General features: G+C 37.8%; 1 long non-coding RNA gene across 1 annotated transcript; it reads left to right on the forward strand.

The window, feature by feature from the left end:
- The first annotated feature begins 25,337 nt into the window (after positions 1 to 25,337).
- Positions 25,338 to 43,900, forward strand: LOC116668641. Its single transcript, XR_004325872.1, has 3 exons — positions 25,338 to 25,504; positions 33,583 to 33,587; positions 43,890 to 43,900. It is a non-coding gene; the product is annotated as an uncharacterized LOC116668641 (long non-coding RNA).
- Positions 43,901 to 72,089: the final 28,189 nt, after the last annotated feature.

A 72,089-nucleotide genomic window follows, 5' to 3' on the forward strand; every position in this document is an offset into this window, starting at 1 on the left:
GTATTCCAACTCAAGACTCTCCCTACTGGCATTTTTTTTCTTTTTCCTTTACAGTCAATGCAGCAAAAACAATTCCTTTCAAAGTTTCTTCCATACACATAAGATAGTTTTACATTAATTCTGATGGCCAGAAATGTGAAAAACTGTTAATGTGCAAAAGAATTATGACCCATTTTAACTCTTTTCCTGGTTTCTCCCTGGCAGTTTTGAATTGCAGACCTGAATCTGGTGTGGGTTTTTTTTTGTTTTAAATATAGTTGGTTTACAATGTTGTGTTAATTCCTGGTGTACAGAGTAGTGATTCAGTTATACATATACATATATATATATATATATATATATATATATATATACACACACACACACACATATTATTCCTTTTCATATTTTTTCATTATAGGCCATTGTAAGATATTGAATATAGTTCCCTGTGCTGTACAGTAGCACCTTGCTCTTTATTTATTTATATATATAGTAGTTAGTATCTGCAAATCCTGAACCCCCAATTTATCCCTCCACCTCTGCTTTCCAACAGATGATGGGATAAAGAAGATGTGGTATATACATATACAATGGAATACTACTCATCCATAAAAAAGAACAAAATAATGTCATTTGCAGCAACATGGATAGTGTCTTTTTGTTTGTATTTCGTCTGTAGCTCATTCACTGTATGCAACAGATTGCAAAACAACAGGGCAATGGTTTCACCATCCGTAATGTAAGAGTCAACATGGAGAAAATGAGAGTCTGGGAAAGTTGGAAAAGAGGAGAGAGAAATAATAAAATGAGGAGGCAGATTAGGAAGATGGAATACCAGGGTTTTTAAGAGGGAATTTGATCCGTAAGATACATAGAAGTTTGCTTGTGGAAATGTAAAAGGGATATGATATTTGTCTCCCAAATTCATATAAATGTTGCTTCTGGGGAAAATAACAAAGCTGTGTGTGGCAGTGGCCCTGGGTTGGCTTACTTTCAGATGGGAGACAGAGTTTTATTTATTTATTTTACGTTTTAAAACGTTTTGATATGCAGCTTTGTAGAGGATCTGGCTGGCCTATTAGTCATAAGAGTGGCCTTTGCAACCATGGTGATGATATTAACTTTCGTTCCTCTTGGGGTCTGAGTACGTTCATTAATGACCAGGCTGCCTGGAGAGATTCATTGCATAGCAGATCCTGCAACGATATTTGAGAGAACTAGGTAGCTTCTCAAGAATGAAAGAGAGAAAATGCCAGTCAGCATACTGACAAAGCGAAGAAATGTTGCAGAGGTGAGCAGGTGATAAATGATGGAAATGTGCATGCTTCTGCCTAATGAGACCATGGAAAGAGAAATACGTTAGTGTTGGCAAAAGAGAGTTGTATAATACTAGGGTTTTTTTTTTTTTAATTTATTGATTGTCCTGTTGATTTAAAAAGCATTTTCTATTACTTTGATTTATCACTTCAAACGGATACATGCCCGCCACGTGTCTGAAGTGGCTGGATATCTCGTAATGGCCACTGAAGAGCTCCGGGTAGATGAAAACACTGACAGCCAAGTCCTTTTCCAGGAAGATCATTAGATTGATTCTGTCTGGCTTACCGTCCTGGTTACCGTTGGCTGCCTTGCTTTTTTCTAACTCAAATCTTTCTGTCCGTGTTTCCATTCATTTTAAGGGACTCTCTTCAGAAGGACTTGTGATTTCCCTCAGTACAATAGAGTTTGTCTGACATTCACTGTCCTCTAAAAAATGATATTAAACCCTAGTCCCCATACATGTCCTTAACTCAGCCAATCAGCCTTTGTGAGAATCCCCTGGAGGTGAGACACGTTTCTGGGTTTGGAGCTGCCGGCAGTGGGATCATAGCTGAGTCACTGACTCATCGTCACCACCTCATTAGTTAAAAGTACAATATTTTAATTCCTTCATTTGTAAATTTGGAGGATTGGGGCACATGACAGGTGATAATAGAGGTTCTTAGCTGCAATGCTTCTTGAAATATTTAAAGATATACTTTAACACATTTTAATAATTATTGAAGATCCCCCTTAATAACACTAAATCTTTTCAATGAAAGCTTTTGAAATCCTAGGAAAGTCAAAACAAGGTGTTATTTTCATCCACCTTATTATAAAAGGTTCTCAGTGTTTTCAAACATGTAGTGACTTTCGAGTTTAATTCAAGATCAATATTTTAAGACCTATAAACTAAGTCTGTATGTTGAATCTTGTTCCTTTATGAATGAAGGAAGAGAATGAACTCTCTAGTTCTACAAGCTTTTACTTTCCCCTCCCCACCCTTCATTTTCACCCTCTGTCTTGAAGTACTCTGACTTTGACCTGGGAAGAGAAACATAAACTTCATCATTTCTTTTGCTTCTGTTCCCACTTCTCACCAGATAATATGTCTCAGCCTAAATTACAAAGCTCATCCATTTCTTAATCTTCTGGCTCCTGCAAATCTTCTAACTCCTGAATTAACCTACCGTGCAACATTGATGTTCTTTCAAACTGTGTCCAATAAACCCTAGTCTCTTCCTTTTACTAACTCCCTTAAGTTGATACTGTTTATAAAAAAAAAATTAGTTTTCAGTCTGATCGGTGGGGCATTGTTGACAGTAAGTCTATTTCATACATTGTACAGACCTTTCTTCTGGCAAAATGAAGTGTTGATAGAAGTTATTTTTGACCAAATCCTTTATGGTAAAGATCACAATCTGACAGAGAAGTATCTCCTTTGAAAGGATTAGAGCCTCTAGATAGATACAAATAAGACAAGAAAAAGTAGACACGTGTTAAATCACGGACCAGCAAAGGGGATGCTTTATGGAAATGAACTCACAAGATAATAATTTGAATTTGACAAGGTGATAATTAAAGTCCCCAGATAGATTTCCTTCACATCTGTATGCCTCTCAGTAAAGTTGGTTAGCATATTAACTACTGCCGGAGAATACTAACAAATATTCATGGGATGTAAAACTGCAAATTATTATTCATTTCAATTTGTATAATAAGTGTAACAAAATGCAATGCATATAATATTACACAAGAGGCACTAAAGTCTATTATAGACATTTTTAGAGCACAGGCTTTGGTGACAATTTTTGTCTTGAAATATTCAAGACATTTAAGTATGAATTATCACTTTTTATACTTTGAAAGAAATTTTGTATTCCTTCAAAGTTCTTTAGGGCTATTAACTTCTTATTTTGGAGGACTAGACTCATTTTAAAATATTAAGTATTTGGATCTGGGCACATAAGCATATATACACATATATACATATGCATATAAATAAATCATTAGTCTAACCTATATATTTGATTTTGTTATATTTTTCCTCTAGAGGAAAATTGGGATTCAGCAACCAGAAGAAGGGGGCATAGATGTCTGAAAAAAGTCGATAACCACCATCAGTTCAAATTTCAAATAGCAATCCAACTTATTCTTTTCATAACTGAGTTCAATGTACATACATTTTAATTTAAACATTTATATGAAAAACAATTTTAATATGATGATATTAAGACATCACATGATATTGAAGGAAAGAGCTGTTAAGTGTGTCCACACACTGTGGGTAGTGGATGTCACACTTGAGTTTTCTTTGGACCCAGTGATCTATTTAAAGAATATTTCCTGTCATATGGAATTTAAATACAAGAAATAAATCACTATGCAATGAGATGTGTTACCGTTTCTTACCTATGAAAAAGCATACAAAGGACCAGGAAGAAAGGCTTTCTGAAATACATCATCAGTTATATTGATAACATTTTATACATAAAACATTATTTTCATGGGCTTGAATAAAATAATCAGTTTCAAACGTGCCTAGGACCATCACGATGGACAATGCAGGGACCCTTACATCCACAGTCAAGGGGCAGCCAAGTGTGGAACCAATGGTCTCCGTCGGGAACGTCAGTCAGAGTAGGAGAGAAAAGAAACATGATTGCAAAATGGAGAGTCACTGGGGAGAACAGCTTTGATGTGAAGTTATGTTAGAATGGGGAAAAAAATGATTTCCAAAAGATCTTTGCAAGTCCCCTCAAGGAAATAGAAGTTCCACTTGAACAAACTTAATAAAAGAGGAAGAGAGAAGATCAAGAACAAAAGTGTGGGGAAGGAAAGGTCAAACACGGGCTTTCTGGCAAACCAGGGAGAAAAGGAATTTAAAGTAGAAGGTCACAGTTTAGAAAAGACTGCGCTTGCAGAGTAAGTGAAATCTTTAGGCGCCCTAAACAACGCAAATTTTATGTGCATTTTTGTAGAGCCGTCAGATCACAACACATAACTGGTGCCGCTTCTGGAAGGAGAATGTGGCACGTTCTCTGCAGGTGACTGGGAAAGTCTCATCGGCTTCCTAGACTTGGGGTTCTGTTTAGGATTCTGGCATATGGAAATGCACTTTGCTCATCCCCTTGGTGAATTAATGGGAAAACAGCCTCTTTGCTTCCGTGTTTTGCAATTCATACTTCATGTCTTTTCATTTTTCTCTGCAATTTAATTTCTTTCACTACGCTGGGCATGACTAATTGTTGATTTTCACTGAATTACAGCCATTATCCACTGGCCAGCTCCTCATAGCAACCGGCCTAGTAAGCTTTCCCCAGCAGACAGGAAGGAAAAGTCAAAATTCACCCATTCTAGAAAACCCCGCATCTCTCCTTATCGTGGGCATGGCTGTCAGATACCTGTCTCTCTTAGAGCCGTGAGTGTTCCACTGGTAGAGCCAACGGCGAGCATCTCGTCTACCATATGAATGAGTATTAGTTTTGAACAAGATACGTTTTGGAAAACAGAACAAAATCTGGATTTTTTTTTCCCTTTTTAATAACTCATCATTTTCCTTACCTCCTTTCTCCTTTTTTCCTACTTATTTTCCCCCAGCTGTACTTTTCCCAAACTGTGACTGGTGCTACCTTTGTAAAACAAGATCTGAGGTTCCATCTTTTTGCTTTGATCCTTTCAGTGCCCCCCTGCTTCGTACCACTGAGGGATCCTTCAGAGACCAGCCCGGCCTTCTGCTGACCACTCACTGCCCTCACACGCCAGCCCTGTTCCTACACGGTAGTTTTCAGTAGTTCTGAACCACACATGGAGAAGATTTAAAGAACACGTTTTGCAAAAGTTCCTGTGTTTTGGAGCCCAAAACTCTATTTATTTTCCAAGTAGTAGACCAGGTTCTAGGGAAACCACTGTGAATTTACCAGTACTGAATGGTCTCAGAATTAATATTGTTTTTCTGCTTTAACGAAAGCAGAAATTGTTGTGAATGAGATAATAAAATATAACCACATAGGTAATGTAAATATTTCTTTCTAAAAATAATTTAAACTTTGCTAAAAATAATTTTTAACAATTTCATTTTTATGAAATATTTAACTTGTATGTTACATGTTTCTCATTTGTAGCCCATTGATCTTTTAAAATCTTAAATTTTGCTACTATTCTCCTGTGACTTTGTGTTCATAAACACACCCAGTGTTCACAAACACAAATCTTTTCACCCCAATCTATTTAACAAAATAAAAATTAATTATTTTACTCCAAATTTTGTGCATTTCAGATTTTTCTAATTTTTTTCTATTTGGCTGGCTTGAGTGTCTTTAAGTATATGATGCAAACCATTGTGTTTTATTGTACATTTGACTGTGACTCAGTGTGACATTGCTAAAGGCTACACACTGATTATTTGGGTAGCATTGCGAATATAAGGAAGGCCAGACACATGGGTAACATCAGTTGGCTAATCTGAGAATCCATAAGCTTCCAAGATCATAACTGGGTACTTTTGAACATGTTCCCAGGAAATACACTCATCTTAGGCACTCTGTATTTATTGAATGAACCTATCCTTCTCAATGCTGCCCTTCCTGGATCTGTCACCAGTGTCTCTGTGTAGACGTTTTTGTGCAGACACCCTGTCCATAAAAGTGACTTGACTGTGGGTGAGCTCATTTCCTAAGGAATCCAGAAAGGCAGATGATCTCCTAGTCCTTAGAGGAGAGTCGGTAGTTGTCACTCATACAGCAGTTGGTTCTCACCCACTTTTCTGCCTTCCATCGGCATATTTGCCTCCTGAAGTTTCATGAATTAACCAAGCCCTTTTGTAGATCTATTAGTTGAAACATTTTGCAATGGAAAATCCTAGCTGAGACTGAATGCCCCAGTACCTCCTCGACATATCAATGGCCGGAATTTTAAAAAGATGGCCAGTAAGGTGCCCCTTCCCATAGAAGTGACTTTAATTCAGCACAGCGAGGTCACTGTTCCTTTGTTTTGGAGAGAAAAAAGGGTGAGTTATTTGCTTACACAAGAAAGCAAACATTTTTTTCAGAAACATATCATTTTGAAAAAAATCAGAAATGAACCAGGCACCATGATCTGTTAAACATTGAAGAAGATTTTCTTCATTGTTAGTACAATTCCGCCATGGTAGACTGTTTCTTTTAGGAAACCATTTACCCCTCTCCAGTCACCACAAATAGCTTTCTGGTTATAAATCTGTCCAAGACACTTCCACTGGTAATTTGCGTCTTATAACTTGCCAGAAAAATGGGAGTAAGGGGGAAAATGATCATTATTGAAATCCCTGTGGAGGGGCTTAGCCTGCGAAATCCTAGGGCAGTCCCAGGTGATACTCCACTGTTCTCAGCTCTTCAGGCCCTGCAGTAACAGGGTGTCACCCCCACCCCTTTGCCCTGTGACTTTATAGAGCCTCCAGGAGGGTATGTAAGTGCACTTCCCTTAGCCACTGCCTCTGGTCTTGTTGACTAACTTGCTCTGGCCAGTGGAAATTTAGCAAACACGATGTGACAGAGGCTTTAAGTGAACGTCTGTGTTATGTCTTGGCCTCTGAGCTTCTGCCCTTTGTCAACAGAGGAGTATGCTCCAGGTCGCCTGGAGTCCCAGAATGAGGAGATGCCTGTGGCTGAGCTAAACTTAACTCACATGCCCCTCTGATCCCAGCAGCCTCCTGCTGAGCCACTGCTGACCAGCTGGGCCATGAGCAAGGACTGACTGCTTTTGCCAGCTTCCGAGCTTCATGTTTGTATCAAGCAGCCTTATGCAGTAGAAAGTTGACAAATGTGATGCTTTCTGCGTGGACATGTATTCTGTGTCCTGCAGGCATCAATGAAAGTCATGTCCAGCGAAAGCCTGATTTGTTATGTTGTTGGGAACCAAGGGACAGATCCAACCTTGAAGTGATGCTACGCGGTGGGGGAAGGGCGGGCAGCAACATCCGCCCAGGAAAGTCAGAACAAAGAAAAAGAGGGACGAGTGCGGAAGAGCGCTGCAGGCGTCTAGCATCAGATGCTTTGCTGAAGGACAGCACGCAACTCTGATATACAAAGTCATGGGACACGTAGGCATTTTCTAGACATTCCCAGAAATACTTGGGGGAGAGAAACCCCGTAAAAGACTAGATTTTCTGCCATAATACACAAAGGAACGTGGGCTATTGCTATTTAGGCATTAAAGGGAAGCATGTCCCACCCCTGAAGGCTGACTAAGTGTGAGACACCTGGTTCTCATTTGCCTAAATCTTTGCACAGGACAATCCAACCTTCTAAGCGCGATGCGAAGTAGCATGGCCAATCTATTAAGCACAGCTTCTCTTAACTCGTAATACATAGCATACAGCAAGTGTGCCCCAGCCGACATTTACTCTGCTCCTTCTGTGGACAAGGCTGGACTCAAAGAGTTTTCAGGTTTTAAGTCCTTCACAGACTTACGAGATAAATGATTTTTACTATCTTTAGTTCATAACTGAGTAAATTGTGGTTTAGAAAAGCTGAGTAGCTAGACCAAAATCCAGCAGCAAAAAACGACTCTATGTAGTCATTTTTTTTGGAAAACACACTTTGCTATTTTTCTTTTATCTTTGCTCCCTACCTCTGTGACTCCTAAAACATTGTAGGTGTCAGTATTTGTAAAATCTTTGTATATGTATACATATATATGACCATATTACATGTATAAAAATTATATATATATATGTATGAATTCCAAAAAAATTGTATATGTTTAGAAATTGCAGACAATAAGGCATCCTGTCCTTGGAGTGAGATCTACAATTGATAGATTTTGTCTGAGGACCAAGCACACTACCTACAAAGATATGGCCCCATGAGGATGGAAGACTTCCTTAATAGCTATCTACCAGACACATCATTCTTTTTTTTGTATTCTTTTTTCCCCCTAGGAGAACTATTTACTAAAAATCCACCCAAGCTGATGCAGCTTTGCCAAGGTGAGATATGCAAATCATCTGTGTAGTGCCACAGACACGGGAGGATTAATCATAGCATTAACAAAAGTCTGTTGTTAACCTTGAGGTGCATTTAGAAAAAATGAAAAAGCACAGCCCAGTGGGTGCATAGAAATGGCATTTTATCAGTTACTGACCAGATAGTTGCAACTGCAATAACCACAATCCTATCACCTGAAAAAAAAAAAGCCTTTAAAAAAAATAATAGGTCAGATTTGCATCTGAACAGTTCTGCACAACTGAATTGTTTCCACTTTTTTGGTTTAGCTCATCAGATGTTGAGTTACTGTTCTTTTGAGGGACAGTGAATCATAACTCAGAAATAATTTCCCTTTTTATTAGTAGTCAGAAATAATATAAGAAACAAATAATTCCAGGTTAATTTACAAAAATTAATTAGTAACATTTTAATAGTCTTCTTCCTAAAACAATAGCTTGAATTAGTAAGAGTAGAGAAGGGTCAATCAGCAGTGTCAATTGAAAACATAACATTCAATGTACCACATTATAGATCTGTAACAATGGTGGTGGGAGATGTTCATTCCTGTTTGAAATAAATTAATCTTGTGAGTTTTTCTCTACGTAAGTTCACTGACAATTCAAAACACTTCCCAGGACTGTTGACTTTCTATTGTTTGTTTCACTGGTCAAAATAGCTCACAATCTAGTATGCATGTGACCTAGAGATGAAAAATAATCAAGCAAAAGGCATTAGTTATTGTATTAATACTATTGCTGTGTAACAAATCACCATGAACTTAATGACTGAAAAGAACACACATCAGTTAGCTCACAACATTCGTATGTCAGGAGTCTTGAGTGTGGCTTGCCTGGATTCCATGCTTAGGGTCTCATAGGCTGTAATCAAGATCCTGGCTGGGCTGTGTTCTCATCTGGAAGTTTGGCTGGGGGAGAATCTGCTTCCAAACTCTTTGGCTTTGGCAGATTTCCCTTCTTTGCAGCTGTATGATTGGCTTTCTTACCAGCTGTGGTTGGCAGTCCCCATTAGGTCGAGAGTCTGCCTGCAGTCCCAGGAGGCCACCCACAGTCCTCTGCCACCAGGACTTTTCCAACATGTCCATATACTCCATCAGTCCTAAAGGAGGTCTGGCCTCAGTTGGCTGGACAGAGTCTTAATGCAGTGTAATCTCATCACTGGAGTGGCCTGGTCACCTTTCTCCCATACTGTGTTAGTTAGAAGTGAGCCATGGCTCCTGTCCACATGCAGGGGGTGGGGGCTAGAGAAAGAGATGAACACAATTAGGTGGGATTATACAAAGAGGTGGACGCTAAGAGGTGGGGATGTGGGGTCACTTTAGGGTTTGTCTGCCACATGTGTATATTTGCATGTAGCTTCTCAGAAATACAGTGGAATCACATAAGCATACTCCGTGTCTACTCTAAAGTCTAAAAGGTAAATCTGTGGCTCATTTTGACACACCGGTTTTAGCACTGAACAGGCAGCCCAGAATGGAAGATTCTGCTGGACATTCTGCTGGGACTTAGGCTAGTATGTCTGGGTCAGTTGATAACATATTAAAATACTGTCATACTCAAGAAAAGATGGATAAGGCCTCTGTTTTCATGGAGTCTGCTTTCCAGTAATAATGACCTTTGCACTTACGGGATGCTTTCACGTTCCAGGCAAAATACTAATCACTGCAAACTTCCGGGATGGAACTCTGATTTCCCAAGCCTCACTCATGACCAGGAAACTCTAGCTAAACTTGTTCTGGGTAAATCTGAGTGAGATCTGCTAGACGGGGACGAAGGTTTATAAGAAGCATGGGCTTTGCCTGAGAACTGTGGATCCTTAATTATACTTGTGAGGTTTTTATCAGATAAGTTTAGCATACTTGAAAGTTTAAAAAAAAAGCAGATCTGTTCATATGATTTTACTCAGTAAATAAATCTACCTGACTTGTGTTTAGGGAGAAAAATTTAAAAAAAATGAAGTACAGATAGTAAAGATCATTTCTCCAAAACAGTTGAAATATTATTAAGTAGAAGACGACCAGCAGACCTAATTTAAACCCAGTGTGAGACTGAGTACTCTGGAAGGATTAAAAATCTACTATGAAATTTCATTTTTCAGATGAGAAAACTGAGGAATTGGGGTTAAGTATCTTTCCCAGGTCACACAGCTTGAAAATGCTGGAGCAGAGCTTCAAATCCAAGCAGCTGACTTTAAACCTCAGGCTATTAAACTTGATATTAAATTTTATCTATTGGAGAAGGGAGGGAAGGGGGCAGGGCACAACCATTAACAGAATGACACAGCAGTTAGCACCACGGTGGCAGAAGATTCAGCCCCCAGTGGACCTTGAGCTTCATTATACAGTTACTGTACTGTATCAACATGGTAAATGGCACTCCCACAGGCATGACAGTTTCAAGGCTGATCATAAAATGTCAAAAAGTGGGCGGTGGCCCTATTCCTGGGAGTCCCTGCCGCTCCCCCAAAGTAGGTGGAATAACCCTCCCACTTGTTAGCATGTGAAGCTACCAAGCCCATTAAAAACCAACAGCCCCACACCTCGTGGCCTTTCTCCTTCCTTCTGAGATGGCCAGCACTCTGACTGTGGAGTGTGCATCTGCTTTTGTTTTAATCACCCCCATGTCTCATGGCCTCTCTTGAGATGGCCTACACTCGGTCTATGAAGTACTCATCTCTGAATAAATCTGCTTTCACTCTGCTGTGGCTCGCTCTTGAATTCTTTCCTGCGCAAAGCCAAGGACCCTCACTCGGTGGGCCGCATCCCAAGGATTCAGCCGAGACCTGGGACATGGCCATCCTCACATGCCCCATTTTTCCTGTACCACGTTTACTTGCAAATGTTACTCTATCTGGAAAAAAAGTCCATTTAAAAAAAATCCTTTCCATCACAAAAGTCCTAGACACACCAAGCAGATGGCTAATCGTGTGGCCCTGTGGGTACTGCCCACAAGACCTGGGCCCCATCACGTCCTAAGGTGATGTGTGGGTTTATGCTGTTTATCTCTCTCAGTGAACAGTTATCTCATTGGAGCGTAGCTGTGTCTTAAGCATTGTGTTATCCGTCTCAAATGTTGTAATGCATCCTGCATAGGGGAGACTTAATCCTGATGCCTTTTAAATTCTACCCAAAATAGTCAAGCTATGTTAATGGAAAAGTGGCCTCTCAGTTTGAGAGGGGACCATCAGAGTATTTGGAACAGGGTTGTAGCCTCAGGGTTCCACACAGAGGACACTTACTTCATCGTCTTCTAAGGCCTGTTGGCTTGGCTTGATTCTAATCCTTTAGAGAATAAAATGAAATGTTTTCCACTTTTCCAGTGGAGTTAGCAGAGTTTTATTGTGCTTCCTTCATCACTGTCACACTACTAATCCATTCGAAAATGAATTTGTTCTGGAAAAGAATGGGTCAGAGGCCTCTGTGGAGGAATACAATGGTAGGATATTTTGAAATGATTGTAAAGCAAAACAGATAATCGCATTTTCAAACTCTTTGAAATATATATGTAAAATGTTATGTGCTTGAGGTTAAATAAAAAGATAAATAGAGTCATTACCCAGTAATGTACCAATTACAGATAGCATTGTGTGTCCTTGCTCCCTCGTACACAGTCAGAAAGGGAAGAAAAAGGATTATCCTCCTTTTAATAATTTGATTTGGTTCATTCATCTTTGGAGTTATCTTTTCATACAATTAGATGCTATGCTTTTCCTTTCTGGAAAGTGGAACAGTGCGAGTCAAGAGAATGTTTTCATGTTAATAGATGCTGACGAGAATATTAGAGTGAACAAGAGAAGAAAGGAGGCAAGGTTCAGGGTTGAGGGAGAGACAAATGAGGAAGACCTCATTTGAAATTATTAGTTGCAAGAAAAATATCTATTGACTTTTTTGTGTTTTTAGAAGTACCTCCATTCGCTTCCCCAAATACAGCTGTGTAGAGTGATGGGTAAGTTCCCTCGCTTTTAAGCTTATGCACATCCATTAGTTCTGCCTTTTTCCCCTGTTAAAAATCTGAAGCTGTCAGACTGAAGTAGCATGATCAGCTAATGTTCTTGCCAGAAGCAAAGCATGTCCCCAGGGGTGGCGAGAGCATTCTGAATCGCAAAGAAATGGCTTCTTAAATGTTGCCTGTTGACACTGGTCACTCCATTTACTCCATCGGAAATGCTGAAATAGATATCAGGCAATTAAGGATGTTTAACAGGCCTTTGATGATCAATTTTCTCTAAATATTTCATTTCAGATGCAACAAAAGCAGACAGTTGAAATTCAGTATATTTTACATAGACTTTTATTTAAAAATAGCACATAGCTGTATTTTCAAAATTGGTTAAGTCATTTTCTAGTTTTCACTTCAAATTTACTGATGATTATGCCCTTCATTCATTCCCTGTTGTATTCAATTATTATTTTGCAGACTGATTTTTTTTATTTCTTCTGTAATAGTTTCATAGTTTCTGCCTTATCACACTTATTATTTTGTACGAACAAAAGGGAAGAGGTTTCAGGGGAAGTAAATAATTTCTAAGATGTAAATTCCCCAAACATTTCATATTAGAAGTAATTGCCAGCATGTTTCTTACAGGGTACAGAACTCAGAAGCTCTTGTGATAAAAATAATAGAATAAATTGCATTATTCCCTGGCTCCATCAGAATATTATTATAGAAATTAGATCAGGTTAAAAAAAAAACAAAACAAGTTTGTCTTAATAAAGAACAAGAACAACAAAAGCCCCAGGAGAGAAGAGGAGATATGCAACAAGGACTAAAAATAGACACACACACGAGAGGAACCAATCCATTTATTGATTTGTTAAATGTGGACAATGATTGATGAATAATTGAATAAATGTAAGAGCAGCATTTTCAAAGCCAGCTGGCAAAATGATGTCATTCCCTGTACACCACTGTCATGGTTTTCCTGCTTCTGTGTCCCTCCCTCATTGTCCTTTCACCCTAATTCCTCACGCAGTTGTCAGAGTTCGAGCAGAGGGAAGAGCAGTGTGTGAACTCTCAGAAGCAGGAAGAGCATGACTAGCTTGAGGGAGAGAAAAAACTCAAAGTAGAGAAAAAAGCATTTCAGAAAGAAGGCGGGGGAGGGACTACGGAGGCGCATTTAGACCACGGCAACAATCCCTGACTGCATCCTTAATAAAGAGGCACTAAAAGTTTTTAAAAAGAGCAATGACGTGATCAGAATTGCCTTTTTAAAAGCCCATTCTGACTTCTGCATGGAGGGTCGCATATAAAGAGGCTCAGAATGATGTCAGGCGACACAGAAGGAGTTTGTCTGAGTGGCCCTCATTGGGATGAAGTGACAGGGAGTTTATTAGTCTCCTGGGGCCACCATAGGAAGGTACCCCAAGCTGGGTGGCTTCAAACAACATAATGTTCAGGAGACTAGAAGTCAGAGCAAGGCATCAGTGGGGCATGTCCTCTCTGAACGCTCTAGAGGGTCTCCTCCATACCCTTCTTTCTGCTTCTAGGGTTGCTGGTAATCCTTGGCATTCCTTGGTTTGCAGATACCTCACTCCAACATCTGTCTCCATCATCGCGTGCTATTCTTACTTGTGTGTCTTCACATTATCTTCCTCATGTTTGTCTGCCTCTGTGTCTCTCCCCTCTTCTCAAAAAGACAGCAGTCTTAACTGGATTAGGGCCTGCCCAGATTACCTCATCTTAACAGGTTACATCTGCAAAGATTCTATTCCAAACAAGGTCACATTCACAGGTATCAGGGGTTAAGACTTTAACACATCTTTGGGGCGGGGATACATAATTTAACCCATAATGGAGGGCTTTGAAAGGAAATGAGATGATGGGTAGTTGAAAGGAACCATGAAAAGGTTTTAAAATATATTTATGGTGGTAGACTCAACAGGACTTGGTGATTGAGTGGGATTTGAGGGACGGGGTAGCGTTACGGTTGACTTCCAAGTTTCTGACATGAATAATAGATGATGATGCCATTTGTTGAAGCAGGAAATTTAATAGATAAAATAAGTGGTGGGGTGAGCAGGGGTTCATTTTTGACATACCACGTTTGACTGGTCTGTGAAATTTCACTTGAAAATGTATGTAGACTTGGTGACTGAAAAATGCCTTTGGAATTCAGAATGAGAGATCTGGGCTGGAGATATAAATGTAAGAGTCATTTGTATATAAATGATAATCAGAGCTCTGAAAGTAGATAACATTACTGTTGATATTAAAAGAAATTCTAATATCAACATTAAACATTTAAAAAGCCCAATGGACTTACATTTCTGGCCAAGATGGACAAATAAAAACCAGATTTACCCCGACATGTGAAATAAACAAAAACAGAACATTTGAAACAATGGTTTGCAAGACAGGGGACTTCAGGCAATCAAGGAAAGAAATCTTTGAAAGTCCAGAAAAAGGCAAGCAAATTGAGCCCTACAATTGCTTAATTAAGATCAAGAACAAAACAAAGATGACCGCACTCACACCTTCTATTTAACAGTAGTACTGGAGCGTCCAGCCACAGCAGCAAGGTAAGAAAAATAGGGAAAAGGCATACAGTTTGGAAAGGAAGAAGCAAATTGATTTTAGCTGCAGACAATATAGTGAACTATGTAAACAACTTAATGGAATCTGAAAAAGCTGCTAGAACAAATGTGTAATTTTAGCAAGGTTGCAGGATACAAGCTGAGTATACAAAAATCAATTGTACTTTTAAACAACAGTAATTAACAGCCTGGGATTTTAAAAATGCTATTTATAATAGCATGAAATAAGAAGTGCTCAACAATAAATCTGACAAAATATGTGAAAGGCCTACCCAGTTAAAATTATAAAACACCACAGAGAAAATAAAAGATTATCTAAAAAGTTGAAAAAAAATACATTTTCATGGTTCAGAAGACTCATTATTTTTAAGATGCCAATTTTCCCCCAAAGTGATCTACAAATTCCATGTAACCCAGTAAGCTGTATATAGAAATTGACAAGCTAAATTTGAAATTCTGTGAAAATACAAAGAACATAGATTGGTCATAATAATTTCTTTAAAAGAAAAACAAAGCTGGGAGTAAGAAGAATTTTAAGACAGATTTTCTCATTAAAATAGGCAAATAGATCAATAGAACAATATAAAGAGTCCCCAAATACATTTATATATGTGGACAATTGATTTTGAACAAAGAGGTAAAGGGAATTAAGAATTAGAAAGACAAACCATAGCCCAGAAGAAAATATTTGCAAAGGATACATCTAATGTCGGGTTATCTGTGTTAGAATGGAGAAAGAAATATCAAAACCCAATAATAAGAAAACAACCAACCCAATGAAAAAATGATCAAAACTTTAACAGACACTTCACCAAAGACATGTGCATGGCCAATATGCATTGAAAAATGCTCAACATTATTGTTCACTAGAAAAATGCAAACCAAAGCACAACGGTAGCACTAAACGTCGATTACATGGCTAAAATTAAAACTACTGGCCATACCAAATATTGGTGGGAATAAGGAGGAACTGGGACTCTCATACCCCACTGGATAGAGTGCAGAGTAGTTCAGTCACTTTAGGAAACTGTTGGACAGTTTCTTTAAAATCTGAGCATAAACCTACTCTATAGTTACACAGTCTTAAAAGATTACATCAAAGTAAAAATGGATGTGTGGAAAAGGAGATTAAGAAAAAAGCAGAGTGACAGAGCACAAGGAGTAGGAGCTATAATAGAAGCCAAGAGTAGGGACCAGGCAACTCTTTCTAATGCTATTTAGAATTAAAGGACATTTGGAACTTAAAACCATTCACTGGATTCCAAGTTTACAATATGGATAAAGGAAGAAGAGTTTAGTTAACTGAGTCGGCATGAGACAGATAAGAATAAGGTGACTGAGAACTGATAAAGTAGAGATAGCAAGGAGACATTTTAGAGCTTTGTCTTTTAAAAGAAGGAGAGAGAGAGAGCAAGACAGAGAGAGAAAGAGATTGTTAGCCGGAAGGTAAAGGATTCTTGTTATTAAGATGTTGAAGTCTTAGCATACTGAATAGTGATGATGGAGGCCAATGAAGAGAGAATAATTGAATCAATAGTTTGTTTCGACCACCTCAGAAATGGATGGGGTACACAGGTTTGGTAGAAGGATGCGTTTTCCTCACGGGACAGATGAAAGCAGATAGGTCTGAACACTGGGTCCTAATGGTGGGCTCTTAGGGAAGTCTTTTTATAGTTTTTAATTTCTCTTTGATTTAGGAGGAATGGACAACTGCTGAGATGTAAGGGGTTGAATGAGAGGTCAGAGTATTAATAAGCAGAAAATATTTGAAATAATCCCTTGAGAGAGTGGGACAGGCAGTTTATATGGTGGTTTAGACCTGGGTGTCTGGAGTTACAGGCATTTGCATCCTGATCCTGGCTCCCCCACATACCCGTGATACCGCGAGCTGGGGATAAACCAAGCTAAACCTCCACGTCTTCATCTCTACTTCTGGATGATAGCGGAGCAAGTTTCATGGACTTCTTGGGAGGAGTAAAGTACTTTAATTTATTTCTATTTTCACGGGGCCTGACTCTTAGTGAGTCTTGAATACATTGTACCCATGATCACTACTATTTCTGAAGGAGGCAAGAGAAAGACAGTGGTCATATTGAAATGCACCATCACTCCCTGCAAAGAGAAGTCCGAGAAGAATTCAGTGCTAGGAAGGAGCAGTTCCCCCTGAAGAGTCTTGTTGGAAACGGAGATCTGCTTCATCTGATTAACACGTGGAGATCTCCTTCCAAAAGGAGGCTGGTTTGGATGTTAACAAGCCAAAACCAAATGACAAATGCCTACCATTGACATACCTTCTTTCTTTCTGAATGACACTTGGAAACTGAGATTAAATATAAAATTCTCTGTAATACCCAGGCCAGAAATAACAAGCAACATAATATCTGTTAGTTCACATAACTTATCTCACTACCACAATCTGCTGTGATTCAAACACTGAGTTAAAAAAAAAAATGAAAGCCCCCCCAAAGGCTAAAATCATTAATTTTCATTTGGATAAAAAAGATAAAGTTTTAATGATAGGCAATTTTCATTTTACTATTTTAATTTGTAAAATGTTGCTTGCTGAGAATTCTCATTTACTAACATGATAGATAATATGTGTTATGGAATAATTTTAATAATTGCAAGACCATTTATTATCTCGCCCTATTTTATTTTTTCATGGATACTTTTGGAAGAATTAGTTCATAAAGACTTCTGCTAAATAAGACATTGGAAAAGAAGAGAGATTAGGGGGCCAGTTTCTATGGATTATTTAAAGTTCAAAAGTAGTCTGTACTGAGTTGAACAATGTCCCCTCAAGATTCCTGTCCTTTCCAGAACCTTAGAATGTGACCTTGTTTAGAAATGGGGTTTTGCATATATAATTAGTTAAGATAAGGTCATACTGGAGTAGACAGTGCCCTAAATCCAATATGAATGTTGTCCTTATAGAAGAAGAAGAGACACAGAGGGAAGAAAGCCATGTGAGAACAGAGTCAGACAGTGCAGTGGTGCAGCTACAGGCCGAAAGCTGCCAGGGAACACCAGAGCTAGCAGACATATGGGACAGATTCTCCCTCAGGGCTTCCGGTGGGAACCAGCTTGCTGACATCTTAATTTTGAACTTCTAGCCTCCAAAACTGCGAGACAATAAATTGCTGCTAGTTACGCCCCCCGATTTGTGATGATGTGTTATGGTGGCCCAAGCAAGCTAATACAAAGTTCTACAGGAGCTTTCAATAAATGGGTCAGGAATTAGAGACAGCAGACAAAACCCCATTACATTTCTCTTAATATTTGTTGCTCTTTTGGTCTTTCCTCTTTCCGTTGTGATTGGCTGAAAATTCAAAAAAAAAAAAAAAGCTAAACAAATAAGTAAGCGCAAAAGCAAAATGGTATTTGTTTGGGGAGAGCATAGACGGGACAGGTGGAGAGGCTGTGTTGTACTCAGGAAAGAAGCTCGTGGCGGTGATCAGGAGAGAGAGAAAGAGAGGGCCCCCCTCCCCATGAGACAGCTCATTCGCACCTGAATTCTGAGAACACTACACAAAGCCTACGTGCATGTTAGTATTCAATAAATGGTTATTGAACAAATGGAGGAGTGACTATATCAGTGAATGGATGATAAAGTCAATCTGCGTGACAACAAGCAGCGCATAAAGGAGGAGACAACTTTGGACAAAATTTGACTGAACATCGGGGGTCGGTTGTTTTTCATTCAACACATGTTTCGTTGAGTCTCTGGCATCTCCTACACACCGGACGTGGTTCTTGACGCTTGGGGTAAAGACCGAACAAAGCAAAGTCTCGCTCTCTTGGAGACGCCGTCTCGTGGTTTAGCAGGAGGGCATGTGGGGAAAGAAAAGCAGACTTCGTGCCGTGCATTGTTTCTGAGACACAGTTGGGCTGGAGAGGCCCAGGAGCAAAGCAGCAAGATCAGCAGGTTTAAAATGTCTTCCACACTCTCTTCCATGGAAAGAGCAGAGAAGGTCTAGTTTCTGGGCAACTAGAAAGTCACTTTTCCTTTGTATCCCCCAGAAAAAATGTAATCAATCCCTTCTTGAGCAAAAAGGAGAAGAGTGACCTTTCTCTCTGGGGTTTTATACACGGTTGTAAAGTCACGATTGGTGTGAAGGTGCCCCTGCTTTGTTCAGTTGGAATAGTAACACAGGACCCAGCATCTCTCAGTGCCAGCGGATCATTCAACGTGTGCATCCGCGATGCAACTACACAATGGGGAGACCCTGTGGAGATTCTGTAATGAAAGTAACATACTGGGACCTCCCACTGAATCTGAAGAAAAGATCTATTTGAAAAATGCATTGGTATAAGATACACTTGTGTGAAAAACGACAGTCTTTCAAATAGAAATGTGGCTGGATGGTTAAGATGTTGATCTGACGAAGGTCAACTTAGGGTTGAATTTCTAATGAGCTGCTTTGGGGTGTGTTACCACTGCATAACTGGTTGGTCAGATGCGCCCAGCAAACTAGGGATGTTTCGTGGTATGAACACATTACAGACTGTTAAGCAATACTGAACAGTAGAGATCTTGTAAAAATTATTTTGAATGATAGATTCTATTTTGGGGCAAAGGCTGAAATATAAGTGGTTAAATCTATTTTTAATAAAGTTTGACAGTCAAAGGAATTAATGTCCAAGGCACAGAATTAATTCTGGAAACGATCCTCAAAGCTCTCGTGTTATTTTAAAAAACCATGTGCCTATTTTAGGAATTAAAATTTCTCTAGTGTTGCCAGGTAGCTATCTCAAAAACATGTTTTTGTGTCACATTTAGTTTGTTATTAAATACATATTAATTAGTCTTTTTTTTAGAACAATCTATTTTCTCTGAAAATACTTCATAAGTAAATTTTAAAAATGCCTTTAGTTTATGATTTTTACATTTACATTAGTTTATTTTATGTGAAGTTTTAAAATTTTTTATTTTTATATTCATTTGAGTAAAATTATTTTTATAAGTATAATATTTTAAGTATGTAACCCAGAAGTAAGTCACTAATCTAGCTGGACTTAGGAAAATGGTAGAAATTATAGCTGATTGCCTGCACCCAAACTGGGGTATCTCGGTTTCGACAGACCACTGTGTCTTTGGAGGACTAAGCCACAGTAAGATTAACCCTCCAGGTCCCAGGTCTGGGAGGAGTGAGGGGTCAGAGCTACTGATGGAATGGCCACTTCATACCAAATGGGCCTGCCTGGGTGGAGTGAAGGCCTGGGATTGGAAGGAGAATTGGGGGAGACAGGCAACAGAAAGGGAGGATGATTGTCAGCTCTTCGGCTCAACCTGTGAGCATGAATACATTTCATCCACATGTTACCGGTGGCTTCTCAGAAGAATTTCTAGAGGACATCCTTAGCAGTGGAAGGATGTTGAAACACTCGGAGGTGCTAACATGAGCCCTTGGTGCTTCCGGAACGTCGGAGCGATGCAGGGAGACAGGCCGTCAGGGTGCTGATCACCAGGCACCTGGAGACACTGAGACAGGATGATAGCTCAGATGCCTTTGGCGCCAGCAGGTAATGCAGCGGAACGAAGTGAGTTGGGAGGTAGGGAACTGGGAGTGACTGGAACTCTAGCGTAGCTGGCCAAAGAGTTCGTGCTTTGTCTGTAGCCCTTCTCCAGATTCAGAGGAAAAGAAAGACCTGGTTTTTTACCCCCACTTCCTTTTTCACACCCACATCGTAAATCACCCAGAGAGGGAACTGAGCCTGCTGACCTCCTCTCTCCCGCCTTTTTTTGGTACCTCATCTGTAACTTAAAAATTAAAAAAGCCCTATGTTTCAGGGACAAGTGAGTGTTTCGGTGTGAGGAGAGGGCATCATGTCACGTTCTGTACCAGTGCCCCCGGATGCAAATGCTTGTGGGTATTGAAAACACAGCACTTACTGTGGGAATTATGATCCAAACTGATTATTGTATCTCGTAGCTCTAAATGTGGTCTATTTGAAAATTCAGAACATAGACAGTTAGAAATGTCTTTATCCTTTCAGTATTTAAAGCTGAGAAAGAAAATAAAAAGTGAGAAATTCCAGTGCCTGGATATTCCCAGGCTAATTTCTAGACAAGTGAGTTTTGATAAATTCAAGTTTCAGATAAGAACACTTTTTTTCTTCTCTCAGTTTTTTTTAAATGGTGAGTAAAAATGTCCCTGGGAGAGCTGGAAAAATTAGTAATAGATCGTATCAATGTGGAGAATTATTGAGATAAGATTTTAGTAAATTGGTGTAAGGATGAGAACATCCAATGATTATCATTTAGGGTGGATTTAATAAAAATGTGTATGTATAGACACGTGTGTGTTTCTAAAAGATTAGTGCAGAGTTCTTAGTTTTTCTTTATGGGAAATACCCAAAATAAATGTGAATAATTGAAGCCATTATATACACATTTTCCACCAAAATTCTGTAAGTAGTAAGTATATAGACACTTTTCCACTAAAATTCTGTAACTTTCTTTTTAATGAAAAATGTTTGGATTTCAAAGGTTCAGGAAGTCATATTTTTCAGCCTAAATTACCCAGATAATTTTGCAATCAATTTTTGCTTTACTTTGCCTACAGAAATACCACTCTTTGAGGAATATAATTTAGCTGTTGATAAATCTGAAACACTTTAACCTCCCCACATGCGAGCATGCCACAGAATGAAAATTTACCTTTTGGGTCTCAAATGTACCAAACACAGTTTCTGGGGTCAATTTCCTCTCCTTTTCCAAATTTGTTTGGGGGGCACAAGTCCTTTGACAAGGGAACCATTTTAGCACCAACAGGACAAAAGCCCTTCTGTTCATAAGGGAAATCTCCTCCCCTGAATTAAATTTAACCTCTTTACTACCTCCATTTAGCCACCTGATAAATGCACTTGAGCTATCTTTTGGAGAGGGAGAGGTACATGGGAACAATAACACTTCCTTTTTGAGCACTGTAATAAAGCTTTGTGCGATTTCAAGATGAAAGATAATGTGTAATGCTGATAGCGCCCTCCAAAGCTCTGTATTCATGGATCCAATTACTTTTTTTGCCCTGGTAAAAGCCACAGTGGATATATTAAATGGGAGTGTGGCTTAAGAATTAAGGCCCCGGAGTCTGGGTATCTGGTTTCTGAGGTTGACTTAACTTCTGCTTTCTTATCTAACTATGGGTATGCAGCTTAACTTCTTTGCCTCAGTGTCTCTTTCCATAAAGTGCCTAGCAAATATCTAAGAAATGCTTTTAAAATGACAGGGCAAATTGCCATTTAGAATCGTGCTGGCATTGTCCAGGAAAAAAATGAGGTGAGTGTTAGCAAAGGGAAGGACTTTCTTCTGCTTAATTTTGGGTTTATCGTAAGTTTTCCTTTTTAAAAGTCATGCGATTTCTGGAAGAGGAATGACATTTTCAAAGCCTTAAAGACACTTGTACAAGAACGCTCTGTCAACGCTTCTTTATTTCTCACGAACGTTTTGATGCTGGCGTTTCTCCAACTTCCCCCCCTCCCCACCTTCCCATTCCAAGTGGAAGAGAGTAACTGAGATGCAAACTTTTCCAATTCTGGAATGTTTTTTGGGGGTTGATTCCTTTCATATATATATATATATATATATATATTTTTTTTTTTTTTTTACAAATATATGCCCATCAGATTTTATTACATTCTATTTGTATATGGGGTTACTGACTTCAGACACTTCCCAAGCTCTCAGATTGACTCACTTAGCTATGAATAATTGGTTATAAATTTGTAGAAGTATCTGATTTTATTTGACAAAATTTGAGTGGATAGAACATTGTCTTTTACTGATGAATCTATTGCCCATTGTCCTGAGACAATCTTAATAGCTGAAAGGTGACATGAGAGACAACATCTATGAGTTTGGGGTTTTTCTTAATTGAAGTATAGTCAGTTACAATGTGTCGATTTCTGGTGTACAGCACAACGTCCCTCCTGGTCATGCATATGTGGACATCTATTCATTTTCATATTCTTTTTCATTAAAGGTTACTACAGAATATGAATTGTTAAAAGGTAAACTGAGACGTATTCAAAATTTTAAGTGTTTATTTGAGCAAATTAATTCCAGTTGAATTAATCACCAAACAGGAAGTGGTTAGCAGCACTCCACCAATGGGGGCGGGGGGAGAGACTTTTGGAGAGAAAACATGGAGGCAAAAAGCAAGGAAATTATGCATATGGGCTTGCCTTATTTAGGAAAGCCTAGTTGTCTGATTGGTTATCCTTCGGTTTGTAACCTTGAGGCATTTATAGATTTAGGTTCCGGTTTTCTACTTTCTTTTTCTACTATTGTAGTTACTAAAGCATCAAATCTACCTCTATCTAATGGCTTGCTTGTTTAATTAATTTAACAGCAGCAAATGACCATGCTTTTAAAATATGCATGCCAGATATATGTTCTACTAGAAATAAGCAGTGTTCTGAGTATACATTTTATTAAGATGTTTAGCCAACTAAAACAAGCTCTTTCTCTAGGATGCCTGTGATTGTGTCATTTAGGCATTTTTGGAAGGGCTATTGTGATTCACCACCTGGACTATGTTCTCAGTGAATCAAAGATACAAACATCAAGTGTTTGGCTATAACAAATTCATTCAGTATCTAGAAATGGTTTTCATTACTTACAGTGACTCAAATAAGTTATCATAAAAATACTCAATACAGGTAAATTAAATACAAATATTTTAAAATTAGGCTATCTGTTCTAGAATCGAGAGTCCTAACTTCAGCTCTTCTTGCCAAGTAAATTTCTAGCCTATGAGTGATTTTCACAGGATTCAATCTACAGTGTGTTCTTGCCTAATTCTTTCTTCCAGAGGTAATTTTAGGAAGAAAATTGAAGACATAAGCTTCATTTTGGAGATATGAGAATTTATTTAATTCACTTTCCTGTAGTGCAAAGATTAGGTGGCTCTGATTAGAACTCTAGACTGAGAACAGGTAGAAATAACCCTTTGGAGGACTCATCTAAATTTAAGTGCTTCAGACCAATAAACTGTAGCCCCTACTACTGTGTAGCCAGATTATAGCTCATCAGTATGACTGAGAAATCGCTGTGGAACTGAGCTGTAATAGTCCTGTTGCTGTGCCTATAAATATCATGTCACTGAGGGACTCTTGTATTTTCTCCTTTATATTTTACTGTGGCAAACTGAAGGGCCTCAGGAATATTGTAAAGGACAAATTAAAATAGCCTCAAGATAAAATATGAAATGCCATTGCTAAATTATCGGTATTTGAAAAAAAGGAAAACAAAAATGGATCATTGCATCAGAAGCATTTTTTAAAAAATCTTTCGCATTTGATTCTAGCTTCATCTCTTTTTCATACAAGCCCAAAACGGTAAAATAAAATCATTTAAACTTTGCTTAAATTCTACTATGGCTAACTTAGAGAAATTTTTTTTTAATTGGAAAAAAACCAGCCCCTATTACCTAAATAAATACTTATTAAAAAATCTGCCATAAAGGAGATGAGAAAGATAGAATCGGATGTTGCAGCTGGGCAGAGTTTGAGTATTAGGTCATCAAATTGTTGAAAAGAATCTGAAAAAGATGTTTTATATATTTTATATTAAAACAAACAAAAAAGAGGATTGGAGTAGGCAGTCTGAAATTCGTACTTTTCCTTTTTCATATTATCATCGTGATGCTCATTTTCTACTTATTTCCCCCTTTCTCTATAGCTTTGTTGCTCTCAAAGTGTAACTCAACATTACAACGTTACATCTTTAAAGGGTGCTTTTAAAGATGGATATTTTATAGACGATCCAGATTTATCACTGGTAGAGGGCCTGGCAATCTGCACATTTAGCAAAGTTTCCAAGTAATTCTTGGAAGAAATAAAATTTACGAACAGCTACTAGAAAGAATGTGATGAGAAAATATGAAGAAATCAATGAATACCTCCTATTTTTAAAATTATGACTTTTTATTAGAGCAGTTTTAAGCTTTCAGCAAAATTGGAGGGAAGGTACAAAGATTTCCCATGTATTTCCTGCCCCCTCACATTCATAGCCTCCCCTGTTTTCAACATCACTCACCAGAATGGTCCATTTTTTACCAAGGATGAACCTACATTGACACATCAAAATCACCTAGGTTCATAGTTTATGTTAGACTTCATCTTGGACGATGTCACGTGTCCATCATGCCAGCATACAGAGCACTTTCACGCCCCTGAAGGTGCTCCACGCCCTGCCTGTTCCTCGCTCCCTGTTCCCAACCTCTGACAACCACTAATCGTTTCATTGTTCCACAGTTTTGCCTTTTCTCGAATGTCGTATAATTGGAATCATACAGTATGTGGTCTTTTCAGATAGGCTTCTTTTACTTAATGATATGCATTTAAGGTGCTTCCATGCCTCTTCATGATTTGTTAACTTATTTTATTTTTTAATGCTGAATAATATTCCACTGTCTGGATTACCAGTTTATTTGTTCATTCACCTATTGAAGGACATCTTGGTTGCTTCCGAGTTTTGGCAATTATAAATAAAGCTGCTGTAAACATCTACATGCAGGTTTTTGTGGGGACATGTTTTTAACTCCTTTGGGTAAATACCAAGAACTGCAGTTACTAGATCATATGGTAAGAGTATGTTTAATTTTGTAAGAAATTGACAAATTGTATTCCAAAGTGGCTGTACCATTTTGCATTCGCACTAGCAATGAATGAGTGTTCCTGTTGCCGCACATCCTCACCAGCATTTGTTGTCAGCGTTCCAGATTTTCACCACTCTGATAGGTGTGTGGTGCAAGCTCATTGTTGTAATTTGCATCTCCCTGATGACATATGATGTGCAGCATCTTTTCATATGCTTATTTGCCATCTGTATATCATCACTGGTGAAGTATCTGAGTCTTTGGCCCCTTTTTAAAGTTAGGTTGTTTTTTCATTGTTGAGTTTTGAAACTTCTTTGTATATTTTAGATAATAGTCTTTTATCAGATAAATATGCCTTTTGGAAATATTCTTTCCCAATTTGTGCCTTATCTTCTCATTTTCTTGACATTTTCTTTTGCAAAGCTGGCATTTTTAATATTAATTAAGTCTAGCTTATCAATTATTTCTTTCATGGATTGTGTCTTCAGTGTTGTATCTAAAAAAAAATCACTATACTTAAGGCCATATGGGTTTTCTTCTATGTTATCTGCTAGGAGTTTTAAAATTTTGTGTTTTACATTTAGGTATGTGATCTATTTTGAGTTACATTTTGTAAAGGGTGTAAGGTCTGTGTCTAGATTCATTTTCTTGAATATGGATGTCCAGTTGTTCCAAGACAGAAAGACAGTCTTCACCATTGTATTGTCCTTGTTTCTTTGTCAATGATCAGCTGACTGTATACGTCTAGTTCTGGGCTCTCTAGTCTTTTCCGTTGTTTCATGTGTCTATTCTTTCATCGTATCACTCTGTCTTAATTATTGTAGCTTTCTTGTTTAAGTCTTGTTGTAAAGTGGTGTCAGTCCTCCACCTTGGCTCGTCTTCAATATTGTGTTGGCTCTTCTGGGTCTTTTGCCTCTACATGTAAACTGTAGAATCAGTTTTTCAATATCTACAAAATAACGTATTGGGTTTTTGATTGCTATTGCATTGAATTCATAGATCAAGTGGGGAGAACTGCCCTCTTGACACTGCTGAATCTTCCTACCCATGATTATGGGCTATATCCCCATTTATTTAGTTTTTCTTTGATTTTATTCATCACAGTTTTGGAAACACATATTTTAAAAAGAGTTTTAAAAGCAAACACCATATTATAGGGAAATAAGGAATTTTTGAGCTAAAAGGTAATTAAAATAGTTTATTCTGATATTTAAAAAAATCCCGAGAGGTTGTTTTCATAAGGTCCAGGATAAGCACTTAGTTTTCTTATGCTTCAAAGTTTAAAGTGAAGTAGATTTATTCTCTGCACAGGGAACAGTAGGTGATTCAAATACACGGTCATCTCTGTAAGTATTTCTGTGGCATCTGAAAATAAACGTCTGGCTGTCCTTTCCTTCCTTCCTCTTCCTCCTTCCCTGTCTTCTCTCCTACAGCAATACTCAAATGGACAAATATGTACATGAACGCTATCACCTTTGAACATACATGCCGTTCTAGTGAGTGCAGAGATGACAGGAATTCTCTAGTTTACCTAATTTTGCAGCGATTGTTGGTTAGAATGAAACTACAAATAAACACTCTAATAAATGCAGCACGTTGCTTAAAATACGCAGAGTATGCTTTGAGACCTACCCCAAACGAAGGGTGACTCCTTTGTCTGGGTAAGACTACCCTTCAAGTCATTAATTTCAGTCAAACAAAAATATCGAGATGCCAAGAAACAAAAGTTAAATGTGGTGCCTCAGCTCTTCATTCCACATGAAATTTTGTGCTCAGACAACACTTAACACAGGTATAGCCGCCTTAAAGCTCAGTAGCTTATGATCAAACGGTCCACATTTTTCCCTGTGATTACCAGGGGGTTATTCTTTCTGTGACAAGGCTTTCCCTCCCTTCTGCATAAGGCAGTGTTTGGAGGGGATCCTTGGTTATCTGGGTATAAACAATTCATTTAATTTTGATACATTAAGGAAATGGAGTATGATAGTGTTTGTAGGAACAAATATTAAAGGATTGAAATGAACCAAAAAGATTAGCAAATGACTGTCTAGCACGATCCTCCAAGATGTCTCTGCCTTTCATAGTTTTTGAGCTAACTTATAGCTTTGTAAATTATAAGAAAATAATATTAATGCAAATTAGTTTCTTTAAAAATCGCAAAGCTATTGTATCCAGTGAAATGCAATTGATTATTGACCTGTGAATAGACCTGTTTTACCTATACATGACTTTAAATTTCCCTTTGAAATAGTTATAATATCTTACTGTTTCTCCCATTAGTTAATGATGTAAGTAAAACGTTTATGTGTTCATTTCACATCCATATGAACTTATAATTAAACTTTTTAAAATACATTATCATTCAGCGTTAATTTACCTTCTAGACAACAAGCACCCCCTTCTTTACTTTCTAGCAAGCAGCAAAAAGGTTTTTGAAATTCTGCTCCATTGACTTGGAATCTAGCCTTTATAAGTCATAAATATCTAATAAATGATATAGTTTATATTAGTGAATGTGCCATTTGGTATTTTGTTGGTTGATTTTAAAATGGTGAAAATAAAAAGATGTGAACTAAAAAGCATTCTTAATTTATTTGTCATGATGATTTAAAAAAAAAAAGGAAACTGAGCTAAGTTACCAGTATGGCAAACACATAGAAATTTTTATTTCCTAAAAATCTGGAGAGTAAAGCATTATAGTCTCCTTGATACATAACAAAGATCCTGGCTTTATACTTAGAAATCATTTCTGGTAATCCTTCAGAGCTCATTTTTCCTCTCCATAGTTTGTTCTGATTATAGACAAGTCCAGCCTCTCTCCCCACAAAAAATTTCTAAATGAGCAAGAGGATTAATAGAGTAAAGAAAGATGTCAAGCCTGCAGACAAAAAAATGGATCAAATTATGGTTAGACAGATTAACCAAGTAAAAATCCAGCAGTGGGAATTTATTATAAAAGCAAGTAATAAGAGATCATCCAAGAAACGGAAAACTTAAAAATAGTTCTCAATGTGGGACAAAAGGGACATGGAAAGATTTTCTTTGTATTCAACAGAAACTGGGAAAACACAACTGTCAGAAGATTAAATGTTACTTGTGAATGTTTAGAAATAGGATGAAAATAAATGAGGTAATTATAGAAAATTTTCTTCACTCGGTTCCCCTGTATATCACAAAAAGTTTGATATTTCTTTTTTTTTTTTCTTTACAAATTTAAGGCTTTCTTTTATAAGAGCTCCAACAGAAAGAAGGAATGATACTGCAAAAGTCAATTTGAATATATTTTATTTTTGAGTACTGAAACCATATTGGGAGGTAATTTATAACCTTGAGTTTGTAAAATCTGTTACTTTTCACTCATTGTCAACTTTAGAACATAAGGCCCTAATAAAAATATGACATAAAAGAATTAGTTTTAATTCAGAGAAAGTTTATAGGATGAAGCAGAGGAAATACAGCCGGGACAAAAAGCATGTTGCACCGATGAGGTTAAGAACATCAAAGAACATTCTCCCCTTCAGTATTTTGGCTTCAGTATTCGGTCTAACACCAGCATTATTGAAGTATATGGTATAGTTCTTAAATATCTAAACAGGATGATCAATCTCACCAACCTGTAGAAAAACTGAGATACCTTACCGACTTCTTTCTGAAGCCTGTTGACTTTTGGTGACTTTCCTAACTTTAAACTTGCTTTTGAAAAGTGAGGCTTGATCTGATGAAAATATACATTTGGAAAAAAATTCCATTATCCCAACATTCCTTATTTATGAATTTGTGTAGCTATCAAGGGAGGTGTATTCCAAGATATCTCTTCCCTTCATGTCTGGCTTCACACTGTTTGTCCACAATTCTTTTCATAATATTTTATTTTGATGCCACAAAACTAGGGACGAATCTCTGGAGGGAACAGTGTTCCAAGGCGCGGCCATCATTAAGAGACAATAAGCTTGTTTTCATTCCAACAGTCTTAGCTTTGTTAAAGGCTAAGTGGAAGAAATGAACATACTGCACGCCTTACAAAGGAAATTGTGTCTAATTAGTTTGCTTCTCAAATTATTTCGTGAGGCATTGATTGGACTATAAATATGTTTTATTATCAGATGCTCTCAGCTAACGTTTATAATTTTTTATTGTTGTTAAAGATGGTCTATTAATTGAAATAAGATTATTCTACTAAATACAAGTAAATAAAATTACTAGGGTAGCCAGGATATTCCACTAACCACTCATTTTGGTCAGAAATTAAAAGTAGGATGAGCCAAGTCTAAAATGAAGCATTCAAATATTGTCTGTATCTTCCAGAAAAAAATTTAGTTTAGAAAATCTGTGTATTAGTTATGCTATCAAGGGCTGTGCTAGACAGAATAATAGCCCTCCAAAGATGGCCAGGTCCTTGACTCTGTAACCTGTGGATATATTACCTCATGCAGCATAAGGAGTTTTGCAGGTGTGATGAACGTTAAGGACCTTGCCATGGAAGAGTAGCCTGGTTTATCCATGTGGGGCCAATCTAATTACATGTGTCCTTAAAAGCAGAGAACGTTTCCCAGCCTTGGTAAGAGAGAGGTGTTGCAGAGAGTGGTTACTGAGATGCAACCTGGCTGACTTTCAAGATGGCAGAGGGAGCTCTGGAGCCAAGGGATGCTGGCAGCCTTGAGAAGCTGGGAAAGCAGGTGAGCAAACTGCCCCCACCAGAGCCTCCAGGAGCAGTGCAGCCCTGACTACACCTTCATTATAACTGGAGAGACCTGTGTCGAACTTCTGACGCATAGAATTGTGAGACAATGAATGCGTGTGTAGGTTTTTAACCACTAAATTTATGGTCGTTTGCTCTGGCAGTGATACAAAGTTAACACAAGGTGTTATCTTGGCATGTAATATTTTAACTATGAGAGTTTAGAAAAGCTCTATGAAGCAGCTATAATTATGTCTTTTTGAAAAAAAATCATAACTCTCTAGGATTTAAAAAAATTAAGCATAGACATATAATTAAATGAGGAACCATAGACCTAGGATTGAGTTTGTGCGTGTAGGTATTTATCAGGTGCTGTTTTGCAGATTTTCATGTGAAAGCAAGATCACTACCTTAAATTCTTTAAATTCTCTGCTTTCAAAGACTCGTGTGATTAGATTAGCCCCATGTGGATAATCCGGGTTACCCTCCCTACCTCAAGATCCTGAACAATAATCACACCTGCAAAATCCCTTTTGCTACCTAATGTAGTATTTTACGAACAGAGCATGAGATTGAGAGAAAGGATTTAATTCGGGGTATTTCATGCAGAGATAGTTCTGTCTATAAACACTGAAAAATCTTCTATAAGTTTCACAAGGTGCACGTCCCAAACTGTGGGCGTGAAGGGTCACTGACATCGCAGCAGCCAAAGGTGATCCTTCATGAATTGGGAGGCTGACTCGAGGTCAGTATTGTGGTGGTTAATCCCTTTTGTAAATGGCATAGTACTAAATGAGCGTTAGCCATTTTCATTTAAAGCACTTGGTTACTTTACTGAGTCCCCGCACGTAGACATTCAAGACTGCAGTGATATGTCTTGTCCAGGTTTCTAAATTTTTAAAGCGACAGCTTGCCATACCTGATGACAGTTTTTAGGATATAAATCGGGGAAATGTGGAGAAATCAGGAATGATTTAGCCTACAGATTTTGTAAGCAGGAGAGATCGTCTGCATAGTGGATGTGTCTATATTGTTCACAACTTAGAGCTTAGTGAGCAGTTGCAGACATAGCCGGGCACGTCTTTGTGGGGTTCCACTGCTGCTGTGGGCTGATGACAAACCTCTCACTCAGTGTCTTGCTAGACTCTGTAGGCATCAGTCAGCAGCTGGCTCCAGGCCAGAAGTAAAAGCGCCGACGTATTCTCTTAGCAGGTGCACCCATGAGACCCCCTAGAGGGACTAGGACGCTCTGGGATCCCTAGGGTGTGGGATACATGCCTCTAGCTGGCATGGTGGGAAGCTCATTGGCCTCTGCAGACTTCCCTTGGCTGAGCTCATTCACAAGGCTCTGTGTGAACGCACAGCACCAACCACTGATAGAGGGCCCAGGAAAGCACTGTGGCCAGAGAGACTCTAAATGTGGTAGACACGGGACAAAAACAGGTATCTGTGTGGACTGAGGACTTACCCATCAAAATGAGGATCTTGTTCTAAGTATCACAAAACATGGAACTGGTTAATGTAATGTTTTTTATAGCATGTAACTCGCATACCCATAGTAGGAGCCACGCCCAGTCTCTTGGCTTGGCAGCGTCAGAGGATATGACCGTACTGAGAGAGAGAGAGACTCTAGAACCATCATGGCAGCCCCTAGCAATACAGGGCTGTTTAAATTAATTAAAATAGCCAGTTCCTGAGCAACACTAGCCACGTTTCAAGTACTCAACAGCCACACGTGACCAGCTACCGTATTAGACAGCCCAGATTTAGACCATTTCCATCACTGCAGAAAGCTCTGCTTCACAGTACTTTTCAAGAACCAAGTTGGGCCCTTTGGGTACCTAGAGGGCTGAAATGCTAAATCTCAATGTGCTGCTCTGCTTCCTGCTTTTAGTTCAAAACCTTGCCTGCCTCTGTAATTGATCTGGAGAATCCTAAGAGCAACTGGTTCCCACAAGTGTCACTGGACCTTGACACCCGAGGGCAGAAAACTTGAGTGTATTCTTGGGTGACCCCTCTTCCATCCGCTTTGTTCAGATTTACCCTGGGACCAATTCATCCAGTTGGCGCATGTTTCCCAAGACCTACTCTGGCACCAAGATTCTGTGAACAAAACATGGGCTCTCCTCTCATGCAGATTATATTCTGTGTGGTTGATACAGACAGTTAGAAAACATCAAACACATTAAGATAATTTCATACTGTGTGAAGTTCTATGAAGGATATTTTTAAAAGGTCGTGAAATGGCGAAGGTTGATGCTCAGGTGACTAGAAGAGGCTTTTGAGAAGGAGCTGGTTGCACCAAGCATCCCTGATTCATTTGTTTCAAAATATTCAGCACCTATTATTAACCAGCTATTGTATTTGATTACCAGTGGGGTGCTTTTAACACCACTAAATCACATTGATGTGTCAGAAATTCAGGACCCATGCCCATTGCCAGTATATTGAATTTAAATCTCATGCATGTGATCCAGAGATCAGTATCTTTAAAAATCACTAAAAGCAATTTTAAGGCATAGCCAGAATGATAGTAAAGATACCTGAATGCTCTCTTGAACTTGATTTACTAGAACATGAGAAATGATGAAAAGGAAGCAAATATTTTGGCTTCAAAATGAATGAGGAAAGGACAGAAAGTGAATTTCAAGAGACAATTAGGAAACTCATTAATTTATATTAAAAGTTACAGAGGACCAAAATTGAGCAGTATCTATGAAAATGGAAAGAATAAAAATAAACAAAAAGACTTAAGAGCTAAGAATAAAAACGTGTCAACAGTAACCCTGAGATTTTCAACTTCATGTCTGGCTTAAAGATGATGATGTTTTGAGATGTAACCAAACCAAAAATATTGGGTGAAGTAGGCTGGGTTTGTTTTCAGACATTGTAAATTTGTAATTCTTGTTCAGTTGTGAATGTATACTTTTTCTTTTTCTAAAGTCCTGAGACAAGCAAAAACAATAAAGAAAACCATGATTTCCTGCCAGAGACTAAGCTAGAAAAAAAAAAATTCCGATGCCCAACATAGTTTTAAGCCTCCCACGTTATCCAAAATACATATGCTGTAAATTGGAATTTCCAAATTAGATCCACCTTCTTATTACAGATAAAGAGAAAAAGGAAACCAAGCTTTGTCTTTTTCAGAATCATTTTTAGACCCTGCATCATGAGAAATATTCTGAAACAAAGTCTTTGAACATCAAAGTCCAATTACAAAGTAAACTGGACTAAATGTATTCATGTATTATCTTGACCTACGTCTGGGAACTGGGCCAAACTTTTCAAGTTATGCTACCATTATTTACCAAAAAAAGGACATGTTAACCAACATTATTAAATAAAAGCATATATATACACGCATAACAGGAACCAAAATAAATGCTTATGTTAATTAATGTTGAAGATGTGTATATATACACAAGGCGAAGATACAATACCCTCTTGAGCAGCGCTGGGAATAGTAGCTGTGCCAGGGGAAAATGTATACAGTCTCCTGGCCTGCAGGGTATGTGTTTATTGTGTTATACAAATACACAAAGGAGCCACTTCCACAATTGCCTGGAACAAAATTGCAATCTAACATTTTGCATTTAAAATTCCTTCTGCTGCTCCATTTCTTGATGAGTAGCAGGTCATGAAACTTAGGTGTTTGCACAAATAAACGTAGTATGAAAGATACCTGAATCTTCTGTGAAATGCAAACATTTTTTTACATATTTAGGGAAAACATTGCATCTGTTCAGAAAACTATTTTTTGTAATCTCACTTTTTTTCTTTTAATGAATATGAAATAAATGAAACTCTTCTCCTTCTCTCCTGCCTCTTCAGCCCCCAATGCTGTAGCCACCATCATTTTCTATTCTTCCAGACTTTATTCTATGCTTATAGGAATGTATTTTTTCCTTGTTTTTTCCCCAAGTGAAAATGGTTTTGCCATGTGCTTTTTTGTTTTACTTATAATGAGTATTTTTCCAAGTCAGTACATGTGAATCAACTACTTTCTTTTTAATTGCTCTGTGAATTTCCTTTAAGGAATATTTTGTAATTGATTTAACCATTTTTCTATTAATTGAGAGTTCTCCCCACCCCCCAATTTTTGGCTAGTAACCTATACTGTACTGTAATGAGCATCCCTGGACATATATTTTTTTGTGTGTAAATAAGCTAATATTTGTGGAGGGCAGCTCCCTAGAAGTAGAATTTCTGGGGAAACTACTGGATCAAAGATCATGCATATTTTGACCTTGATAGATAATGTCAATTTTCCTTATAAAAAACTATAACCATATTCACTCTTCTCAATACAGTTATGACAGTGCCCATTTTCCTGTACCAAAGGTAGAGTTATCTATTGAAAAGTTGCCCAGCAAGTCAGTGAATAAGATATCTTGTTTTGTTTAACCAAAAGTTGGTGTTTTATATTCATGATGGACCCCATTTTAAGTCCTATTTCATTTGCTACATTCCATTTGGTCCAGAGCAGATATTGTCCTTTTTTTTTTTTTTTAACCAATGAAATCTTTTCCTCTAAATTAAATAACCTATTAACTTTCTTGTAATTTATGCAGTGCAGGATGGAAATTTTTATATTTTGCTTGGATTCACTATTATGGCAAGTTTGATTTTATGCGTAACAGCTTTCCTCATCAGACTGGACATTTAAGCCACCTGTCTTGACAAATATCCCACTTTTCTCTCTGAAATGTTTGCTCTTTCTTGCCCTGTTGCAGGATTTCATGTGTCTCAGAGTTATTCACCTCTGTGTGGGGTCCCGATTTTCCCAGTGACTTTGCAGCATAGTAACTTGGCTGAAATGCTGATGAGCCCAGATAAGAAGGAGATGATGACAGGAAGGGATAATTGGGAAATACTGCCCTGGGGAAGAAATAGTTTGCGTCTGGGAGAGAAGGGCTTGACCACTCTTTCTCAAATGACATTGATTTTTGAAAAGTGGCATTAAGAGCATGCAATTCCAGAGACCCCTCGGTTCTTGCAGAAATATCTACCACGGCAGGCTGAAACTCGTTTTCTTTAAAGGTTAAAAAAATAGAAAAATGCGCAACTCTTGAAGAGATTTCCAAATTGTCATTGTGAGCAGAATCCAGTATTTCAAGTTAAAAATTGAGAGGGTTTTAAAGAAGCAGCAATTATTTCAGGCAGAAAGCAAACAGAAATGCCAGCAGCCAAAAAAGCCTGTGAAAAGATACGATTAAAACTGAGATTTTTAAAAAATATATTTGTCTGTAGTTCTTGACTTTTAAAGTCCACATTTTCCCTTGAGAAAAGAATGAGAAACATTAAAAATGTTAAAGAAAGGCATAAGCATGTTTAAAAAGAAACAAATTAAGAAAATATTAGTATCATGTTACCAACCCCAAAGCCAAACAGAAAACACTTCTCAACGTGATTGGAAGTTAGTGTGAGGGAGAAGAAAACCATTATTATTATAATTATTATTATTTATTCATCTTTTTGGCAGTCTTACTTGCTGACTGACTGATGCCTGGTAGTAGATTCACTCTTATTTATTATGTAAGAAAGGTTGTATCCTTTCATTTTAGGGAACGGTTTTAACAAAATTGTCTACTTGTGTCTTGTAAATGCTTCAAGAGGAATTCAGGGCATTCTACGTTGGAAACATCTCAAGACCTCTTAACTCCTACCTTTCAGTCTGATTTCTTAGTGGTTCTGTCAGCCTGGCCTCTGCTCAGAAGCTGTCCTTCCTAAGAGGTGAGAAATATTTTTAAAAAACAAAGTCAATACTACTAATTTGAATATTATCTTCCTCTTGAGAGCAATTAATGACAGATATTGTGTTAGATGCTTCTCTGTTCTTATGCGGATAGCTCTCAGTGAAGATGAGTATTTCATATCAATGTATCTAGATTTAGTCATTCTTTTTAATGATTACATAGTATTTCCATGTATAAATTACTCCCAGCGGTTATTTTTTTACATTTCCCCCCCCAAGACAAAGACTGTCTTAATGAGCATCTATCAGATTTCTTTTTCTTGGTCCATTTATCTACCACATTCTCTACCCACATACTACTGAGGATATCTTTAAATTAGTTTGCTGATTTATACTCCATATTAAAAACATAGGACAGCATTTCCAAGTACTAAGCAAATGCTATGAAAATCATTGCCATCGATTCCTATTCTCATTACTTCTTTACTACAACTATTACTACATAAATTCAACAGCACTCAACAAAATAAAGTTTATTTTTTAACCTAATTTTTGTCAAAAATAGGACCTTAACTTTTTTTTTTAAAGTTGACATTCTTAGGATGTTTTGTGGTAGATAGATAGTACTTAAACATTTGTTGAATGAAAAAAAATAATAAATATTAGCTATTTTGGAGAGTTTTTTTGACCAAAAAAAAAAAACACATTGACAAAAGAAACATTTGAAAATTTTGTGCCAAATGAACAGACCTATTAATAGAGATTTTTGGTATCTATGAAGATTTTACAAATTTTAATAATTATTATTTTAAAGGTTCATATTGAAATGGGCAACCTGATTCCTCTCAATAATACTATTCAAATTTTTGTCAGTATACTAATAGATGTTCTTTATTATAAAGTGATTTATTCTGAACTGTAAAAATACTAGATGGATTAGATAGTACTTGCCACATTAATATACAAAACATATCACGCATTAAATGAATATTCATGGTTTAAGATTAAATTTGCTGTTTACTTTCAATATTTTTTTCTTAGTAGTGAAGGCTCCCTAAATTTCATTGGTTCTTCTCCATATACTAATTTGTATATCATTAATACTTCATCATTTGATTTAATCTTAAGGTTTCAAATGTCCTTTAGTTAAGTCCTTTACATAAACTTTAAATTCTTTCTTAATTCTCTGTGTGAACAGCCCAGTTAACAGTGGAACAGTGCCTGGCATTACAAGTCAATATGGTTATTTAATGCCATTCTCTTCATGAGCGTGTAAAGGAAAATTTTATAAATAGCCTTTTTAATGCAATGGTTCTCTTAAACTCACACCAGTTATAATTCTGCACAGAAATAAGACAGCCAAATGTGTGGAAATAAATTTCATTCGTATATAAAATATCTAAGATAGGAAAAATTATACACATAAAATTTAAAGCTAGCTAAGGATTCATTGAAAATTTTTCATATGCCATCTCTCCAAATCTGGTTTTAAGGAAACTGTAACATAATTCCAGGAATAAAGACCTTCTGGAATTGGGATTTATGGAAAAGAGATTATAGCCCCATAAGGTTCTAGGAATGTAAAGGGCCTGAAAGATTCTGTAGGAGAAGGTACTTTTCTTTCCTTGCTAAACATTAAATGAGTTTCTGAAAACACTGTTTTCGGTGAGCATACATTTCTTGCATTGGTGCTGGATTTTGTATTGATTAATAGTGACCTTTTTTTTTTTCTTCTTTGGGAAGAAAACCTACAGGGACAAAGTCACTGTTCTGCTTACATTAAAATCCCGTATTGACTTTGAGAGGTAAACATTGATTTTTGATGGGTGGGTGCAACATATTGAAGAAATTGTTTGAACCCTTGGTGAGATAATGCTTCTAATAATACAGCTGGTTATCAAAACAGGATGTGTCTAACGTCAGTCTAAATAATCGTACACCTTTAGGTTTTTACGTTGATAATTTCAGTAGAACATTTTGAGGCAGAAAATTTCTTTCAACCTTGAAAAGTAAGTCTTTGATAAAACATGACCCTCGATGATTGTTCGTTCTTCGGAAAAAAATATCTGAGTACAGGAAGGGTAACTGAACAGCAAGGAGTCCCAGGTACAGGGTTTTTGATCACTCTAGACTTGCAGCGTCTCAAACTTGAGCAGGATCTGGAAAGTCTATCGAGGTTTTAGGAAATAACCAAGTGATGACTGAGGGCACATAGGACTGAATGACCGTAGGTGCTATCTGTGTCTTTTGTAGGTGGGCGGGGCTGGGGGTGGGGAGAGTCGTTGCTGAACGTGATGGGGACTGGGTGGTGCAGGCTTCTGATGCTCTCAACATTTTCCACCTTGTCGGTCAGGCCAAAACTGTAATAACAAAGCTCACTGCAGCTGCCTCCTCAGTGTTTCGGTCTCACTCACATGAGAACACGCATCATCTCTGCCTTTCTTGAATGCGCATGCGTGCACGTTTTCAAATATAAAGTCCAAAGACGTTGCAAGATTTGGATGGAATCCTTCATACCTGAAACTAGTCCAAAAGAACGATACTTTGAAACTTTACCAAGGATTGAACAAATGGCATGATCTTGTCCATTTAAATGTGTGTGTCTTCTGGTCTGTCCCATCTTACAGAATTGTATTTTTGATAGAAAAATAGCAGGTTAAACTTAACCTATGCAAAATCATGCAGACTCTTGACTAACCTGTTTTACTGAATTATCCTAAAATCTAAAGTTAGAATAATTTTGAAATTTTATTGATAATCCTTGAGTAATAAAAAAATTTCTTTAACATATTTTCTGCAGATTTTCAAGTATATTCAGTATCTAATGTGACAATTACTGTGTAACAATATTTAACAATATTGTTAAGTTAAATTTTTTTTTTGTAATTTTGTTTAAGTGACTAATTCAGCACTCCAATAAGGATCTAGAAAGATAAAAACACTATTCTTTCATAATGTTATTACACTGTGCTGTTCCAATAACATTTAATAGATGGTTAACATTTTCTAACATTAAGCTGGTACTGTGGGATCTTTGAAAATATCACATATATTTGGGTTTCACTTTAGCACTTTAGAAGGCTCATAAACATAACTTAAAATTAGATTAGAAAATTTTTTTTCAAAAAAACCTGTTATATGTATTTTTTGGGTAGGGGAACAGGGAGGGAAACTCCTTTGGTATCCTCTGTTAATCTTTATGGCTCATTGGATATTTATCTGTATTTCTGAATTCCAGAAGTAATATGTTTAATGGAACAAATGAACCAATACTGTGACAAGTTAAAATTTGTAAAGATAAAGTCAGTTCCTATATTAAAAAAAATATAGTTAATTAAGATGCTACAAAATCCTGCCTCCTCATGAGAGCAAACATTTGTTCTTTGATAGAACATGTATTGATTGACTATCCTTCCATTCCATACAATAACTTTCCCAGGCTCTGAGTTTAGAGTGAGGATCAAAACAGATAGGTTTCAAGGTGTCTGCTCACATAGAGTTTACAGCCCTATCTGGGAAAACAATAGCAAATAATCAAATATCAAAATAATCTCATTAAGAGATGTACATCTGATTCAAATTTAGATGATGATTCTGAAGGAAAGAGAGCTAAGTCCATGAAAGTGGCTTAAAGTAGGCGATCAGGGAGATCTCCCTGAAGAAGTGTTGGTTGAGCTGAAGGAAATCTAGGACACGTGGCCGCCTGGGCAGGGGGCGGGGAGCCTTCCTGGAGAGGCCGCAGTGAGGGGAGAAGGCCAGGAGTGGGACTTAACTCAAGTGATTCAGGAAATTGGGACACACGAGGATGCCTATGTCCCAGGTCTTGGTTGAGTCCCTGGGACACGCCCCACCAGGTGAGGGTCCTTGGCATCGTGGGTGAGCCAGAGTTGAGTTAAAGGTAGATTTATTCAGAGAGGTGCACTCTCCATAGACAGATGCAGGACATCTCAGAAGGCAACAGAGAGGCCACGAGGCATGGGGGAGAGGGGTTAAAGTAGAAGTAGATACACACTCTGTAGACAGAGGGCAGGCCATAACAGAAGGCCACAGAGGGTGAACACGAGGTGTGCAGCTGTTAGCTTTTATGGGCTTGGTGACTTCGTAACAAGTGGGAGGACTATTCCAGCTGCTTTGGGGAAGGGATGAGCAATTGGGCCACCACCCACTTTCTGACGGTTGATGATCAGCCTCAGAACTGTCGTAGCACCTGCGCGGGAGTGCCATTAGCATGCTAATGCGTCACAGTGAGCGTGCAGCCAAGCTCAAGTTCCCCTGGGAGGTGCGTCTTCGCCATCTCGGTACTGACTGCTGTGCCGTTCTTTTAATGGCTGTGCCCTGCCCTCTTCCCTCTTGTCTCACAAGGACTGGCAAGAAGACGAAAGCAAATCGTGAAGGAAGGCAGTTTGAGATGATGCTCAAGAAGCCAAGGGCTTGGTTAGGCAGTAAATCTGGAATTTATCCAAAAAGAACTGGGAAGCCATTGGACAGATCGGGCAGAGAGTGGTGGTGGCAGGACCAGATCTGCATTTTGAAGATCTCCCTCAGGTTGCAGAAAGGAGGGGTGATTGGATGGGTTCAGAGTGGATGAGAGGGGGCACATTAGGCCCTTTTAAAAGCCCAGGAGAGCGAGGACTGCGTCAGCCACTGGGGGGGGGGAGGGCTTGGCAGGCACTCCTTTGTTGTGTTTGTACAGGCAGACAAGCATTTCAAAGCATTTATCTGGTGCAGGGATGGGCACTAACCAAGCAGCATGGGAGACGACCGGGTCAGAACACGCCCCAGTACCTGCAGGCTGAGAGTGAGCTCTGCATGGCAATGTGATTCTAGAACACTCGCAAATCTATATAAACAAAGTAAAAAAGTTAAAGGATTATTTTATGCCGTTGGCTGTCAGGGGGTTAGACTATATTACCCTGCAGTTTGAGGAGATCAGCATTTAACCACAGCATTTGTTTTCTTTTTCTCCACATAAAAAAGTGACAAATGATCCTTGTCCTTAATAATAAGCAGAAAGGGCCTAGGATTACCAAAACGTCAATACTTACACCAGAGAGAGTATTGCAAGCGAACCCAGAAAATACTGTCTGTTTTGCTAAGTGAAAAGCATCTCACTGAAAATCTGGAAACCTCATTGTCTTCTCTTTCTGGCTCTTTTATGAGTTACCATAACTCAGCTGGAGCTGCAATGTAACTGACCAGGGCTGATGATGAAATCAATAACCACTAAAACAAAAATAAATGGTGTTTGGGGTGCAAGAAACATTCAGCCATTTTTATCTTAGGGAAAGTACATCTGACTTAAATGTACTCCAATGGCTAATATTTCACACACACACACACACACATATATATGTTTAGTAAACTCCGGTTTTGCTAAAATTTCTGTACTAGCTAATCAATATCCACAACGGTGGACTCTCTCTTTGGGCTCAGATAGAGTCAGTGCGTGATTTAAATAGGAAATGCTGTGTCATTTGATTCCACTGGAAAATAATTTCCTGGTGGGAATGTGTTTTAAACTCTCCCCACTATTCAGCCCAAAAGCCTTCAAACAAGTGAGCGTTTGGGGGGAATGCAATTGGAGAACTTAGTTTCACGCCTCAAAATTTAGGAGCTAAGCAGTAAAGGGGCGCGTCTTCACCCTCCACAAAAAAGAATTAGCTGCAACATTTCAGTGGAGGAAAGAAAACGAGATTCTGGCACTTTTAAATTCTAAGGTCATCAGTAGATTTTTTTTTTTTTTTAACAGTCCTTGATTCTCAAGTTTGTACGTCTTTACTGATTCACCTGTTGTAATGATGGAACCATTCTGGGACACTGAGGCTGTCATGATATGTGCAAATTGTTCCTTTTGGAGGAGCACAGTGACCCCTCCTGTTTCTATTTTTCTGTGTCTTAGACAGCTGACTATGGAAATTGCAACGAGCTTTGTGTCTGAGGTGGGAAAGCCGTTGGAATAGTCTGAGATTTGACAAGAAATGATGGCATCACCAGTACCGAACAACACAGTGTAGCAAGATTTCAGAGGAGAGGGTGGGGTGCACAAGATGGTATAACTTGTGATCTTGATAAAGGTGAGTAAGTCTCTGACAATAAATTAAAAAAGAAAAAAAAGCGCATAAGCTCTAGATAAGGTATGTGGATGTCTATAGTTTACGTTAGTACCTACAGACATATTCAAATTGATCTATCAGTATTTAATTATATTTACTATCCTTGATCTATATATCATTTGCTTAAAATATGTAGGATTGACAAGGGAGGCTACGTTTCATATTGTCTATTCTCGTTACAACGTGAAGGGAGGAAGAGATTGTGATTAGAAGCATTTATGAGTCAATCAAGTAAGTGCTATCAAGAAGCTAGATCCAATCAGGTATTATGTGATTGCAGAAGATTATTCTGCTGTCTTAAGGCTGTGGGTATTTAGGTTATGATTTTAAAGTTTAAAGAGGCCAAAGCTAATTGCCTCCTGAATTCACAGTCGTATTTGGAAGGGACTCACAGGCAAAGGTAAAAATACATGATCATCTACAGCTGATTTGATTGGAGCTGATGGAACCACAGCAGGAAAGGGGTGTCACTGTCACACCTGGACCTAGGTTTTGCTGACTCGGCAGGCCCACAAGTTTTGAGGGACACGTGTTGCAAATACGGAAAGTAGATGAATATGTAAAATTGTGTGAATATTTATAACTCTCTGGTCTTTTCATAGCGTATTTATTAACACCAAAACAATTTTAGATGGGCTATCAACAAAAATATTTAAAAATAAATCGCAGTGTACTCATTTAACACACATTGGTTATGATCTGCTACAATGAGACAAATTGAACATCCATCAGAGACTGTTTAATAAGTTTACTGCACTGATTTTTAACTAAGTCACTTTCAAATGCTTTATCAACAGTTTTTAAATACAAAGACACAGTGGCCATTTCTAATATAAATGAATGAATTTGCCTTTGTGGAAGACCACAGGCGGATAAACAGGATGCTGAGGGGACAGCCGTGAACCAAGGAGTTCTTGCCCTGTTTAAATGGTCAAGAGACTCAGTTTCACTTGACCTCTATCAAGGAGGAATACAGTTCCTATTTGCAGACTTTTTTTGAATTTTTACATAAATTCCCAACATTGTTAAATCAGTAATTGATTTTGATGTTTATACAACAGTAAACTGCCAAACAAAGTAAGTATGCAACTGGAAATGGCCTGCCTGCCCCTCCACCCCCGGATGTGACCTTGTCTGTTCCATTGTTGAGAAATTTACTCCAGGGCAGACACTCAAGTAAGTTTTGCTAGCCCTAGATACTGGCCTGGGGCGGGGCAGGGGGTGGGGTGGGAGGGTACTAGAGCACTGTTCCAGAATCGCCCAAAGCGAAACTCTCAGAAGCTTGAATTTTCACCATAAACATACACAGTATACACTGTCTATACTGAAGAAATGGCCTTGTCAAATGGCAACTTGACAGGATGGTCCATTTGAAGTTTTTGCCTCCTTTTGTGAGTAAAAGAATCCTTTCCTCCTCCTTGCCCCCCTGTTCCCTTTTTTTTTCTTATTTTCATTGAATGCCTCTACTTCTTCCGGCCCCTGTTAGGCCGGCCTGTTGCCAGTGTGTCTGCCTGTGGAGCAAAGTGAAGGAGGGGAGAGAAGTGGGTGGCGGTGAGATTCCCAGCGCCCCGTGAAACGCGGCGGCCCTGAAGCAGAGCCTGAGACGGTGACAGCTGCCGGAAGCACTTCCTGTTCTAGAAATTCTGTCCCCTACTTCCTTCAGAATAGTATGAAAATTGATTAAATCACCTAGATTTCAGCTTCTTGCTCTCCAGCATCCTCTGATTTATGGCAGAAGTTCTCTCACAAGACGTGCCTGAGTAATTTGGGTCCCTTTTGCTTTACCCGCCTTTTTAATGCAAAGTAAATCCATTGATTAGATTATAGTAGAGGAGGGAAAAGAGAAGAGGGGGTCTTTTTTTCTTTTTTTTTTTAAACCAGAATTGCTCAGTACATATCTTGCTGTTCACCTCGCCTGCTTGCTTAAGTCTGGGGATGCCATTCCAGCCCTGTGGGTTGCAGCCCAGAGGACTGGGCCCCTTCTGCACAACTTACTTGAAGGCAAGTGTCAGTTTGTTGGATTCTTTATCCGTTTTGCCAAATTATCTGTGAGTAGGAGTATTGAAATAAGATCTTGAGCAACTTACTTTGGATGTTGGTTTTCTTTTGAAAAACAATTATTACAAAACTCCTAGGACGGCTCACTTGCTTTTTCTCTTTTTTGTAAAAAGCAACATCATCACTTTCTTCCAGTATTATATTTCTCCTCAATAATTGATATGTTACATTAAAGGAACACAAAATGGTCTTAATTATGCAATAATGATCAAGGCAAAGAGTGTTTCCTGGGAACTAATGGTTGCCCGAGAGGACATGATGGCTTGAGGTCCAGCTGGTTAATAATCCGCAGGAAATGCTGTGGGCCAAGATTTGTATTATTTCACTGAGATGAAAATGAACCCCAAAAAAAAAAAGGACAAAATGGACTTTTTTTTCCCACTAATGGGTAAAATGGCCTCATTTTGGATGCAGAAGACATTTCAGTGGAAGGGATGTGTTTCATAACAGCTAAATCAAAATTTTCAGAGATCTCTACAGTACAGGACAGGTAGTATTCTACTTTTGATTAGAATAAAATTTCATTAAAATATGCAACTGAAAATACATTCAGAAAATAGTTATCTGATAACAAGCAAAGAAAATAACAGGCTTTATATTCTTTTGTTTCTAGGATTCCTTCAAATACAATGTTAGGCACCAGTAGTTGACCAAAAAGACAGCTTTAATCTTAAGAAGCTTTACTCTTAGGTAAAACTGTGAGATTAAAGATGAATTATTTAACCTTCTTAACTGCAGTTGATTTATCTATAGGCCAAATGGATGCTAGGGTTGCCTTTATCTCTGTGATTGGTAATGAGATTGTACAAAATGAGTGTTTATAAGCATGAGTGCTATAAAAATGTAGCTATTGCTGTATTTGCTTTATCAGATTAACAAGTTAAAGAACATATTTTATTTTGCCATGTTTTGATGGAGTAGGTCAAAGGGCAGAGACACCCAATGGAAAGAACTCCTAATGGCCAAAGTTGAAGTAATCTGAGGACAAAAGAAATAAGGTAGCATTGGATTATAAACCAAAGTACAAAATAAGTATCCGTGTGTCCATACTAACGCACATAAATAATAGAATACATAAATAAGTGGAGAGAATTTATTCTCTCATGCAGAAGAATGACAAATAATTTGTGAACTCCAAATAATTTCTATTTTTGGTATATTTCATGATGTACGTAAAACATTAGTATTGCTACAAATGTGCAATTTGTAAACAATGGTGTAGACCAAAAGTTGGAGCTATGTTCATCTTTTTTTATTAGACCTGTAGAAACAGTTAAATATGTTCATTGATTTTTCCCTAGGTTAGATTTGCAGGATAAAAGTAAACTCTTGTATACGACTAAGTGATGTATCATTTACTTACCTTTATCTTTTCTCAAAGCCTGGCTTACACATAAATCTCTTCACATCCAGCTCGCTCAGTCGTCTCTTGGTAAGAGCTGGCCGTGTGCCGCAGAGAACGCAAGCGACGTGTTCCCTCTTAAGCAGGGTGTTTGTATAATCCCAGCGAAGGCCTTAGCTTGCCATTTGAACTTCCCTCCTCTTAAACATGTTCTCTTTATATCAAATGAGTAGAAGAGGGAAGAGGAACGCTCGAGGCAGAGCTCTGCGGCAGCCAGGGGCCTCTTTATCAAGACGCACCTTTCTACTGTGTTCAGTTTTGCACTTTTCCCTATTATCCATTCAAATTTAGCCAGATATGGATTTGAACAGCTTGCACTGTGTGCTTACTTTCCTAAAATATTGGAGCTGCTATTAACAGCTGGGTACAGTAATTAAAGTGATTAGAAGGATTTCATCCTTCCTTTAATTAACACACATTTATCATTGCCCAGTGAACAAGGGCAAGACGGTGGAGAGTGAAGATGGTTAGTTAGATTGCGTGTCTTCAAAGACTCTGCATTCAGGACCTGACAAAGACATTTATAGATAATTACAATACAAGGTGGAGCACATAACAAATGTGAAATCTGTCCTTTCATATTTCAAAGTGAAAGTGATGAACTCTGGCTCAGCCCATCTACGAGGACTTTGTGGGAAGAGATGGCATTTGAACTTCTTAAAAGATAGTCTTCATCTCAGCAGGTGAAGGGGGACATTCAGGTGGTCAGTATCAGTACGTGCAGAAATGCAGACTTCCCGAAGGAGTTCTAAGAGCTTTATACTTTTCAGAAGAATGAAAGTTTGAATGCATATAAGAAGTTTAGAGTGAGCATTTATACCCATTTCACAGTGTGCTAGATGGATGAACACAGCTGTAAGGTCAAATTCACACCTGGCCAGGTGCTCCCTCCAACAGGGCAAAGAAATCCAGCCGTCTCTACTGTTGCAGAATAGCTTTGCCGCCCTGAAGAAATTCTTCCTGGTAGAGATTTATTTGGGTCTACAAGTGTCCTCTTTAAAATGCAATCAGCCCCTCAGTGTATTCCAAGCACTACAGAAAAGCCACCTTCATTTTCACATAAAATGGCTTAAAATCAGATTACTTTCCTCCAAGTATTTAACATAATTTCCATTAAGGAAATAGAAATTTTAACAGTAGTTGGTGGAGAGAAGGGATTTTGGCATAAAAGAAAAATTGTGCATGGGAGAAAGACCAGAACAGAGAGCTGTGAGTAATCAGAGAGGAATTTTAAGGGAGCAGAAGGAACAGAGGGCCTCAAAATCTAGGAGAGAAATGCAAGAAAGGAGGGGGTGAAGCAAGAGTACATTTTAATCATTTTGAATTTTACTACTAGTTGGCCCTTCATAGTTATTCTGATCAGATGAATCTTACTAAATAATAGTTTTTGACCCCATTTGAGTCTTTGAAGTTACCTTAGATATTTGTCTTCTCAATCATATGGCTACACAGGTCAAGTGCACTGTCCCTCAAATCAAACGCTCCCATTCAAGTAGGCTGTCAAAATACTCCTGAAGAATGTTTGAGCCCATGTCTGCAAATAGATACTTGACCTCATTGTACTTGAGTTGTATTTGAGAGCTTGTGTTTTCCATGGAAGACTTAGAACATTAGAGGATAAAAGATGGCTGTGTTTCTCTTGTTGGTAAATAGCTGAGACAGTGACTGCAGACTCACTCTGTCTTCCACCCTTGCACGTGCGGTCCAGGTTGTGTCCAGAACTCACTGTGCTGTACATCAGTGATCCGTCATGACACAGTGATCTGCTCCTCACTGGCCTGCAAAACTTTTGAGGCAACAAATTCCTTCATTCTTGCTGTCTATCTGGAATGGTGACTACCATAGAAATTCATACTGAATGAATGAATGAATGGTGAATGCTCTCTGAATATCCTATGACTAGTCTGTACATTCTTCTAGCTCTATATTTAGATACTATTTTGCATAGGAGTCACAGATTATCAAAGTAATTTTTCCCTTTGTGTTTTGATTTTTTTCCTAAAAAAAAAAATAGGGCTTGGACAGGAGCACCATAGTTAGCTCTTCTAGATCTAAACACTCTATCTCTTGATCTAGAGTGTGAGCTGAAAGCAGGGATGGACTAAAGATTAATCATAGTGGAAATTAAACATACCCGGTACTTACCAACATTCCATAGTTTCTGTGGACTCCACCCCATTCTTTATCCCCTAAGAACTGATCTTTCAAAGAGAAATGGAAAATGTGATCATGTTCTGTCACTGCTCAAAACTAGCTGAGGTCTCAGCATGGCGTTTTGATAGGCCATGTGGTAAAGCTTGACACGTGACTACCATTCTATAGTTTATACACAGCTAATATGGTCTGTATATTTTTAGTAATAACTGAAAATTGTTGATGATCACCTCTTCTCAGGAGTTCAAAGTATTCAGCATGACTCAATTTTCCTTTCTGAAACCTGTACAATCAAATTATATACCAGTACGACTTGTGAATTTTGTTTCCACCCAATATATACATAAACATAAAATATTATGGGAAAAATGCTAATTAACAAACTTTCTGGAATGAATATAGAGTATGTCCTGATGAGACAGATTTTTTTCTTCCACAGCATTAATTTTCTGCGCTCTGTCATGGGTCAACTACTTGATCGTTTCTGTGCTAAATACAAACGCCTCACCCAACGTTTTCCCACAAAGAAGCTACATTAAGTAGTGAGAGGATAAGCCAAACACACGTAAAAGATTTCTAGGGAAATGAAAACAAATAGCAAAGTGGTGAATTGAGCAAAACAAGAAAAATAGTGCTTTCCACCTTTAAAGAAATTCGAGACAATGATTACGGAAGGCAACATGGGACTTACAAAGGAACTTCATGAATGGATATAATTTATACACACAAAAAGAGGGAGCAGAGTTTCCACACACAAGATACTTTTGTTGAATTTGATATTTTTTTCTTTGTCTAGTTCTACTCAGGATGCCAGAAGCTTTCTATCTAAGAACAAGTGTGACAAGTTTCACTTCTTATGGTTGTTTTATTGCTTCTTTTATTAATTGTGTTCATTGGAGTCATTACCTGGTAGACCCCAATCCAAGTACTTGTCCTACGTAATTCATGCAAAGGCGCCATGGGCTAAAGATGCAGTGTTCCTTAAAGGCCTCTGCAAGCTTCATTTATGCCGGAATTTCTATAAAAGTATAGTCAAGACTGTTGATGGAAAATTAAGACGATATAAGTATGTAAGAACTGGGAAATATATAATCCTAAACATTTCACATTATTTTTCATCTCCCTTTCCCATAGCCCTATGAGGCCTTAGATACTAACAGAAAAACCAAAGTTATAAACTTCTCCTCTCTGGATGTTTATTGCTCAGGCTACAGTGCATGCAGTCTTGGTTCTGAAGCTTTAACTCAAATAATGTCATTGTTTTACCCTCTGACATGTCAAAAAAGAGCATAATTGTTGCTGTGGTTGTGAATTAGGAGCAAATGTGTTTTTGAAGACGGTGTGTTTTTCTTTTGATTTTCATTCCTAGCTTCACAACAGATGTATACGTAGAGGCCACCTGTGATTTTAATATATTCACGCCTTCGCACGCACTCATGTACATAGGCTTTCAAATACACACAAGTATGTAAACATATGTATATAAATACATATATATACACACACACACATTTATATAAAGATTTGTTGCAAGTGCAAGTTCACTCTCAAATCTCTTTCCTGTTATGCTTATGATTAAGATCTATTACTTACTGGGGTTGATTTAATTTTTTCACAAGATTGAGTTGAACTAAAGAGCCAGAATATTATGGTACTAAAAAGATTTGAGGTCTTGACTCCAAGCACTTAAAATGTTCCCTGTTGAAACATAAATATAAACACTAATTACAGAAAAATAGAAACATTTGTAACTTTCAAAACTATTTCTCACTGAATGCATATTGAGAGTCAGGTTATGTTCAGGATCCAGGAATGAGGGCATTATCCACGAAGCATAGATGGGGAAACCACTACATAGAGAAAGCGATCTGCCCCAGACTGCACAGAAAGCGGGAAAGCGAGGGCGCGGTTCTCAGTCACTTTTATTCCAAAGCCAAATCCTCACCCATAAAAGCAGAAATATCCCCACTCTTTTCACGTGCCAACTCCTTCTGCTATACTCATTTAACTTCATACATGTCTTATACAGATTCATGCTTGACATAAAAATCACAGCATTTTGGTGCTAGAATGGACCTTATTTTAGTAATTGGGTACTGAGATGCATTCCTCTGTGAGTTCTCTTCTTTCTGAAAAATCTGTAAAAATCAATAGAACTATCAGTTCCCTTTCAGTTGGGTTTTAACTTTTATAAGACTTCAACCTCCAGCCTGATCTGTGACCCATCTGCTTGACAATTCCAGCTTAAGAGAGCGGGTAAAATCCAAAGGCATAGGGAAGGTAAAACCCGTGGGAAAATGGGTTTTGTTACCACAAAGAACCCTTCACCTGAGCACAGACGCAGAAGGATCAGGGCTTCCAAATTATCTATGGTGAAAAAGCAGTTCTTTTATTTGTATTGATTTCCACTGTATTGTGGGCCAACATAACAATATTTGACCTAGCACGCATGCCTGTTTGCGGCTTGTAACACATATAATTCTCCAAGTTCAACCAAACCCTCCTCGTCCCTAACCAGCTTCAGGAGATGAGCCCACTGAGACCTGGGGACTATGGTGATACCGTATTTCTATTAAGATTTTCAAAATCTTAACTGTAACTTCTGAAGGCATATCCGCACTGGTTGTAACAGGTTTTGGTCTGATTTTGGTTAACAGACCACACCTCAAGAGGAAGTTTCTCAGTAATTCGTAACATCCACACTGCCAATCCACTGAGAAAAACTGAAGTTAGTGCAACCTTTGTTTGGCTGGGAATTTAGATTATAATTTGTATGTATTGTGTTCAATATGTAAAGAATTCGAATCACATCGTATTTAGAAAAAGTTTTACACCCTTTCCGCTTAGAGCACTGTAAGTCACTAGAACTCATCAGAGAAGTGTGCGTCCCTGGCCACCTGGGCCCGGGAGTGATGTCGGCATCTGCCCATCGCCTCTGATGTGCAAATAAACTGAGAGGTAAAGCGCTCATCAGCGGTGGGTGGGGAGAAAGGGAAGGGCACACCCCCAGCTGGCCGAGGTGATTGACAGCGTGTGAGTGTTGCAGTGAAACATGATGTTTGCTACCCCAGTCACTAGGAGCGAGCAACGGCTGGATGTCAGCATGTAGAGGTAATCAGGTTTCACAGTCACATGGAATCAATCTTAAAATCTGGATAGCGCTTGGACTTCAAGTAAACCAAAGGCAGTCAGAGGAGACAGAGGTTGAGATGCTGCAAAGAAATGAGAAGTGGGGTGCCTCCTGCGCTGTACTGGCCCATCAGGAATTTTGATGGAAATTAGTCCATTTTAATCCAGACTTTAAATACACGCATGACTAACCACTCGATGGTAGTCCACGAAGCACATGTCCATTATTATTCTCCATTTCCACTGTGGCAGACACCTAGGGGACAGCCAGTCCCCCGTGGCCACCATCCAGGCTAAGATGAGCATCTTCAAAGACTGTGTGAGCTCTTCTCTCTCATCCAGAAGGAGACCCTGGGGCTGCACACACTTGATCTTGCTGCCAGCGTGATCTCTGGGTGATGCTGGTACAATCAGGACACGGAGCTTCTTAATTTCCCACATCCCCGATCTCGTGAGTGGAAAGTCAAAGATCACTGCTGCCTATTTGTATGTTTTTCAATCACTTACAAGTTAGAGAATCTCTAAGTGTCCTTCTAAGCCTTTTGGGTTTCCTCTGTTTCTCATTCCCTTCTGTGTTTTCCCCACGTATCTGTTGCTAGTTTTTTGCTCTTGCAAAGATCTTTTAAGATACAATCATTATTACCATCATCATTATTATTTTCATTATTAATAATAGCAGTAGCAGGAATTAAATTTATAGTTTTGCCATTCACACTTGGGTCTTTAGTCCTGTCAATTCCAAATTCGTATATGGTACCATTATTTTTCTCCACATGTGGTGTGTTACGTGTCTCTGCGCCCTCTGCCAAGCAGCCTGGCCTTCCCCATCATATATTCAGTGTCCATAAATACATAGATCTGTCCTGAGTTTTGGCTTCATTGTTCAATTCATCTGTTCTCACTGTGGTGACCTACTGTGTGTTATTCATGTTATGGCTTTGCAGTGTGTCTGAAAAATCTTTTTCTTTTTAAATAGATTTTATTTTTGAATGTTTTAGGTAGGATTATTTTTAGATAAAGATTCATATGTATGTTGGGCCTATCTTTCTACCTTCTCTGTTTTGCTTATTTTATCTTTTTTCATTAATTTGTTTTTGGATTGAGGAATAGACTCATTCAACTGAAGAGTAACAGCAGTGGCCATCTCTTTGACGCATTGGTGTTTGTAATCTGTCTTTAACAGAACAGCCTCTGTAAAAGTTTTTGTTTCTGAGTTTTTGAGTTTTGAGTCAAGATAGGAATGGTGCACATATTCAATTCTTCATTTCAGTCAGGGTTTCCTGAGATTCTACTTTGTGCTCTGCGCTAAGCAAGGTAGCCTGTCCTTGGTTACAGGACAGTCAGTTACAACGTGGCAATTTCTGGTGTACAGCACAGTGCCCCAGTCATGCATATACATACGTATATTCGTTTTCATATTCTTTTTCATTAAAGGTTATTAAAGATATTGAAAATAGTTTTGTGTGCTATACAGAAGAAATTTGTTTTTTTATTTATATTTTATATATAGTGATTATCATTTATAACCGCTGACCCCTTACCCTTCAAGGCCAAGTTCAAATGAAATTTCTTCTAAGCAGAATGCTGCCCATTACCAGACTTAACGGGTGAAAATGAGCATCCTTCCAAACGTGGTTACAGTGAGTTGTTTCACAGTGTCCCTAAGACCATCCTGACAAGGCCCTCGTGGGCTTCCAGAGGGTCCATGGGGTACAAGATTCGGTTTGAATTTTGGATCAGAACACTATTTTCAATGTTCACCTGACCGCTTTTTATTTTAGGCCATGATAGTCAAATAGTAGTGTTCTGTGTCTCAAAATTTCTGACAGGGATCTTAATTTGCCAAACCACAAAAAAATGTTAACCATGTCGCTTCTGAACTTCAGTCATTTATGTACACTTCAAATGTAAATAACTTAGGAATGAGGGAGAGTCATTATAAAAGACTTTTTTTGGTGAAGCTTGACTTTCGGAGATTTTACTTCTCTCATGTCCTGGTGTAAGTCTTTCTTATTTAAGACTTATATTGACTTAAGCTAACACACTTGTATCAGATGCTGATTTTGTGTGTGGGGGGAGATGTAAGTGGAGGTCCCTACCTAAATTTACCAGAGTTCAAACCTTCTCATGTATAAATTAGGTAGCGTTCCAGAGTTTGACATTATTGTTAGAGAGGCCTTTCTGAAGCTTGAAACCTAAGCTTCTGCCCAAAAGGTACCTGGTTAATCTGCTTCAAATAGCGGCGAATGCTTTATCATTACCCAAACGGGGAAGGGCCGGCTGACTGCGGCCTTCCTTAAAGGTTCCCGGATGATATATGGGGTCTAAATAAAGGCTTATCAGGTGACCGTACATCAGAACACTGATAAAACTTCCTCAGGAAAGCACCAAATGGAACAAGGGCCTATTCAGAAAATGTTAGTTTGTAGATACGCCATTACAATGGAACTCATCTAAATGACAGCGTGGCTTAAGTGTGGAATTTTTCCTCCCAGGCCAGGAAATTCTAGGGCAGGAACCGAAGCCCGGCTCAGCTCTTGAGAAGTGGCCGGAATCCAGGTTGTTTTTCTGCCGTGGGCTGGTTTTCTGAGACCTGTGAGTTCTGGAAGATAAGAACACGATAGCCTCTTAGCTGCACATGTGGCGCTGGTCAGGTTCACAGAAGGAGCAGGGGGCCTCATGGGAGGCGCCGTTTTCCCTGAGGTCCTTACTGGTTGAGCACAGTGTAATGTTCAAACTTGAAATCCTGATGTGAAAATGGGAGAAAGAGCAAAAGATGTGTGAGCCACAGAAAAAGACTCGGGCTCTTGTCACTTTTTGTGGTGGAATGAAGGCCATCGTGTGTCTCTCTTCCAGATCAGAAGAGTGTGCGTCTGTATTTTGTTTTGTTTTCCATTTTATCTCGTGCTTATAAAAATTGTACTCTGTGCCCTCAATGCATGACAGGGCTCCTTTAAAGGGCTCCTTTTAAGGGTTGCTGGACCCTTTGTCCATTAGAAATATTAAGGCCCACAATTTTGTGCAAATAATCCCAGAGAATGGAACCTCTTAAGTTAATTGTGTCGTCCTCACTAATTCCCATCAAGGGCGTGAAAACCCCGGCTTCAGTGATCTTTGGGATGATTAGTGTATGTATCCAGGAAGTCCTTTTCCTTATCTAATCTAAGTCACTCTAGCTGTAATTCCTCCTGTTTTGTTTTTGATAGAGAAAATGGGCCCATTTCCACATTATAGGCAGTGGTAATGGGGTTTTCGTGTGTTTTGAACCACGGTGAAAGCAAATGGAAGGGGACAGCTGATTAACTTGTTTTCAATTGTCATTTTGTTATATACCACGTGTGTGTGTGTGTGTGTGTGTGTGTGTGTGTGTGTGTGTGTGTGAACCAAGGAAGCAATTGCTTGTTAACGGAATTGGTAGATTGCAGGTAAACTATGTATTTGGGATTCCGACTCAGGCCTGACTACCTCTAAAGTCCATATCCATTTTTTTTCCTATATTATAGCTGAAGTATGAAAGAAGAAAAGCATGGTTCATATAACGCAGGAAAGTATTATGGTGTTTATATAACACTTGGGGAGAGGATGTTTGGAACAGGTTTCATGAATTTGCTCACAGCTGTACTGAGAAACAATATCTGAAAGAGTCAGGGAATTAGAGGGTAAAACAAATCAACACGTTCAGTTAAGTTGTGTCACTGTGATCGCATCTGCATGTAAGCATGCTCATTAAATGCCACACATATAAAAGTATGATACTCAGATTTATCACAAAAGTTATAGTAGAACGGTTGGTGAACAGTTAGGATTTGCAAGAACAAATCCACACTTCACCATGAAAGGGTTAGTTGTCCAGATGAGTGTCTGTTCTAGCTGTGGGAAGTGATAGGACATAAATCAGTCCAGCCCTAGCTACTCTAGGGAGAAATCACAGTACCTAGGGCGACGTTGCCATCAGTGTCAGTTATATTCATAACAGCATGGTCAACTTTTATTGGCTTCATCCAAGGAAAGATGCTACCTGGGCTCAGCTGTGTGCTTGCTGGGAGGGTGATGTGAAGGCAGGTTGGACCCAGCTGAGATGGGAAACAGCAAAGTCCACAGTCTTACAGATTATCAGTACTTGACCCCTCTATAGAGCACAGAATCATTCTTTGTGTCTGACTGAAGGTCCATGCTTCATTCAATCCTAAGAATTCTTCAGCTTTTTAAAGTTTAATTTTTTTTTCATAGCTACTTGCATTTGGTGTTGTCATAAAATGAATTTAAAAGAAGTATAGAGCCTGGTTTTGTCTTTGAGGAGTTTTGAATATTGTTGACTGGAAAAATAAATGGAAAAAGCGAGTAGAAGCAGGATTTGAGCCCTTTCTCATTAACTTGCTGTATTAGACACGTCAGTTCTTGTGTCTGGGCCCATGTCAAGTAAAAGATTTGGACTACACTGTGTCTTGACCAAGTTCTACTGGAATTCAGTAATTCTATCATTCTCCTAAATGATGTGGAGTAATTATGGTACAGAAAATAAGGTCAAAGGATTCCAAGGAAGGAGAGAGGAAGAGAGAGTTAGATGTGGTCAGAGAAATTGTGAATTAGACAAGCTCTTGGCTGATATTAAAAGCAAAGTTAAGAATTAGTTTAATGGATGAGTCAAAGGGAGGAGGATTATGATAGGAAAAATAGAAGGAATGAGGAGGACAGAAATGAAAAATGCATGAGGTAGTCACCTGGTATTGAGAAGTTTGACTTAACTGCTAAGAATGGAAGATGGTTTTATGTAAGAGGGTACCAGGTCCATTACAGAAAGCCATGGACCAGGGCTGGCAGGGCTGGATTTGATCTCATGGATAGTGAGAAGTCTTTGAAAGCATAAATCAGGGATCTTTCTTATCAGACACAGAGAAAAGGGAAATACTCATCTGGATTTGATTGAGCTAGACGAAACTGCTAGCCACCATTTCCAATTATGAACTGATCCATAAACTATTTGACCAAAGAAACATAACAAACAAACAAAAATTTGCAATCTCTTAAAATTGCAAAGACCAGGCAAAACAGACCCTGTGATTCCACATGGTAACAATTAGCAGGGTCTGGGTTTCGGCCATGACCTTCAACAGGGCCTGTAAGCTCCAGGTTGTTACAACTTAAGGTGGACCTGCTGCTCATTGTCTCCCTGAAATAGGAGGGTGTTTGAGTTCAAGACAACCAGTGTAGGGATCTAGATGGAAGGATGCTTTAGAAAACTTCTATAGCAATCTCTTCCACTGAGGAAGAGCGTTCTCTCTCAGCTCTGTTTTGAAAGCACAGTAAGTATAACCGTGGCTGAGTGATTTGCTATAGGAGAGACGGGGAGAACTAGCTCGCACGGTGATGAAGCTGAAAAGTATTTAGCATGGATATTAATCACCGGTGATGCTTTTGAAAGTCTTCAGATAACAGACACTTAATTGCATAATTTTAGCATCATATGATGTGGCAAGTTGAAAATACCATCTTTATTCACCTGCTCATTTATAGCTTTCCTCAGAATTTTGGCATATTTTGATCGGCCCAGAATAGATACAAATGCTAAACAAAGCCTGTATTGTCCTAGTTTTTGCTTACATTAGTTTTGAGTACACAGATTTCTTGTCTAGCACTTTGCAAGAAATTTTTAAAATATGATGGAGTGCGATTTTATAAATGAAATAGTACATCTTAAGGTCGAGTACCAAAGAGGGATCAGGAACATCATACTTGAACATGAAAACCCACTAAACATAGCTAAATTGAGGCCAGGAAAGCAAAGATTTAACAATGATCCAACTAGACACTGATTTATGTACATGGTGTACGATCCAGGTGTTTACAAAGGAGAGAGGGATGAAACTAAGCAGAAAGAAGAATCGTATGCTATTTACTGTAATTACATTTTGTGTGCATTTTGACTCTTAGGTGAATTCTGAAGCCCTTGAAATCAGAAAATTGTTCATTTTTGTTTGTTCTACTATACTTAGTTCAAAATTGGCTGCATAGTAAGTACTTTCTGAAGTCAGTTCAATTAATATACAATTAGTAGTTTTTAAAAAAATCTTTTTGTATTTTTTCTCATTTAGTTTTTAACTCTAATCCCCAGATCTGAAGATAGCTTGGAAAAGTAGAACACATTTGCAAAAATGAATAATTTGGCCTCAGCTGGTTATTGGAAGTATTGGAGTGAAATAAAACAATTTAAAGAGTAAAAAGAAAACTTGAAGTAGGTAAGGAGGGGCTCAAAATCACACTGCTTCTTGGTTTCCAGTAAATTTTGGATCTGCAGTAAATTTATGTAGACAAAGCAAGCACACAATAGTTTCACCAGACATTCACAGCATGTGATTCCAAGGCCATTGCAGGATTTGGTTTGAGTTTATTTTCTAAGTTGTCTTGGAAGCTTTCCTTCCCAGGTATGTCTTCTCTTCTGTCTCATGGATCATGTCTTATTTCAACTCCTCTGACAGCTCTTCAGGCATTAGCTGCAGAATCATCTGTAGGCCCAGTAGGGGAGAGAGGCAAACCAAATACACACTGAATAGGGAACAAGAAGTTTCCAGCAGTCGATACATTACTCTCCCCTGTAAAGGAGCAGATCTGCTAAGCATATGGAGACATGCTCCAGGATCAATAGGAGAACTTCTAAATAGACGGCCATCCTGTGAAAATTTATATCTTGACTTGAGGATGTGTTTTGATAGCATAAGTAATATTCTCATAAACTTTTTGGAGTGACACATGAGGAATGAGGGAAAACGTAATATGAAAAGCACATGTTAGAGCCTTGCCAATGACTAAGGCATCCTTTGGCTTCATAAAGACACTGATTTTCATCCTATCATAACTTTTCATAGTAGCTTCATTCTGTGTAGCTTGAGAATTCCCATGAGAATAAAACACAACTGAAATTAGTGTAATGAGCTTAGGTTAGGGGAAGCAAGAGTCCCTGGATCTTGGATAAATACACATAGTTGAACAAATTTGCCAAAATGTACCCACTGAGGATATCATTTTCCTTGCAAAAATATGATGCATTCCTTTATTTATTTGATATTTTTTTCTTAACCCCAGAGCCAGTAGGATAAACTTGAAAAAGAAATTCTGCTAGACTTATGTTTTTAATATACTGCCTTAAATTCTAGCATTTCTTTCATATAATTACCCCCAAGACTCACTTTTGATCTATTTGCTATGGAAGAAGAATAAGAAAGAGATCTTGTAATAAAATTTCCTCTCCTCTTTGTGATCTTCTTAGAAACAGGAGAAATGGTTTCTGAATTACCGAATATTCCACTGAGAACTCAGCAGGTGGTTCTAAATGAAATTCACAAACTTCCAGGATGACCTTTTCTTTGGAAAATCTCAGGATATAATTTTACCAGGTAGATGGGTTTCAAAACGAAGCCTCTCTGCTAAGAGATAAAACATAAACCACTGAACTCTAAAATCAAGAATAATACTTTCAATTAGCATATAGCATGTAAGAACGAGAAAGTAAGGTACCAGTATGCATTGGGGTAGAGATTAAAAGTGTGTACAGCTGAGGAAAATTCCTTACAGTTTCAAGTTCTGTAGCACTGGAAGTATGATCTTGCTATAAGTTTTGATAAATCTCAGTTAATGAATAGTTTTTGTATTTTATTATTCATATTGCTCTTTGAATTCTTACTTTTTTCTCATAGCTATCTTTAGAATCAGTGGACTCAGTTAAAATAGCCACAATACAGTATAGAACATCTATGGAATTTTCTGTTAGCAAATTATATTGATTTAAAACTGAATTTCTTCCCATGAATTTTAGTTTTGATCAATTCACAAAAATCACTTTAAAAATGACCACAATGATTAATTTTCAGCAAACTGTTTAATGAAATTTGTTTCTCACAGATATACTGACTAAACCAAATTCTGTTGTGAAAGCCATAATCTTATCCTTGATCTAAAAATAAAAGTAATAAATTTAAGATCATAATTTATTTACTCTAGTGTGTTTATTACACAGGCATGTGGTGAATGATGCATAATGATCATTTATTATGTTGAAAACATAGAGATACAATAAACTCACAGAGAATGGAATGAATGTACTACTCTGGCTAATTATATTTTGTGAATAACAAGCCAGTCATGTTTCCTTAATTTTGAACTTAGCTCTGCTATAAATGACTGAAGTCTTTGTTGTTATAGTTTCAAAATATTTAAAATAATCTGATGGCCTCTAGATTACACAGTAAAAATTATAGAACATTCCATTGTTAAAATTTATGTTAACATTACAAAACTTACCAAAAATTATAATGGTACAATGTTATTTTGGTGTTCGCCTCTTTTATGTAAAAATCAAGTGAAAACTCCAACCATGATCGCTTTTAATAGGAGAGGACTAAACACAGGCTAAACTTTACCACTCATTTTACAGAATTTTCTTCTGGAATGTCAGAATGCCAGTGCTAAAATTTCTAAAAATTCCAAAATTTCTGGTTCTTGCACAGTCCTCTTGCCCACTAAAGATACAGGGCAAACACTGCCATTCTAAAGCATAAATTAGTTTCTTTCACTCCCATTGAAGGGAGAATGAACATATCACCCCTAAAAAGCAATACATTAAGAACCAGTTCATTTCAAGTCCCAATTCTGCTTCTAATTAAGACCTGTTAGCTGTTTGGATTTTTTTTTTTAATCCTGATACAGAAAATAAGGAGATGATGATCCTGCTAGATGTAATATTCCATCTTTCTGTGGGATAGTACTCCACCCACCCTGACTTTTATTAGGCACCAACTGCATGCCAGTCACTGGGCTGAGAGTTCTTCACATTGACAGTAACATTCACCGTTCGAAATACTCATGAAAGGTAGATAGGAGTGGGAAAGAGTGGCGGAGAAATGAGGGCTTTCTCCAAGATCACAGAGCTCAGTAAGTGAGGGCAAGAGATCATCTAGGTCGAGGCTCTGAAGACTCTGCTCTTTAGCAGAAAGACTCTGAGGACTCACTTAGCTCAAACCTCACTTTTCCCAGAAAGTGTACAGAGTTACTTCGGGCAATGCACAAATCTCTCAGAACAAACCTTTCAGAAAGGGCCAGATGTAAATATTTTCAGCTTTGCGGGCCATAAGTCCTTATGAAAGAAGACACAGGCAACAGTGAACCAATGGGTGGGACTATGTTTCAATAAAACTTTCCTTATGGACACTGTTTATTGATGTATCATATGTATTTATTTATGGATACTTATTTATGGATATCATATAAAATTAGAACTTCATATAATGTTTACCTGTCATGAAATTCTATTGTTCATCTTTTTTTTTTAATAGAAGTATAGTCAGTTACAGTGTGTCAGTTTCTGGTATACAGAGCAATGTCCCAATCATGCAAATACATACATATATTCTTTTCATATTCTTTTTCATTAAAGGTTATTATAAGATATTGAATATAGTTCCCTGTGCTATACAGAAAAAGTTTGCTTTTTACCTATTTTTATATATAGTTGTTAACCTTTGCAAATCTCAAACTCCCAAATTTATCCTTTCCCACCTCCTTTCCTCTGGTAAGCATAAAATTGTTTACTATGTCTGTGAATTTTTTTTCTGTTTTGTAAATGAGCTCATTAGTGTCCTCTTTTTCCTTTCTTTCTTTCTTTTTTTTTTTTTTTTTTAGATTCCACATGTGAGTTATATCACATAGTGTTTTTCTTTCTCTTTCTGGCTTACTTCACTTAGAATGATGATCTCCAGGTCCATCTGTGTTGCTACAAACGGCATTGTTTTATTCTTTTTTACAGCTGAGTAGTATTCCATTGTATAAATATACCACACTTCTTTATCCAGTCATCTGTTGAATGAGCATTTAGGTTGTTTCCATGCCTTGGCTATTGCATATAGTGTTGCATTCTATTCTTCTTTTGTTTGTTTTGGTTTTATTCCCCCAACATCTTTAAAATGTAAAATCATTCTTATGTCCTGGGCCTTCCAAAAATGAGTGTTGCCCATGGGCCATAGTTTACCAGCCTCTGTTCTAGAGGGGGAAGCTTTTAAATCGAAATGTCTCCTGCCCCATTGAAGTTCTCTAACAGCAACAGGTGATGAGAGAATGCTCTAACCAAGATAACCTTACAAGGATGAAGACACGCATGGTTTACCAGACGCCCCCCAAAATGTTCCTTACCTGTTAACTTCAGTCACTCTCACAACAGCCCTACGCCATGGACAGGATTTACCTTAAGTGGGCAAAGAAACAGGGACTTTGTTTTAGTGACACCCATAAAAGTGGCAGGATCCAGATATTTCTCTCTAAATGTGAAAAATTTATTATTCTTCTGTACTGAAAGAGTAAGGAAGAAAGCAAGTCACTTTCACAGTTCAGGAGGAGGAGATGAGGTTATAAACCCACCCAGCACCTCTGCTGGGGAGCGCTGCTGTTCTAGGGATATTTGGAAGTCACTCTGGTGTCTTAAGGAATGAGCAAAAAAAAAAAAAAAAAAAAAAAAAAAATTGTGCAGGCGCTACCTGTGTTCTAATTACTCGATGCCTTGCTCTGCTTCCAACATTGGGTTTTAATGGCTTCATATTTCAAACACAAACAGTAGCATAGAAGCAAAATACATAGCCATGAGGTGTTTGATTATTGCAGCCATTTTTCTTTAAGTCTCAAATACATCTTAAACTGATAGCTACTTCGTTTAATTTTGTGAGAAGAATGGAGACAGATGGCCAGTGAGCCTCATGGACACACTCTATATATTTAACTGCATTGTGCTAAACAGATACTCCTTGGGGTGAAAACTGTCTGACCTTTCTGGATAGAACAGTTCGGTTTTTACAAGAAAATGAGATATGCTTCTTGTTTTTACAACTTTTCCTTTAGGACTAAATGGTGAAATTATAGCTTATCTGCCACCGACTGGACAAAAATTCCAACTGGGTTTATAGCTTTACATTTGTTTTATTTAACACTTGACCCTAGAAAACCTTGTAAAGTGTCTTCAAGTGTCTACAGAATCTAGAAACAGTGAGCAAATATATCACTCTTTTCCCATACTCCAGGGGAGAGGCCGTTTTTCCCTGCCAAAATTTTCAGTTTGGTGCTTCAAATAATTGAAGTGAATGAGCATTTAGACTTTAATATTTCATCTCATCTGTTTTCTAAATTCAGTGTACTAAATGCTCACCCCTGCCAATGTCATTTAAACACAAAGTTTATATACTGCATGTTATTATGGATTTAATAGCAGAGGGAAAAACTCATGAAAAATATTATCAATGTACTTAATTTACAAGTACCCTTCCAACATTCTGTATATCTTTCAAAAGAGATACACACACACACACACACACACACACACACACCCTCTCCTGCCACTCAAAAGATGGGGTGACGAAAATACAGTTTGCTTTGCTAAGTAACTTCCTCATAAAGCCAATCATCCCGCATTAGAAATGACTTAAAACACATGCAGATTGCACTGTAGGCGTTACTGTTCCTATCGCACGTCGTTTGTGTTCTCGGTACAGAGTGTCCTCAACCTAGTACGGTTCAGCTTCCCTTTTGACTTTATGATGGTGCACAAGTGATACGCACACAGGGGAAACTGTACTTCAGATTGTAAATTTTGACCTTTTCTGAGGCTAGTGGTGTGTGGGCCCATCCTCTCTCATGATGCCGGGCAGAGGCAGTGAGCCCCAGCTCCCAGTCAGCAGCCAACAGACACACTTACAACCGCTCTGTATCCAGACAGCCATTGTTTTTCACTGCCAGTACAGTATTCTCCAAATCATGTGAGATGTTCAACACTTTATCATAAAACAGGCTTTAGCTGGATGATTTTGTCCAACTGTAGGCTAAGGTAAGTGTTCTGAGCACCTCTGAGGTAGGCAAGGCTAAGCCATGATGTTAGGTTAGATGTAACAAGTGTGTTTTCAACTTAGGATATTTTTAACTTATGGTGACTTTATTGGGATGTAACCCCATCATCAGCTGAGGAAGATCTGTATGATATCAGATAAAGGCTGTAAGTATCAGAAATGTCTTACTGAGAAGCCAAGCTCTGATATCTCTGTGAAGGAGTAAGTGATTGTAATCTCCTGTGGCACAAAAGTATTTGAATTAGTTTAGCCAAGATAGATAAATATACTGAAATAAAAGATTAACACTCAGCACAATCCTTTGCCTAGAACTTATCACATTGTATTGAAATAATCTTTATCCAAGTCTTTTTTTTAAACCTTTAGACACTGCTGCCATAAGGATTCCTTCCATCGTATGCCCCTGACCAAGCCTTAACCAAGCACTGACAAATGATTAGTGCTCAATAAATATTGTATTTGTTTCAACTACTAGCAGAAAGCAGTCACAATTAAAAATAGATATGTAACACTTATGGGATTTTCCAAATTATCTGACTCACACACAAAACACACAGAGAGAAGGAAGGAGGGAGGGAAGGATCTCCCAGGAACATCAAACTTACGGATAGATCGAGGGTGATATAAATACATCGACTAACTTGTCCTGACTTGTTTAGTTCTGCCTGTTCTCGGGGGCGAAGGAAGAAGAGACCTGACATTTATTTAGTGTCTCTTGTGCGAAATACACAGGGCAAGGGCATTTTCGTTCTTTATCCCTAATAGTACCTACAGGTTTAGGAAAGCACTAAAAGCAAGCTACAGGTAATGACTTACGTATATTTATACAAATACTTACCACAGCGTTTTGAAATATGTGACTATGTGGAGTGGGAAATCATGGCAATTTGAACAACCTACCATAGGACAGCGATAAAAATTGTTTCCTGTTTCTTAACTTTCCGTAGTGTTTTTTCAGATTTAGCATCTCATGAAAGTTATATGTCATTTTTGTGACAAAGTACACAATTAAATTTAATTGATAAAGATGAAACTACAATCTAATACTTAAACTACTTTTAGTTATCTGGTATCAACAATTTTATGAGGAATTAAAATATGGGTTGACAGGCAAGGATAAATTTTGTCCCATCTTAATTGTTTGTCACAATTTTACAAAGAGGAACATTTCGGGAAAAACATAAAGGCCAAAGAAAATGAGAAATTGTTGACTGATTCCCTGGATTTCAATTCTTCTTACATTTCTTTAAAATTGCCCTTGAAAAATTCAGAAGAGCCTTCAAACTTATTTCTCATCATCATTTTCAAAGTTTCTTCCAAAAATTGGTCTAATACGATGCTTTTTTTGTGTGGTGTTATTGTCTGGTGGTGGAGACAATGCTGTCACTCCCAAAATAGAGTAAAGACACATCTTGTTTCATCACGTGACCACGTGTCTCAAGAATCACTCGATATATTTCTGCTCATGTGGGACTTAACACATTTATGTTTCCTTATTATCCAAGTTCTAATAGTTATTAAAATAAAACAGTATAATATACTGCTTGGAGCCAGCCTCCACATTATCTCAAACTGGCATAAAAAAGTTACTCTTTCGAAGACTACGTAGTCACAAAAATACTCATTAAAACTTAAAAGATTAAAAATAGAAATATGACTTTTGCTGTTGAAGCTGATGGCTGTTCTTTTTTATTTTTTAAATCCTAAGAGCAGGTTTTAATTTACAACCATATTTTTTACAAGTTCATAATTGAAGAGTTTACTTTAAAGAAAATAAAAATGAATAATTGTTGCATGACTGTTCATCAGAAGTGGAAAGGCCTTGATTCAACAATGCCTGCCAAGTTGTGAGTCTCAAATTCTACTTAGAGAAATATTGCTTATCTGGGCAATTTTCACCGTGCCTTACCTACAGTGCATGCGCTGCTGGTTTCATTTCCGAGCATTTAAATTCATAGGTTCCTGCCATGTGACTGCATTCTGCAGTATCATGAGTGTGTTCATAATGATTTCACTTGAATCTATTCACGGATTATATACACACTCAATGAAAATGCTACAATTTTAATATCCATTACATGAAAATCTCAAATTATCATTGATTATTCTGGTCAACTGTTGAGAGAGAGTCCTCACTCTTGATATCAATTTCCACATTCTGTCCATCGTAACAACAGCAGCTGCATAGACACCAGTCTGCCGTATTATTATACATAAACCGCCTTATGTAAGCCAGGCCATAAACCTGTGCTGTACTTATGACTGTCCCTAGTTTATAAATGAGAGATGTGAGATTCAGGAAGGTTAAGCCCTTTATTTAAGACTTTTTAACTAATAAGTGACCAAGACAGGAATTCAATTCTGTGTACAAAATCCAGTATAATTTTTCTGTATATTTAATCTCAGCAAAAATGAAGATTTTCTGAGTAGACTAGAATCTATGTAAATTTTGACTTTAAGGAAACTGATCTGTTTTTGTTTTTTTAAATCCTGAGTTAGTAATCCAGGATTACTTAATTTTGGAGGAGAAACATTATTTTCTCAATGTATTCCACAAATGATACAAAATTTTACTTAGGCATATTATAACAAGACAGTATGAGAAATCATATCAATGATTTTGAAATAATCATATCAATACAGTATTATTATATATTAGATTCCACAAAAGAAGCTGTAGAAACACATACTAGGTTTATCAGTTATATTCACAGAGGCGTTGGCTATCATTCTATTATAACATTTCACATTAATGTCCACCAGTAACATGTGAATACACATAAATGTACAGAAAACCAAAACAGACACGTCACTCACAAATCTTGCTGAGGTGTGTGAAAATTAATAAAGAGAAACCACAATTAAAATAGAGTCCAGAGGTCTCATGCCCTGCAGCAAAAGCGGAGCACAACAGGAAGAAGAAAGACTTCCAACTTGTTTCTTGGCAAAAGCTCAGCCAATGAGAGACTGTCACAACACAGCCAATGAAAAGCCACTATACTTCAAACACTCAGTTCCTCCAGTGGACTCTGTTTTCTCCCGCCCTCCCAACTTCCTTTCCCTCTGTTTGAAAGAGTTTTCCTTGCCTTGCTGTGTGGGGACTTGCATTTAGCTTGCTGTGGTTCTAGACCCCAAATTGCAATTCTTTGTTGATCTTAAATAAATTTTTTTTTCTGGAAAAAAAAAAAAAAAGATACGATCTCTGGCTAAAGTACAAGGGCTTTGGAATATGTGTAAAAGTTTATTCTGACAGTGACATTTTGGCTGAGGCGTCTCCTCCTTTGAGGTCTTTAAATATAGGGCAACCATCCCCCTGGTGATTATGGAAGATTTATGTTTTTTACTTCATGATGGAAAATTAACTATTTTCAATATTATACACATAAGCTTCCCTAAAGAACTACAAAAATGACTGTGCAAACACACAATGTGTTTGACTACAAAGAATAATTTATGATGGTCTCATAATCAATTTATAAATATTGAAATATATTCATAAACATCATTTCCATCTTATGTCGAGTCAAAAAGCAGGGGTGGATGGGGAGTTGTCTGCTGAGGCATCCCCTGGATCCTGGTTTTTCTGTCCACTCCCAAGAATCAACTGAAATTTGGAAATTTCCTTCCCAGATCCAGATAGTCTTTTTATTAAAATCACATGGTTATTAGTTTTTATTTTCCAGATGGAAAGCATGAAGACCAAAGGAGTATTTGTGGGGAAACTGGGTTCCAGGACCCTTGTGCTGTGGCCTTTTCACTTCTGAAGTCTTTGGTCCACTCCTGTTACAGACTAACATATTCTTCATTCACTCACCTAATCTACATTCTTTTATTCCTTTGAAGATTTTCAATACTTAATTTAAAAGCCAGCCAGAATGAGCAGAAGCATTAAAGGAAGAAAAAAAAGGGAATATGTTCTTTACAGGTAACTTCTTCCTGTGCCCATCAAAGAAAGGCACTTGGTCAATAAACGAATTTCTCATAACCCTCCCCCTTTCTCTCCACAACCTAAACAGGTACATGTGAAACATGGTTGAAAGGGACTGTATTCTGTATCAGCACATGCCAAGGACACCAGGAAAGCCATTGCACTCATTCCCCTACTCAACGTAGTTTTAATAAAGAACATAACTAGACTCATTGTAATGATCAGGTGACATATCATATAATATTAGACAAGTAAAGAATGTCAACTTTTATGTAACTAAGTTTCAGAAGGGCGTGGCAGATTGTCTGGCATTCCACACCAAAATTGTGTATAATGAAATCCAAATTCTTGAAATGGTTCTTAAAGCATCCTATAACCTTCCTTTAAGCTACCCCCAGTTTTATTATCACTATATCATCTATGTGGTCTGCGTTGTGATTTTACCTTCCAGCCAGATTTAAACTCATCTTCTGCTTTGCTGTTCTTACCAAACGTTCGTCATTATTTATACCTCTGTCATCACAAAGCCTGTGCCTTCTGTTGGAGTTGTTTGTGTGTGAGCTTCTGCAACCCTCTCGAGACTGTGAGCTCCTGAGGTGGAGGACTTCGTTAGTTATAGCTTTCTTTAACGTCTAGTGGGATGCTATAAACAAAGGAAGAGTTCAGTGATTCCTGTTTACTAAATAAAATGTTTCTGTTAATTAAAATGTATCTGTGTGTGTGACATGCTAACACTATCCCAGTCTTGTAGAAAGAGTTATATGTGGTACATTTTTAATCTTAAGACTATTAGGACATAAAATAATTGGAACAAAATAATAGACAAACATAGAGGTACAATAAAGACACTAAGAGAAAAATGGCCAGGTCGACTTAGGTGGACAAAAATAATTCTGTAGAACAGATAAATTGAATCTCCAAGGATAGATGCAGATACAATCCTTGCAGCTAAGCAGGTGTTTTCCAGGACAAAGAGGCAATAGCAAACATATATATAACAAATATATAATGCATGAAAGGTGTGGAGCATCCAGCTCAAGGAACAAGACTAAGATATTAGGTTAGAGAAGTGATCACTGGTCTGAGAGGAAGATTACGTGTCTGTTTATATATCTAGAGAGAGAAAATTTTAGTTTTTTTTTTAGGTAATAGAGACCCTTTGGAAAGCTTTCAGGTAAAGAGTTATATGATTGGCTATACATTTTAGAAAACTCATTTTGACATCCTATGCAGAGTGGATCAAATGTGGAAGCTGATAAGCCAAAGAGCTTGAACTAATTTTGGCAACAGCAGTAAATTTTTAAGAAGAGAATAAGTAAAAGAGACAGTCGTATGTTTATTAAATAGAATCCCAAGCATGTGGTAACTGATGACAAGGGGGAGGATGAGAGGGGCCATCTAGGTTGACTCCAAGTTTTCATGGGGAGAGAAGAATGAATATTTCATCCTTTGCTAAGGTTAAGGATGGCAGGAGAAAAACAAACTCGAGAGAACATGGAGGGGGAAAAAGGAGAGAAGAAGGGAGGGCACTAGACAGAAGACAAGGGGAGGATGAGGGGAAGGAAGCGGGAGAAGAGAACCTTTGTGTTTTCCAATTTTCAGTGTGGGCAGAAGAAGTAATCTACGAAAAGAGACAAAGCAGGGTCAGAAGGAAAGAGAGATGTTCGGCATCAGGGTATCTAATATTCCTGAGATCAAGTGTGATGAGCAGAACTAGAATCACTAAGTGAGCGCCCAAGTGAGGTTTAAGAACAGGAAAAGCCATATAATGTGAGAGGCGTCCTAGGCGTGGCTGTGGGGTGTTGATGGGGCAGGAGCCTAAGGAATCCTGGGGTGCTCAAGACTATTTCTCAGTGCATGTCGTGGTTACATGACTGCGTAAGTGCATTTTAGGCTTTAATTTTAAAAATGTTTAAAATATTATATGAAATAAAAGTAACACCTATAAAACAAAAGAAATGTGAAGTGACTTTCACAGGTCACATGGGTACAAAGTCGGACACAGGATTCAAACCCAGGTCTGTTGGACTCTCATGCATTCGCTATTAACCTCTAAGCTAGTCGGCTTGCCGTTCACTGGAATGGCAAGTGGCCTTACTCTCTCTACCGCCTTTTCTTATCTTGAATGCACCTACTTAGTCTACTAACCAACAGATTGATTTATTTCTACTTACAAATTTTGCTTAAATACTATAAGTTTGGTCAGAAATACTATTCAAGGGATTCTGTAGATACTCCATATAGATTTGCTGAAATCTAAAGGTATTCATAAATCAGAATTTAAAAACAAATATAGTTTCAATAATGATACATGAAAATGAAAATATTATTTCATCTTAATCATATCTTGAACTAAAGAACTTAAGATTAAAAAAACTTGAATATCATAGAAGAGAAAGAAATACTCAAAGAAAGTAAATTTCATATAGGGACGGATAAGTCTTAATTTTCATAAAATCTCTTTAATTTTTAAATTTACAATATGGAGCCCTTCTCCCATTTAGTTTAATATCTTTTGTTCAATGATTATCCATATTTTAATATGAATAATGTGTTTTTTACCTTTACAGAAGCATTGTGAGTTAGGCAAGGGAGATACTTTGACATCTGTTTGACGTAGGAATTACTTGTGGATTGCCAAATACTACATGTTTTACCCGAGCATAGATCCAGGCGGCCCAAATAGATACTTAAATGAAGAACAGATGAAATGACCGTCTGATGTAAGGAGTTTGCTTCTGGCAGACTGGTTTCTCACTGTAAGCAAATATATTTGCATTATGGCATCAACATCATTCTCCTGTGAGCTTTTTTGGTGTGTGTCCACTGAGAAACTGATATCTGGGTTGTCCACAATGCCTAGAGTTTTTAATCTGGAAAACTGAAAGCCATACCTTGAAAAAAAGCCACCACATTCAGATGTTTCCCGGGAGGCCCACCCCCGTTGAGGGTGTGCAGATGTATGCCCCCGGCCTCTTCTTAATATTAGAAAGAGCACCATTTCTCCCATTGATTGTAACTTAAAATGTCGCTGTCAATTTAAGGGGAGTTCACGTTGTATATGGGTTTAAATGCACATGTTTCCGATGGTGTGATAAAAACTAATAGATATTTCAGTCTCTTTCCAATGTATAAAATAATGCAATTCTCTCAAAATAAAAGTACGTTGAGATCTGTATAATTTTATAGCTTGCGGACCGAGTGAACTACAAAATTAGTGTACTCTATTGATGCTGTATGACATCAGTTTAGCAGATAATTGGTTATATTGGCCATCCTTTGTCAGAATTAGTCTTGGCTTCTGAATTTAGAATAAATTCCAAGTCCTGAGAAATGCAGACTTTATGTAAAATGTGAAAGTTCTATATACTATCCTAATATTAATTTTAGAAAGATATTATGCAGACCTGAAAATGTGATTTAATATCACTCCAAGCTCTGTTGCTTCTTTAAGCAAAATTATGTAAACCATTAAAATGTATATTTACTGGGTTTTATTTCATTAGCAATAGAAAGTAATGCCATGAGTAAAAAAAAAAAAGTTATTTTATTATGCATTATCCTTAAAATATTATTTTAATAGTAATTTTATTAAACGTAGGTCAGTTAATGATCCAATAAATCTATTCAATTTACATGTCATATATATGTCTTATGTCCATGACAGTCTATAATACCCTCCCTGGTTTTTGCTTGGCTTTACTACACTGAATGCCTCTTTCATTCTGTAAAACATTGTGAAAATATAAATAGTCTCAGATATTAAGCACCTCATAAATATTTTTTGAATGAATAATTATGACCAAACTACTTTTGTAAAACTGATGGAGTTTTGGTATAGAGATTTGATTCCATTCCCTTTAATTTTTCAAAATATTACATGATACAAAAATCATATGCACAATTTACTCATAGCCATTTTTAGAAACTATAATTTATGATTCAAAAGAAATCTGCAATCTTGCAAAAATGAGACTCAGTTTCAACAGCGTGTTTCTAAAGAAATTGTGGCTTCTTTTCTTGCCTTTCTTCTTAGACAAGAGATTCGTGATAAGGAAGGAAAAAAAGCAGAAAAATCCACGGGGCCTGTGAATATAGGAGATACTCTTAGAGTTGAAGGCATATTATCTGGAAGTGAGAACAAAACAGGTTCTTCTGGCTCACCATTTAAACTTACCACAGACATGTCAATGCAAGTCACTAGCCATGTGTTCTTGGACAAGTCACATGGTTCCTCTGGGTTTTACTTTCTTCATCTGGACCACATGAGATCAAAGTCTCCTTTGCTAGCTTAGAATATGACTTCGTCTTTCCAGATTAAAAAGCAAGCAGATCTGTGTTGTTTTGTTTTTGTGTTTTTCCTTGAGACAAAATGTGACAAGTTCTGTTATCAGTTCCTAAGGCAGTGCTGGATTTTTGTGTATGCATCTAGTGTAAAGTAAAAAGTAAGACAATACTTCAGGAGGACACAGCTGTTTCTTTACTATGACACTTGCACTTTTTAAGAACTGTTTTATAGGAGAGATCATTTTTACAAGGTCTGGGTCTGAATTTAGAATTTGGTTCTTTAAGTTTTTACAAGTTCTATGAATACCCTACAGTTTATTTGAGCATCGCTATTGGTGTGTTTGGTTGTAGAGGCTGAGAGGCAGAATTAGCACAGCTAATGGCTGGACCAAATGGAGATCTTTGCCTAAAAGTGGATGATGTTCAGGTCATCCTATAAGTGGTTCACGGCCAGATACTTTATAATGTTGTTTTTTCATCTAAGATTCAGTGTCTTAACAAATACTATGCCTCATTTTTTTATGATAGAGAATGTAAGCTTAAGCAACCTGTCATTTCTTCTGTACAGGCGATCCCAATAAGACCTCAACCATAGGAACCCTAAAATGTTCCCTCGTGACAGACTGAGAGAAAAGGACAGAATCTAGTAGAGAAAAAAGAAGAGGTGAAATGTGTTTAGCAGGCAAAAATAGCTACCACCAAGAGCTTTTCTGGGACCATTCATCCCATGATGAGGGAACGATAATGATTAGACATTAAAATTAAAACTCTCCCTAGGGAAACTGGATATCCACCTGCAAAAGAATAAAAATAGACCCCTACCTCACTCCATGCCATACACAAAAGTTAACTCAAAATATATCGAAGACCTAAATGTGAGAACTAAAAACATAAAACTCTTAGAAGAAGACATAGATGAAAATCTGTGTATCTTTGGGTTAGGCAATAGTTTCTTAGATATGACACCAAAAGCACAAGCAAAAGTAAACATTTCCATCAAAATTAAAAACTCTTGTGCATCAAAGGACACTATAATAAAGTGAAAAACAACAAACAGAATGGGAAAAAAATATTTGCAAATTTACATTTGATAAACATCCAGTATCCAGAATATAGAAAGAGCTCTTACATCTCAGCAATGAAAAAAAATTCAACCCAGTTAAAAGCTAGGCAATATATTTGAATAGACTATTCGCCAGTGACCACAAGCATGTGAAAAGATGCATAATGTTATTGGTCATCAGGGAATGCAAATTAAAATCACAATGAGCAGCTACTTTCCCATCCACCAGCTTGGCTATAATAAAGAAACAATCACAAGGCCAGGTGAAGATATGGAGAAACTGGAACATACATTGCTAGTGGGGATGTA

The sequence above is a fragment of the Camelus ferus genome, chromosome 14 (genome assembly GCF_009834535.1).
Source record: "Camelus ferus isolate YT-003-E chromosome 14, BCGSAC_Cfer_1.0, whole genome shotgun sequence".
Lineage (NCBI taxonomy): Eukaryota > Metazoa > Chordata > Mammalia > Artiodactyla > Camelidae > Camelus > Camelus ferus.